Source organism: Phyllobates terribilis, unplaced genomic scaffold, assembly GCF_046119375.1.
Source record: "Phyllobates terribilis strain yellow unplaced genomic scaffold, ASM4611937v1 Scaffold_4__5_contigs__length_816908805, whole genome shotgun sequence".
In the NCBI taxonomy this organism is placed as follows: domain Eukaryota; kingdom Metazoa; phylum Chordata; class Amphibia; order Anura; family Dendrobatidae; genus Phyllobates; species Phyllobates terribilis.
In genome coordinates this window covers 153,607,240-153,679,328 of record NW_027362764.1, presented here as the reverse complement: position 1 = coordinate 153,679,328, position 72,089 = coordinate 153,607,240, and the positions used below count along the sequence as shown (strand labels likewise).

General features: G+C 42.4%; 1 long non-coding RNA gene across 1 annotated transcript; it reads left to right on the top strand.

Annotated features, from left to right (window-relative positions):
* Positions 1-25,400: 25,400 nt before the first annotated feature.
* LOC141265136 (uncharacterized) lies at positions 25,401-66,098 on the top strand. The gene is made up of 3 exons (XR_012320055.1): positions 25,401-25,519; positions 61,252-61,396; positions 65,981-66,098. It is a non-coding gene; the product is annotated as an uncharacterized lncRNA (long non-coding RNA).
* Positions 66,099-72,089: the final 5,991 nt, after the last annotated feature.

Genomic DNA, 72,089 nt, shown 5'->3' with positions numbered 1-72,089 from the left:
CTGAAAAAATATTTCGGCTTGTAGCAGTGTGTATGACTTGTTCTATTATTCCATCTATACTAACCTCCACCAGGTTGCAAATTCAATATCATTTTTATCTGCATCTAACTCTGAAAAAATATTTCGGCTTCGGCTTGTAGCAGTGTGTGGGACTTGTTCTATTAGTCCATCTATACTAACCTCCATCTGGTTGCAAATTCAATATAATTTTTATTTGCATCTAGCTCTGAAAAAATATTTCGGCTTGTAGCAGTGTGTGGGACTTGTTCTATTAGTCCATCTATACTAACCTCCACCAGGTTGCAAATTCAATATAATTTTTATCTGCTTCTAGCTCTGAAAAAATATTTCGGCTTATAGCAGTGTGTGGGACTTGTTCTATTAGTCCGTCTATACTAACCCCCACCAGGTTGCAAATTCAATATAATTTTTATCTGCATCTAGCTCTGAAAAAATATTTCGGCTTGTAGCAGTGTGTGGGACTTGTTCTATTAGTCCGTCTATACTAACCCCCACCAGGTTGCAAAGTCAATATAATTTTTATCTGCATCTAGCTCTGAAAAAATATTTCGGCTTGTAGCAGTGTGTGGGACTTGTTCTATTAGTCCATCTATACTAACCTCCACCAGGTTGCAAATTAAATATAATTTTTATCTGCATCTAGCTCTGAAAAAATATTTCGGCTTCGGCTTGTAGCAGTGTGTGGGACTTGTTCTATGAGTCCATCTATACTAACCTCCACCAGGTTGCAAATTCAATATAATTTTTATCTGCATCTAGCTCTGAAAAAATATTTTGGCTTGTAGCAGTGTGTGGGACTTGTTCTATTAGTCCATCTATACTAACCTCCACCAGGTTGCAAATTCAATATAATTTTTATCTGCATCTAGCTCTGAAACAATATTTGGGCTTCGGCTTGTAGCAGTGTGTGGGACTTGTTCTATTAGTCCATCTATACTAACCTCCACCTGGTTGCAAATTCAATATAATTTTTATTTGCATCTAGCTCTGAAAAAATATTTTGGCTTGTAGCAGTGTGTGGGACTTGTTCTGTTAGTCCATCTACACTAACCTCCACCAGGTTGCAAATTCAATATAATTTTTATGTGCATCTAGCTCTGAAAAAATATTTTGGCTTGTAGCAGTGTGTGGGACTTCTTCTATTAGTCCATCTATACTAACCTCCACCAGGTTGCAAATTCAATATAATTTTTATCTGCTTCTAGCTCTGAAAAAATATTTCGGCTTGTAGCAGTGTGTGGGACTTGTTCTATTAGTCCGTCTATACTAACCCCCACCAGGTTGCAAATTCATTATAATTTTTATCTGCATCTAGCTCTGAAAAAATATTTCGGCTTGTAGCAGTGTGTGGGACTTGTTCTATTTGTCCATCTATACTAACCTCCACCAGGTTGCAAATTCAATATAATTTTTATCTGCATCTAGCTCTGAAAAAATATTTGGGTTTCGGCTTGTTGCAGTGTGTGGGACTTGTTCTATTAGTCCATCTATACTAACCTCCACCAGGTTGCAAATTCAATATAATTTTTATCTGCATCTAGCTCTGAAAAAATATTTTGGCTTTTAGCAGTGTGTGGGACTTGTTCTATTAGTCCATCTATACTAACCTCCACCAGGTTGCAAATTCAATATAATTTTTATCTGCATCTAGCTCTGAAAAAATATTTCGGCTTCGGCTTGTAGCAGTGTGTGGGACTTGTTCTATTAGTCCATCTATACTAACCTCCACCAGGTTGCACATTCAGTATAATTTTTATCTGCATCTAGCTCTGAAAAAATATTTTGGCTTGTAGCAGTGTGTGGGACTTGTTCTATTAGTCCATCTATACTAACCTCCACCAGGTTGCAAATTCAATATAATTTTTATCTGCATCTAGCTCTGAAACAATATTTGGGCTTCGGCTTGTAGCAGTGTGTGGGACTTGTTCTATTAGTCCATCTATACTAACCTCCACCTGGTTGCAAATTCAATATAATTTTTATTTGCATCTAGCTCTGAAAAAATATTTCGGCTTGTAGCAGTGTGTGGGACTTGTTCTGTTAGTCCATCTACACTAACCTCCACCAGGTTGCAAATTCAATATAATTTTTATGTGCATCTAGCTCTGAAAAAATATTTCGGCTTGTAGCAGTGTGTGGGACTTGTTCTATTAGTCCATCTATACTAACCTCCACCAGGTTGCAAATTCAATATAATTTTTATCTGCTTCTAGCTCTGAAAAAATATTTCGGCTTTCAGCAGTGTGTGGGACTTGTTCTATTAGTCCGTCTATACTAACCCCCACCAGGTTGCAAATTCAATATAATTTTTATCTGCATCTAGCTCTGAAAAAATATTTCGGCTTGTAGCAGTGTGTGGGACTTGTTCTATTCGTCCATCTATACTAACCTCCACCAGGTTGCAAATTCAATATAATTTTTATCTGCATCTAGCTCTGAAAAAATATTTGGATTTCGGCTTGTAGCAGTGTGTGGGACTTGTTCTATTAGTCCATCTATACTAACCTCCACCAGGTTGCAAATGCAATATCATTTTTATCTGTATCTAGCTCTGAAAAAATATTTGGTTTTCGGCTTGTAGCAGTGTGTGGGACTTGTTCTATTAGTTCATCTATACTAACCTCCACCAGGTTGCAAATTCAATATAATTTTATCTGCATCTAGCCCGGAAAATTATTTTGGGCTTAGTAGCAGTGTGTGGTACTCATTGTATTAGGCCTTCTATACCAAGCTCCACCAGCTTTGAAATTAATAATAATTTTTAGCTGCATCTTGCCTGTAAACTAATTTTTGGCATATTAGCAGTGTGTGGTACTCATTGTATTAGGCCATCTATACCAAACTCCACCAGCTTTGAAATTAATAATAATTTTTAGCTGCATCTAGCCCGGAAAATTTTTTTTCTTCCCAATAGTGGTAGCAATAGAAATATGGGGCGCCCTCCTGGCTAACAAAAATATACGCTTCATAACAAAAAACACCAGCCTAGCGCACTGCATTAATAAGATGGCATTATCGTCTCTCCCATCTACGCCGGCTAGCATTCCTGTGCCTAAAACACAATGCATGGGTCCACGCTAGGCACGATGCTGAGGGGTCTAAAGCTGCTGCTAATGCTTTATCACAATTAAATTGGCAGATTTTCACAGAGCTCCTCCCCAACGCCCACTCATCGGGCAACAGTTGTCCACCCTCCTTATGGGATCTAGTGGCGAATAGTTGATGCTATTAATCAGAGCGTCAGTTGCCCCGTCGACGTGGCAAGCATACGGTAAGGCATGGTAAGAGTGGACACGACTAGTAGCAGGCAGATGGGTTGACCAATGTGAACAAGCCAGATTACAAGTCAACATAGAATTTCTCCACAAGCTAATGATGAGGGGCATATCAGGGGCGTCAGCGCAGCGGTGTCTGACCGGAGTAGCATTTCACTTCCAACTACTGAATTGGGGAGATGTGACAAAGAGATTCATCATCAGACAATCCATAAAAGGGTGGAAACGGGGTCAGCCATGTCAGGAGTGTAGACGTCCTGTCCCGTGTCACTAAAACTGATTTCTCACATCATATCCCTAACACCATTAACATGACACTCACAATTTGAAGCAACACTACTGTCTACTGCATTTGCGATCGCCTTCTTCGGGGCGCTATGCATAAGCGAATTAGTCTCTCAATCCAAAATTACCACCAGTGGAGGCTTATTACACCAGGACATAGTCATAGCCAATAATGCAATAAATCTACGCATACGCCAATTGAAAACGGTTCCAGCGGGCAGGGGCACTTGGATACTTCTACAACCCACAAACGGTACACTGAGTCGGGTAACAATAGTAAAAACATATATAACCATCAGATCACAAAGTAATTTCTTCCTATCACACATTGATGGAATGCCATTATCAAGATACCAGTTCCAAGCTATATTTAATAAATGCATAACATCGGCAGGCAACCACAAAGATTACCGGACACATTCATTCCGCATAGGCACAGCCACGGAAGCAGCAAGAGCAGGACTGTCAGAAACGTGTTTGGCGAGATACATAAGATCGGACTTGTTATCCTAACGTGGTTTGTTTCTTTTACAGGAGACGCTAAGCCAACAGTGTGGGTGATAGGCCACTCGTATATATATTGGGCAGAAAAAAGGGCGAAAGTACGCCCAGGCGGGAGGAAATTAGAGTTTCATAACACATATTTCAACTGGAGAGGTATTAGAGGCCTGCTATGGCCACAGGTACTAATGGAGGTAATCAAGGTAGGGAGATAGGCAAGAGGTCCGGTCATCTTAGTTATACAGGCCGGGGGAAACGACCTAGGTCATCACAAGAGCGAATAACTAATGGCAATAATGAAACTAGACACTGAGCGCTTCAGAGAATTTTTCACAAAACTCACTATAGTATGGTCAGAGATTGTGCCGATAGCGGTATGGCAAGGTGCGCGAGACATCACGGCCATCGAACGGACAAGGCGGGTAATGAATATTCGGATGGCAAAATTTAGAAGAGACAGAGGTGATGTAGTGATACAACACCGACAATTGGAAGGAGATGAAGCAGGCCAAAAACGGCCTGACGGTGTTCACTTAATGGATATTGGACTGGACATATTCCTGTCAGGACTCCAGGACGGAGTGGAACAAGCGTTAAGAGTGATGGATGGGGGTCAGAGTCCTGCATACGAGTACGCAGGATCCTCCGTGGCCTGGAAATAGAAAGGACATGTTGGAGAGTTACACTTGTTGGCCAACTTGCCGGTGTGGAGACCCAGGGCATGCTGCAACAAGCTGAATTATTTTAGAAATAAAATGCCTTTCTAATGGAATGAGTATAAAGAGTTAATAAAGCTGTGACTGATCCTCACCCATCCAGTTGTAAGTGTTACATTATTGTATTGTCAAGGAAAAGGGGGCGATAGGGGGGCTGGGCGTCTGGGTTTGGTTGGGGGTCCCCACAGTCTGCCTAGGCTAGATGCATTTAAAAATTCTTATTAGATACACAGGCGGTGCAGCTTGCTTCGCAGCTGGGCTACTACGCCCAAAGTATTACCTAGGCTAGATGCAGTTAAAAATTCTACGCTGACTAGCAGACACTGAAGCTTTGGAGCAGACTTCTGAGTAAACAGCTCTTCAGACTCAACCATCTGTGTTACCCCAAGCCATAGTGTATGTAGTTTCTTACAGTTAAAAGGGGGGGGGGAGCGACCCAACCTACCTGGAATTGACGATGCCAACGTCACGTAAAACACAGCAAGGGGACTCCAAAAAGAGTCTCCATTTTTTCAAAAAATTGTGGCACAGACACCACTTAAGTGGCATCAATTGCCCCAGAGTTGCTTAAAACGGTTGGTGAGGTGATTTTACCAAATCCTCAAGCTTTTAGTCTTCCCAGGATGACACAGGGGTAGAAAAGTCCTTGCGGATCCATGATTTGTTCATCTTTATGAACGTGAGTCTGTCTACATTCTCACTGGACAGCCGCGTGCGCTTATCTGTCAGCACACCACCAGCAGCGCTGAACACACGTTCAGAGAGAACGCTGGCTACAGGGCATGACAAGATCTCCAAGGCGTGAGTGGCGAGCTCCGGCCATTTTTCCAGATTGGAAGCCCAAAATGAGCAAGGGTCCAGTGACACAGGCATAGCTTCGATGTTCACTTGGAGATACTCCTGTACCATCCTCTCTAGGCGTTGACTATGTGTCAGACTTCTTGTCATCTGTGGCCTTGCAAAGAAAGGATGGTCTAAAAGAGGGGTGAAACAATTCCACAAAATTGCTGTTACCAGCAGATACTATGTTACTGTTACGGTTTGAGTGATGAAGACTCGACAGTCCCACGGTTGGCAAGTTAGAACTGAGAGATTCACTACGTGCACCACTGGTGTTTTGTGGAAAAGCACATGTAAGATTCTGCAACAGCCTCTGCTGATACTCCTGCATGCGTGAATCCCTTTCTATGGCAGGAATTATTTCGGCAAATTTATTTTTGTACCGAGGATCTAAGAGTGTGGCAACCCAGTAGTCGGGATTACTTCGAATTCTGACAATCCGAGGGTCATGTTGCAGGTAGTGCAGCAAGAAGGCACTCATGTGTCTTGCGCATCCAGGAGGACCAAGTCCTTATCGTGTTGGTAGCGAGGTAAGAATCATGCTTCCTTCCTCTGCCCTCTCCCCCCAACCTCGCACAACAGAAATGTGATCAAGGTCTTCCTCATCTGATGAGTATTACATGCCCATCGCCAGTTCGTCCTCCACTTCTTCCTCCTGCACCTTCCTCAACAGTTTGGCTGCTACCATGTGCCCTGGTTAATCCCTCTCCCCCACCCTCCCATGCCTGGCGTCTTGGTGCTGCCGACCGTCTGGACCTTGGAGATGTTATCCCTTCCGCATACGACTTCTCCTCTACTTCCTCCATCTCCTCTTGTCCCACCACCTGACTCTGAATTCTGTTTAACGTGTGCTCCAGCATGTAAATCACCAGAATAGTCATGCTGATAATGGCATCGTCGTCAGCGCTAAACATCTTCGTCGCCATTTCAAAACTGTGCAGAAGGGTGTGTGGTGCCCCTGAGGGTTCATTCGCCACAGAGGTACTGCATCTCACCCAGAGGTGTGGTATCTCACCCTCAGGTAAGGAAGGAGTATGGCTCGAGACCCTAACACCTGCATCCAACACATACCCGCAGTGGGGGCAGGGCGAGATTGCTCCTAAGGGAGAGCACAGTCCCAGGTCCTTTGCTGGTGGGAGGGTCCTATGTAGTGGGTGTGGGTGGAGAAAGCAGCTTAGGGGAGCACATGACAGGGAGAGTATAAATAGGAAGCCATCTTAGAAAGAGCAAGCCAGTCAGAGGAGGAGAAGTGACAGGAGCAGAGGCTCTGCATGAGCTCTGCTCTGGAGGTGGGCCTAGCCTGGGAGGTCCAGGACTGAAGGAGAGAAGAGAGGAGTGGGAGCAGGAAGGCTCCAGGAACCGAAGGGACCCTAGGGGTACGGGCCGTGCAGAAGGCCACCCGTATGCCCGCTGCTACCAGGAGGTAGAGTGGTCAGGCCAGATAAGGGGAACCGGTCCCTCATCTAGAGGAGAAACAGCAAGGCTCAACTAGAAACCGGAGGCTGCAGCATTTCATGTACTGCAGGCCAAAGTCCACACCAGTCTCACTAAGAAGGTAGCCACATAGGACCCAGGGGACGGAACACACGTTGCCCGCCAAGGCCCGAGGATACCGGATAGAAGTGTCACTGGGTGTGAGGGGCAGGGAGAAGGCCAGAGAAAGGACACACAGAAGGGGGTCCTGCTAAGTACTCCGGAGCTATCTGGGGGTGGACTGAGCCCCTCACTGAGTACGCACAGCACGACGGGGGAGATTGCTCTGGTACCTGCAATCTGGACTGCAACAACTGTGAGTAAAGATCTTGGGACTGCATCACACGGACTCTGTGTTCATTACTGACTCCCTGCACTACAACCACCATCATCCACCCACACTGCCCTGAAGCAACACTCTTCCTGAGCGGAGTAATAATACCATTGCTGCAAAACAACCAGCTTCAGAGGACTGTTCCGCAGCGGCGGCCCCTTTGGCTGCACTCCACAGGTGGCGTAGTCGGACATTATAAAACCCATATATACAATTTACCCTTGGATTGACCGCCCTGGGTCACGGACAGGGTCACCGCCACAGTGACTACAACCCCCAGTGTCTACCGGCCCGGCTCCGGGTACCCAACGGCCCAGGGGGCGCGTCAACTTCTTAGGTCCCTGATCTGAGACCACTCCTGTAGCATTATTTGCCCCACCTCGGGATCTCGTTGGCCCAGGCTATACATCAGAACGTATTGCACCAGGGCTTGTCGGTGCTGCCACAGTCGCTGCAACATGTGCAGAGTTGAATTCCACCGTGTCGGCACATCGCATTTCAGCCGGTGAAGTGGCAGGCCCAGCGACTTCTGTAGGGATGTAAGTCGTTGAGTTGTGGGATGCGAACGGCGGAAGTGAGCACACAGCGACCGTGCCCTCTGCAGAAGGCCATCTAGTCTGGGATAGTGGGCTAAAAATTGCTGGACAACCAGGTTCAACACGTGAGCCATACAAGGCACGTGTGTGACATTGCCCAGCTAAGGGCTGCACCCAGATTTCAGCATTGTCGCACACGGCCTTTCCTGGTTTCAGGTCCAGTGGAGAGAACCATTCATGAAACTGGGTCTCCAGAGCAGACCACAACTTCTCAGCTGTGTGACTCACATTTCCCAGACATTTCAAAGTAAAAACCGCCTAATGCCGTTGAGCCCTGCTGCCAGCATAGTAAGGAGTTGTGCAGGATTCCTTCTGAGCAGTTAGAAAGCGGGTGGCATTACCAGACAGGCTTTGGGTGCAGGTAGAGGACCGAGAGGAGGTTGAGGAGGCAGAAGCAGTGGAGGAACTTCTAGATAAAGAGGATTGATGTACTACTCGTGGGGACGGCAAGACTTGGACAGCAGCCCCTTGTCCTGCTGTCACCATAGTTAGCCAGTGCCTAGTCAGCGACATGTAACGCCTCTGTCCATGCCTACTCACCAAAGTGTCTGTGGTGAAATGCACCCTGTCACACACAGAGTTTCTCAAAGAAGCGGTGATGTTGTGTGCGACATGCTGGTGTAGCGCAGGCACACCTTTCTTTGAGAAGTAGTGCCGCCTTAGCATCTGGTACTGGGGCAGTGTGACGGACATAAGGTCTCGAAAATTCTCTGTGTCCACCAGGCGGAAAGGCAGCATTTCTGTAGCCAAGAGCTTGCAGATGGTGAAATTCAACCTCTTAGCTTTCTCATGGCTAGGAGGAAATGGTCGTTTACTTGTCCACATCTGAGGGACCGAGGGCTGGCTGTTGTGCTTAGACGGGGTTGAGTAGGGTGTCCTCGGCAAACTTGCCGGTCTGTGAGGAAGATGCAGGCGGAAAAGTTAGGTTGCCTTGATCCAAAGATGGTGCTCACGATGTCGGAGAGCGCTCATCACCAGCTGGTGTTTCCACTTCCAAATGAAATCATGACCTGCCAATCACACTGGCTGTTGCGGGTAAAGAGGTGGCAGGTCTGCGTCCAAAAACATGTGTGACTGCTGTCCCCCCAGTCACAGAGGATGAAGAGACCGCGGATGCACAAGATGGGGCAGACGGTGGTTGGCCCGGCCCGCTAGGCCGCATTGTAGCACAGTGAGCTTCCCACTGCGACTTATGCTTCATATCCATGTGACGGTTCATGCATGAAGTACTCAAACTATGGATTTTTTGCCCCCTACTTAGCTTTTGGTGACAAATATTGCAGACAACACGAGTTGGGTCATCCTTATCGATCTGAAAAAATGCCCAGGCTATGCAAGGCTTAGAGCCCATGCGACCTGAAGAGCCACTACGACTTGTGGTCAGAGGAAGAGTTGTGGTTGAGGATGCAGTTGTTGACGTGCTTCCAGTACTCCGTCTCTGTCCAGGAAGGCGCAACCTAACCTCGTCATCAATAGCATCTGTGACGCCCAGCTGCGCTTGGTATCACAGATCCTAGAAGAGTGCATTGATGGAATCCTCCACAAGAGGCCCCCATAAACATTCACACATCTTCACCTTCCACCTCAGACCAGCAGAGGGAGCCCGTTAGGGATATAAATAGGGAAGGTGGAGCTAGGCAGTTCAGTTCCTCTGAAGAGTTCCTGCAGTAGAGAAGCCTAAGAGAGGTCAGTCTGCAGAGGAGCTCAGTCTAGTCTAGAGAACTCAGTTAATAGCTCAGCAGTGAAGCACGAGGCTCCTGTTAGCTAGATTCAGGGAGCCCAGTTAGAGCTTAAGGTGTTCCGGCGCTATAAGATTGGTGAAGCGCGGCAAGTTGCCCTTAGTGTGTATAGCCTAGTGAGGGCCCGAGTAGGCCGAAGGCAAGTGGAGAGTTAGTACATAGGGGGCAGAGGAGCTTAACCAGCTGACCCCGAAGCATTTACCGGACACCGGATCCGAGCTTACCGGGATCTCTATGACCAAGCAAGGCATAGCCGGAATCCCTGGAGAATTACAAGTCCCAGGATCGCTAAGGTGCTGATACGTAACAGAGCCAGGAGACGCTTAGGCCCTGCATACTGGGAGCGTGAACTCCAAGACAAGGCCCTACCAGAAGGTCAGCCAGCGCAGGTCAGAGACAAAGTTAGGCCTTGCTCCAGGCAGGTCAGAAACTTACTACGCAGAGGCAAGAAACAGGAGGCCCTGCACCCGCTCATTGGGGAGGATCCTGATATGCACCCTTCACCCTACAGTGCTCCGGGATGTGCCTGAATTTCCACCAGTAAAAGGTACTGAAGTGACTACCGTGTCCATTCCCATTCTTGCTCTGACCCAGCTGGGTCTCGCCTGTCCTGCATTCCCCCTGCATATTTTTTTCTGAGGCCTAGCTCCACCTGTGGGGAGCTATACCATCGAGCTGCCTTATCACTGGCCTCAGTGGACTAGTGCAGCGCTGGTGCTTCTCACCAGATACCACAGGTGGCGTCACGAACTCTTATAAAATCAACAATTATCCACCCTTTTAAAGACTGACCCCAGGGTACGGGCCCGGGAGCCGACCACCGCGACATGCCGAAGGCCAGGCAAAGGCCCGGGTACCGAGTCATCCCCATCCCCTGGGCTAGTCACATCCTCCTCCACCTCCTCTGCTGACCTCATCAACTGGCTGACTGTGGGTTGACAGTAAGTGGGATCTCCAACCTCGTCATCATCACCCTGTGTGTTCTCACACTCGTCGTCCTCAGAGCCAACCTCTTCCTGCCCTGACCGAAAAGTCAAGTTGTCGCTCCAATCAGGTATTTGAGTCTCATCATCGTCTTCATCATTGTCTCCACCAACAGGTGTTACAGTTTGGGAACGAGGGTCTACATTATGCTCAGAACCTTCTTCATCTGGTCCTGGATCCGACTCATAAAGATTCTGGGTATCAGTGCAGATCATTTCCTTGTCTGGATTAACAGAAGCTCTGGAGCAGACCTCCGTTTCCCAGGCTATAGTATGAGTAAACAGCTGTGCAGACTCAACCATCTGTGTTACCCCATACTCAGACGGGCAGCTGGAGACTTGGGAGCTGTGAGGAAGCAAGTGCGATTGGGGTGACACCTCTGAGGACTGGAGCATTTGTGATGTTGAAGTTGAGGTGGAGGAGAGCCCACTTGAAGGAGCACTTGATATCCGCTGAAGCACCTGTTGTTTTTGTGCCTCATCTGGAATTTGTAGCGATGGGCGTGTCCGTAAGAAAGGGATCGTATCACATTGTTCACGAAAAGAAGTAGACATCTTAGTTTGGCTGGAAGATGGTCTTTCTTCTGCAGATGTTACCCCCCCCACCGCGGGGGGGCTCGACCCACCAGCGGACAGGCACCAGTATTGAGAGAGGGGGGCTGGCCGTCAGGGTCCACCGCTGCTCTGGCACAAACCCGGCGACACGGAGGTCGCACGGGCAGGAACAGACTGGCCGTGTCGGCTTCGCACTTTTTTGGTTTTAGAAGGGCATGACATGCCTATATCTGTGTCTCCCCCTCCTTTTACTCCTCCACTTCTTTTCTTTTCGCATGACTATATGTACTTGTCACTTTTCCATGTGTTAATTGTGTCTTCTGAGCAGTTTGTCAGGTTTTGGACACCTTTGAAGGTGTTTTCTATGTGTTTCTATGTGTTTTTGTTTGCCTGCCTTTGGTTTTAATGGTGTTTGAAGGTGTTCGACGAACAGTTCGACGAACAGTTCAGCGAACATACGGGTGTTCAATGAACCGAACCGAATTCGAACACTACGGGGGTGGCTCAACACTATTTATATGTGATTTGTGTGACGTACAAACCACAGTTTTAAATAGCTGTATTTTTAGCTCTGTAATATGGAAAGGACCTGGCTGTATTCTGCAGTGCCAACAAGCAAATGGCGCAGGAAAATGGTGTTCTCTGGATTGCTTTTTAAACAAATAATCAGGATTAAGATAAAAAAAAATATTTCTGGCCCCTGATAAATGGGACTATTTTTACAAAACTGGAATGGACCCTCTTGCTATGTGCACTGCAGTCTGCTATATACCCTGCCTGCCTGCCAAGCACTGATATCTCTGCAGCTGGATTAGTCCTCAGAAGGATAGTTGAGATGGATATGTAGAGAATCTTGTGGAATACCTACACTAACTAATAAACAACCAAATCTCTCCCTAGCTCATCTGCACCTTTCCCTACACTGCCTGATTGCGGAGTAGACTGTGATGAGCACGGCGCCGCCTGGTCTGATATAGACCTGATGACTCTGTGCGGCCAGACAATCACTATAATGCCACAACCAACATGGCTGTGGCATTACAGTGTGTGGCAGACAATCCCTGCATGTTGATTGGCGCTCTAAAGAGCGTCAAACATGCAGGGAGGGGACCCGAGCATCCGCCCTAGCATCTCGGAAGTATTCCGCGAGTTCCGAGCATCTCGAGTACAGAGATGCTCGGGCGAGTGCCGAGTACTTTCGAGAATGCTCGCTCATTGCTAATAAGAAGTAATATTACTTAATATGTCCCCATTTTTGATGTAGGCTCAGAAGCTGTGACTACATTTTTCCTGCAAATTGATACCTGTTTTACACAGCTATCATCTGCCTCTAACAGCAGTTAGCAGAGCCGAGTTCCGCCCACAGCTGTTAACCACTTAAATGTTGCTTTCAGTCTTTGACAGTGACATTTTACAGCATTTGGTCTTGGGGTGTGTGCTGTTTCTCATTGTCGTCAGCCTCCCTGTGACTCGATAGCAAGTTGCTGATAGATTGCCATGGCAGCCTGCGCCTGTTAAAGATACATGTGCCTTCCATATTTGTGCTCCTGTGAAAACCAGCTGTAATTTTTACTATATATTATGACACTGTAGTATTGCAATATATAGGAAAAAGTGATCAGATGAAAACAGGTTCACAAATAAAAAAAAATGCTTTTAAAAATATGAAAAAAATAGTACTGGTCAAAAATTTTAGGGACGCGTGGAAAAAATGCTGGAAATAAGAAAGCTTACAAAAATAGAGGAGTTAATAGTTTATTTTTTACAACTGAAAAAATGCAAAGTGAATGAACAAAAGAGAAACCTAAATCAAATCAATTTGTACATAGTGTTTGAAGGAGCTCAGAAAGGACATTCTTGCAATCATCTTGGAGAACTAACCACAGATCTGTGGATGTAGGCTTACGCAAATCCTTCTGTCTCTTCATGTAATCTCACACAGATGGGGGCCATTTTATATCACTTCCAGGACTTTGTGTTCTTCTTTATGCTGAAGATAATTCTTATTGACACTGGCCTGTATGTTTTGGGCGATTTTCCTGATAAATATTTAATTTCAAGTCAATAAGATGCTTCCATGATGGAAAAATATCGGCCTGGTACCACATGAAGACAAAGACATATTTGTGCAAGTCTACATCCACAGAAGATCTCTGATTAGTTCTCTGAAATGTTTTGGAACAACCTCCCTGCCGAGAACCTTCAAAGACTGCATGAAAATGTATGTGGAAAAATTGATATTCTGATGCTGTCAAAAATTGATATGGTTTAGATTACTCTTTTGTTTTTTTTGCATTTTGTTCACTGATAAAAATAAACTATTAACACTTCTATTTTTTTGAGCATTTTTACTTTTCATCATTTTTTCCACACCTTCCTAACACTTTTGCACAGTACTTTATATAAAAATTTAAATCACACCATTTGCCCCCATTAAAAACAAAAAAAAACAAAAGAAATAGAAACAATATTTGGTATCACCACATTTTCAAAAGTCCAATTTATCAAAATATGAAATTAAACGGTCCAATTGGTAGATGCCCAAAAAAAAAGTTGAATTGCCAAAATTGTGGTTTTTCGGTTGCCACTGCTCTGCAAATTACTGCAATACAAGTGATCAAAATGTCATATCTACTACTATCTTCTACTAAAGGTATCAAAAAAATTGCATATTACACAAAAAAAAACATCACACAGCTCCGTCATCTGAAAAATGAAGACTTTACAAGATTTTGAAAATGGCGATAGAAGCAAAAGCATTTTTTTAAACCACTTAAATAAAAAAAAAATAAATAAAAATTTGGTATTGCTGTAATCATCCTGACCTGGAGAAGCCATAATGTGCAGAGTATTAAATGCTGGCTGAGGAAGGTTTTCCTAGTTCGGCTTCATGAAGAAATATACAAGCAAAAAATAGATCTTACTTGGTGGAAAATACCAACATGTTAGGAAAAAAAACCTCTTATATTCTAGATACCACTAAACTGTTAATGGAACTTTTCTGACCACCATATTCAATACGCAGCACCAATTTTCTCCACACTCGTGGCCAAACATTTTGTTGAAAATACTTGAAACAGTTTTGTGGAATTGATAGCACAATATCCAGAGTACTTCATGTACATATAATATGACAACATGAAATATGTTGGAGTCACTCATAATTATTATAAGAATGGTCAATTGAAAAATGGTTTTGTTCAGCTTTGGTAGCTAAAAAGTAAAAATTATATAGATTAAAAAGTAAGAATCACATGCAATATGCCAAGTGATTCGTCACATTGATTTTTCTCAATGCGGTCGAATTCTGATGTCTTTTGCACCAAAATTGTTGCTCAAAGTAGTTATCGTATAATCAGAGGAAATCACTTTTTAAAGGCTTATTAAGATTATACAATTATACATATGCGTGCAGCACATGTGATTCACAGACCAGAAACGACAAGGACCCATTATAGCCAGTGTGCCACTGCACATCGACAATATTCCACATGGACCAATGGTCTTTGTAGAAAAAGATCACAGTATGTTTAGTTCTGGTCCAATTTACAGACCAGGCTAGTGCTGTGCCTGCACTCATTTCCTATGCTGATGAGCTCAGGGAGTTGCATATGGAGCCAGTTACTTGACCTACCCAAGTTTTAGTATGACTGTTTACTAGAGATGATTGTATAGATCCCTGGTGAAATTAATTCAAGTCGAATTTCCTAAAATTCATAGGGCCCTTCAAATTTGAACAGTTTGGGATTGAATTAGCATGCATCAGCCAAAAGAAATACCATGCGCCATTTCCCACATTGATAAAGTTTCACAGAGATGGCTAATGATTAGGGATGAGCGGACCCGTGGAGATTCGGGTACCAGAACTGTATCCGAACTTGAGCCATAACCCGAACCCCATTGATAACAATCGGGACCCAAACTTTTCAGCTGCAAAATTATCTCTTTCTCACTCTCTCTCTCTTTCCCACTGGAACTCCAAACATTGCAACGGACTTCCGGGAGAAGTTGATGTTCGGCGCTTAGTACCGGACACTAACATTTAAGTTCGGGTTCATCTCTACTAATGATGACAGTCTTGGACATGCGGGCTTCCCCATGATGCCCTGCAACTATGACAATATGGGCTGGCACTGTCAAATGTGAGGGTCTTTCTCTTCTATTCTCTCCGCCTCTGTCCTTAAGGCTATATTGACAATAGAACTGATTGGATAGTGTATTGGCGGTTGGCAAAATGTTCTACATACCAATCAAAGGCAATTGGACTACTTATATGTCAAAGCAAAAAAATTAGCTGCAAATTAAAAATTAAAAAAAAATTGTTTAAAAAGGTTCAATTCTTCTCTGCTATCTGAATCTGGCATCAGGCCAGGTTCAGATGACCATATGAAAAATTGGTCATTTTTTATCAAGAAAAAAACAGTCAATTTTCATCCTTATTGTAATATATATTCCATCCATGTGCCATCTAATTTGCTTATCATCGATACGTCCATTATTTATATCAATATGACATCCCTGTGGTGTCCGTATTTATATATCAACAGTTTGAAATGTACAAGATCAAATACAATTTCCTATGTTAAAAACTGAAAGGTATCCTTAAAAATCAGCTGCAATTCTAATGTTCTGTATGGGATGATTATTTGGGCGCACCCATAGACTTGTCCAGGATACTCTCTTTCATAATACAGTAGAGAATAGTGCATGTTGTGATTTTTTCACATGGACACTTGACATCTAAACAGCCCTTTTGCATAGCATTGGTCAGTGTGCGGTTTATGTGCTACCTGGTTTAACACAGGCAGCACACAAACGTATAATAAGCTTATCTGAACAAGCCCTTAAGCGTGCTTTTTTCATATGCCAACAAACTGTACAAAATTTGCCAAAATGTTGCACAAAGTATAGTGAATTAACTGCAAGTTAAAAACGGCATGAGAACTTGCAAGTGGAGAGATAGAAGCAGCTGCTTATCGGGAGCAGACCTTCTGAGAAGAGAAGACGGATTTATTAAGGCTAGAGAGAAAGATATCCAATATCAATGAATATAACATAATGTTATCACATGATATCAAAAAGCACATTATTTTGCACAAAAAGTGAATGGCATAAAGTAAAAAAGAATAAAAAATAGAATTGCTGTTTGGAGATTTTATGACTTTATGTCAGAAGTCGAACATGATTAAAAAATATCTGTTCCTTGAAAGGTTTTGAAAAAAAAAACCCTCAGATGGACAACAACGCATAACAAGTTAGACCTTATCATTATTTATTTAACAAAAAGGAAGCAGTGTGTGTGAAAAGTATACCCTTACTGCTTCCATGGGAATTAAGAGGAAATTTGCATTTGGGTAGTGGTAATTGAATGCCCTTGATTGCTTATTAGCAAGTGTGAACACCTCTATAAAAGCAGAAGTTTGGGCAGTTTGCTGGTCTGGACCACTCAGGCTTGTGTTATCCAATGCCAAGGAGGAAAGACATCAGCAATTCTCATAGAGAATCAATTGTATTGCTGCTGCCCATCAATCTAGGAAGAGTTATATGTATTTTTAGTCAGAGTGCTGTCTATGTCAGTAGCGGATGGTTATCCAATAATATTTTATGGGCCAGTAAATGCAGTAACTTTTAACACAAACTGATGGTCAATATGAAATTGCAGTATGCACTAGACAAATGTATGTAAATAGCAGGCATACAGTGTCCATTTTAGGACATGATCAGATATCAAAATCAAACATCAGAATGATGTCAGTTTGAGGCTAAATACCCGGTCTGAGAACTGATTCTGACACGTGACCCTGACACGTGACCCTGACACGTGACCCTGACACGTGACCCTGACACGTGACCCTGACACGTGACCCTGACACGTGACCCTGACACGCGACCCTGACAAGCGATCCTGACACGTGACCCTGACACGCGACCCTGACAAGTGTAGTAATAAAAAAATATTCACCAGAGCACATATTCGCCAGAGCACTAACCACTGAGCTATGAACTCAGTTGAGGAAAGCTGAGCATTGTATTTGGTTATATGATTTTCAGTGTAAACCTTGTCTGAAACTGATTGGGACTTTCAGAAATGACTCCCCCAAGCCAAATTCAAATGATGTTTGATTTTGATGTGTGAGTCTGATGTGTGACTTTCTTCAAACATCAGAATCACAATGACTTTTAGTCACCCTGAGTATTTTCATGGTTGATCTCATAAGACAAGAAAAGCTACAAAGTCAGTATCACTTGGCTGGATAGCTCAATGGTAAGGTACCACAGTGTCAGGGTTCAAATCTGATTTGGAATGAATTTTTTTTTTTTTAATTATGCCTATTTAGCACACAAACTACAGGGGTGTTTTACTTTTAATATCTATATCTAAGTTTCTGATTGTCATCCTGAAGTGTTAAGAGTTTCAGACATGCTGTCTATTTGCATGGTAAATTACATAGCCAAAGTAAATTGGGAGTTTGAAGCTAGTTCTTGGGTGGATGGAAAGAAAAATTTACAGTAAAGAAATTTTACCATTAGACCCCTTTAAGAAATAATGCAAATGTGCAGTCACTTGGAAATAGATATGGAGTAAATTAGTGCCCCCCAATTTACTTTGGCTATGTAATTTACCATGCAAATAGACAGCGTGTCTGAAACTCTTAACACATCAGAATGTCAGATATTAAAAGTAAAACACCCCTGTAGTTTGTGTGCTAAATAGGCATAATTACAAAAAAAAAAAAATAATGTTCCTATGGGGATATGAACCCAGACATTGTAGTTTCAGAGGCTGATGCCTTACCATTGCTTTTCTTGTCTTATGAGATCAGCCATGAAAATACTCAGGGTGACTAAAAGTCATTGTGATTCTGATTCTGATGTTTGAAGAAAGTCACACATCAGACTCACACATCAAAATCAAACATCATTTGAATTTGGCTTGGGGGAGGTATTTCTGAAAGTCCCAATCAGTTTCAGACAGGTTTGCACTGAAAATCATATAACCAAATAGAACTCATAGGTTTCATTAACTAAAAGCTCAGCGGTTAGTGCACTGGCTTTTGGACTCAGAATTTTGGGTTCAAGTCCCATCAGCAAACAGTGAATATGTTTTTATTATTATTACAGTTGTAAAAGTCACTTGTCACAGCCACTTGTCAGGATCACTTGTCAGGATCACTTGTCAGAATCACTTGTTGGGATCACTTGTCGGAATCACTTGTCGGAATCACTTGTCGGAATCACTTGTCAGGATCACTTGACAGAATCACTTGTTAGGATCACTTGACAGAATCACTTTTCAGAATCACTTGTCTGACAGGGTATTTAGCCTCAAACTGACATCATTCTGATGTTTGATTTTGATATCTGATCATGTCCTAAAATGGACACTGTACAGGCAGCTTTTGCACCAGTCTGCTTTGTGGAAAGCACACGAAGTTGCACACAGCACCTGTTGTGGATGTGACTGAACTCAGCCTAAAATTGAAATTTGGATCATATTCCAATAGATAACTCACTTTCAGAATCACTTTCTCTAAGGCCTCATTCAGGTGTCTGTGAATTTCGTATATGCTCTAGCCGTGATTTTCACAGATGACAGAAAGAACACGTACCCATTATAATCTCTGAAGCTGTTTTCATGTCTGTGTCTCTTTGTAAATCTTGTGTCCACAAAAATATATGGAACATATGTTTTTGACCCAAGTCATGGATCAAAATTACTCATTCAAGTCTGAGTCTGTAAAAATCATGGACAACACACGGATGTGCAATGCATGTACTCTCCGCGATTAACATTGTAGTGAATAGAAAAATCTTTTATTCGTTTATTCATTTTTAATAATGAAATAATAATGGTAAAATCTGAAACACTGACAAAATACTGATGAAATTTGGATCTAAAACTCTGACAAGAATGGCCCATTCTACGTACGATAAAAATCTGTAACTGGCCTAAATCATGTTTTTATATAGATTTTTTTATTAAGAAATACACATGCAAAAGAAAAATGGAAATATTAATACAATTCTGCCTCATAAACTAAACCAATGAGAACCTAGACACAAATTCATTTTTTGGGGAAAAAAATTAATTCTTTAAACACACAAAACAGAAACTGATGTATTTGAAATTTTAAAAGGTTTGGTCGTCTTTTCTGTTTACAATTAGGACATGACGGTCTACAATGTGAAAGACCAAAGTAGACAGCATTAGAAAACCAATATCATAATAATATAACCAACTGCAATGTGCAGGCTATAGCCTTTTTATCATTGGCCTTAATTAATACGGAGAAGATACTCTCAGCTGGCAGCTGACTTTGGTGAGGCTTTTTAGGACAAAAAAAATAGAGATAAAGGGATCAATCTGCAGAGGATTGAGTTCAAGGTGAATTTTCTGAAATTTGCAGTTTTACACGAATTCAAGTATCATGGCTCAGTTTGGGGATTTGATCCGGTGAACTGTTTCTTTATGGTTGGTTCTTCTGTCTGTTGAGCTATTGTTCTTTTCCTTCTCTGTCCAACTGCTGATTGTGCCTATTGTCTTTATTTTCCCTTCTTGGTTTGCTCTTCTCCAGATTTTTTCCATTTTCCCATTTTGTTTTGCCCTATCACATTCTCAGTGAGGCTTTATATATTATCTTTTCACTGCACTTCCTTGCTGGCCCTAACTTCAGGGTGGATATGAGCTATACCCTTTTATACTTACATTGTTTATATTATTGCTGTTTGTCTACTTTCTCAGCACCTTTTCCTTTTACCACTGTTAGATTTCTGGGAGTTTATTCTAGTTTAATTTGTTGTTTGGTTCTCCTTACAATTTCTTCTAAGTTTCCGACCCTGGATCTATTTCATAATTAGACTCAACTTGACAGAACTTTGGGGAAAAAAAGCACAAGGATGACGATACCCACTTTTTTCTGTGAAAGAACAGCTCCCATTCCAATAGAAAGGCAATTCAACCTCAGGTTGGCTGAGAACAGGAGCCTTAGAGAAAGCTGCCTTGAGAGCAGAAAAAGCATTTACCACCTTAGCGGCTGACCAAGAAGAAAAATCTGTTCCCTTCTTGGTCATGTCAGTTAAAAACTTGACTAACTGAAAAATTTCTTAATGAACTTCCAATAGAAATTTGCTAAGCCAAGAAATCTCTGCAACACTTTCAAGTTACTTGGCTGAACCCAATAAAGGACCGCTTGCACCTTAACAGGGTCCACCCAAAACGCTGATGCAGAAACCATGTGTCCAAAGAACTGGACCTGCTGTAATAAAAATTTACATTTCTACAGTTTAGCAAATAAATGATTTTCACGTAGAATCTGGAAACCGTGTCTGACATGTTCACGATGCTCTTCCTGAGTACACGAATAAGTCAATATGTTATCCAGATAAATTACCACAAATCTACCCACCAGAGGGCAAAAAAATGTAATTTATAAAATTTTGAAAGACTGCTGGAGCATTGGTTTATCCGAACGACATCACCAAATTTCAAAATGACCTTGAATATGGTCCTCCTTTCGTCACCCTGACATACACATATAAGTTTAAATGCCGCTCTTAAGTCAAGTTTGGAAAACCATTTAGCTCCAGAAAATTGGTTTGAAAGGTCAGGTATAAGGGGCAAAGGGTAAGGATTGCAAACCGTAATGTTGTTAATCTCTCTAAAATCCAAGCTTGAACCCAACCCTCCATCTTTTTTCTTTAACAAAAAAGAACCCCACAGCGACTGAAGATGTGGATGGGCGTATATGACCCTTAGCAAGACTATTTTGAATATATTCTTTCAAAGCCTCCCTCTCTGAAAGAGAAAGGTTAAACAAATTAGTTTTAGGCATTTTTGCTCCTGGTATGAAGTCAATAGCACAATCAAATGACCTATTAGGGAGAGGAACATCACACTCAATTTCAGAAAAAACATCACTGAAGACCTGAATGAATTCTGGAAGGTGAGTCTTCATAGAAACCAAAGACCTTGACAGACATCCAGAAAAGCTAGAGTCACCCCATGACCTGATCTCTTGAGTCTCCCAGTTGATTACAGGATTGTGCTTAATCAACAGGCCTAACACTAACTTTGCAGGTAGAAAAGGAAAAACCATGAATGTAATGGATTCAATATGTAACACTCCAACTTTCATACAAACATTCTTGGCTTTCATACTGTAGTAGCTTGACTTTGTGAAAGAAGAGAGTTATCAATTGATGAAACTTGAATGGTAAGCCTGTGAGTAGAGACATCATAATCACAATTTTCAGTAAAATCATGATCAATTATATTCAAGGCAGAACCTGAATTCACAAATGCAGAAGTAAATATAAAACCAGACTTAGTCTCCAGGGACACCTGAAAGAAAAACCTGGATGTCTGAACAAGAGACAATCTCAGACTCTTGGAACCTGCATCTTAACATTTTAAAGTATTTTTTTCTTTCTTTTAAAAATTAATTTTTATATTTGAAACATTGAATCATGATGTGACCTGAACAACTTTAGGATAAGCAAAAATGAACTGATGCTTTGAGTCCTGTACCCCCTATGGGATCTCTGCATGCACCAATTTGTATAGGTTCACAACTTTCAACTGACAGTGAGGAAGATGCCACTGAAACACCTTTAAATGTGTCTCTATCTCTCAGGCATCTATCTAAACAAACAGTAATTGGCACAGCCTCCTCCAGAGACTGGGGCCAGGAACTCCTCCTGGTAGAATTGACCCCAGAGAGATAGGTCATTCCAGGAGGTCTCTACTGTCAGCGTCTAAACTCTGAGCAATAGTCCTGAGCTCCACAGCTTCCCTGAACCAACTTACAGATCTTGGATTCAGCCACAGCGTCTTTGTTTTGGTCGTCATAACTGAGGCCTAGGTTGTCTCCCTAGATAAAGCCCCACCCAGGACGTGATAGGGCAAACCAAAATGAGAAAATGGAAAATACCTGAAGAGGAGCAAACCAAGAAGGGAGAATAAAGACAATACGAACACCGTGAACCAACTTATGGATCTTGGATTCAGCCACAGTGCCTTTGTCAGGGGCATCATAAATGAGGCCAAGAGCTGAGAAAAATGCCTCAACAGAAGACTGTCAAGGATGAGACTGGGGGTGTCACACAGATCCCACCACTGTCACCAGTTTGTCAGGGGAATGCAAATCCGCTACCTGTAATCATCAGGACAATTACACAATTGACTGATGAATGACGGACAGAAAAATGTCTCTGCAGAGGAAAACATCAGGGAATCATGAGGCAAAGAGAATGTCCAGGCCTGTGGATCTCCACAGAGTAAAGACAAAACAATGCCTCCTTGTGACTCTTGGACCCAGCGGATGCAGGATGTAGGGGAAAGTTTTATTTACAAGAGGCAGAAAACCAGAAAACTCACTTCTGTCCTCATGGGGCTCAGCCGTGATGCTTTGTAGGCCTGAGTCCTTCATAACAGCAGAACCTGCAAACCTTTAGTGTCACTTGATATCCACATCCTCCAGGGATAAAAACTGCAGTTGTGTGGCCAAGGTGTTTACTAGATACATGTTGACTCCTCAGAATGCACTAAGCCCGGCTATAATGTAATAAATGTGTTTACACCCATATCAGAGAAATGCCTCACCTACACCCAAATGGTCCCTGTACAGACTAGAAAGACCCTAGGCTGCACACCTTAAAAACACCACCATGGACCTGGCTCCCTAAAAGACCATCAAGGGGTTTTCATATCCCCTGAGGAACCAGAGGGGTGGCTGCAACACACTACCAAAAAAGGAAAGGAAAGTGTGAGGAGAGATACGAGAACCCAAGGTGAGAAACTACCACACATTTAAATAAAGTTGAGGGGTGAAGGCTAAGAGGTATCAAAAATAAATCAACCAGTAATACCACCCAAGAACCTAACAGTTGTAAAAGGAAAAGGTTCTGGGAGGGAAAGCAAACTAACTTTCAGCATGAATACAATTCGAGATTTCCCAGCAAGGTAAACCCCTAAGATAAAGAGCTGAAACTCTAGTAGCCATCCATCAGGAACTATAGACAGCAAGGAAGTACAGAGAAGGGATTCTATATAAAGCCCCACCCAGAATGTGATAGGGCAAACCAAAATGGGAAAATGGAAAACACCTGGAAAGGAGCAAATCAAGAAGGAAGGAAAAGGAAGATTCAGCATTTAGACAGGAAAGGAAAAGAGCCATAGCTCTACAGGAAGAAGAACCAATCATGAAGCAATAGATCACTGGATCGAATTCCCAAATTAAGCCATGACAGCTGTTACTTTTGTTTCCATTAATTAGTTGTGGTATACCTGTCATAGAGGACCATCACACATATTGAAGTCCATCCAATTTCAAAAGGTGCAAGGTCAAACAGGTCTTCCACATTTCTTATTGCAGACAATTCTTTGCTGGGGTGTCTGTCAAGAGATTCATCAGGCCAATAAATGCTTCTAACCGAGATTCCTGGCTTTTATCACTTATTCAATGTTCTAGAGCACTTCAAAACTGGCTATAACCACCCAACTTAGGCTTCCTTGATTTGATATTGGTCACTGTGATGACATGAAAATAGGAAATATTTCACTATTGTTGTCTCTAAATATATTATCTTAATGAATAAAAAGCCATTATAAAGAATAAAAAATATTTAAAACTTAGCTTTAAAAGGGTATTCCCATCTCCTAGATCCTATCCTAATATGTAGTAGGTGTAATAATAATAATAGCAGCAAATACCTCCAATTAGAAATGTAGTATAGTTCATCTGATTCTCTATGTCACTTACCCCATGTACAGGGCATTGCAGTAGCTGAGATATCCATGGTTAAGAACACTCACATACTGACAGTTAGTTGCTATTGGTCATAACCATGGGTACCTAAGCTACTGCAATGCACTTGGGGTAACTGACATAGCTTATCAGAAGAACTAGACTACATTTCTAATTGGAGGTATATGCAAATATTATTATTATTACTACACAACCTACTACATATTGGGATGGGATCTTGAGATGGGAGTGCCCCTTTAAATCTTAAATTGCATGTCCCATCTATATTCTTCAGGAGACCACTGCTTCCCAGCCTATGGGCTTCCTGCTTAGAAAAAAATATACTACTAGAGCAATCCCTTCTTGATATAAATGCTTGGCCCCGATAAAATAAAAAAGCTTATACACTCCAGCGGTGTCAGCACTCGTGGTCCTAGGGCTCTAGTATAGTTGTTGTGACAAGTGAGCCTGGCGCACAATCAGCACCGGAGTCACTGTCGCTGCCTTCGTACGAATTGAACATGAAGAGGAAGTCAGGGCTGCAGCTGATGTCTCACTTCCTCTTCATGTTCAATTTGTCCGAAGGCGAAGACAGTGACGCCATAGCTGATTGGGCGCCAAGCTCACATGTCACAATAACCGCATGAGAGCCCCGGGACCATGAGTGCCGACACCGCTGGAACGGCGCCAGCATGGGAGGTGAGTATAGGCCTTTTTATTTTATCGGGGCCAAATATTTAGATCAAGAAGGGGTTGCCCTAGTAGTGGACAACCCCTTTAAAAAAGGAAGACTTGGGATAAACTTGTCTTTTTTACTCTTACGTTTTTATTATATTGTACTAAGAAGATTATTTTAATTTTATTTTTTACTTTGCCAAGGAATTAATGAAAACAAATGACAATTAGCATTGATTCACTTTTGTAACATTATACAGATTTATTTTTATTTGCTATGTTCCTTTCTGTATTCTGTTTGGGGCGTTCTAAAGTTCACATTTCAGTTGCTAGTCATGCTGAACATTACCTCTACTACTGTGGGTTTACATCTGATGGGCCTGTAAAGTATGCCAGTTCTGGCCTATGTAATGCTGTTTGTAATGTGAAATCTAAACAGGCAATAGCATTGAGGCATGACAGGAATGTGTTTCCATTGGAGAAGTCTGTCAGAAAAAAAAGTTTAAGCATAGACATGTCCAGAAGGGTCTTTCAGCTGGCCAAGACGGAAGACTAATGTTATTGTACATAAGCTGTCACCCTGCCAGCCCTCCCTCACAGACTTGTTTTCTCTAATATGTTCTTTTTTCTTTGCTTTTTTTTTTTTCCCCCTCTTTCTTTCTTTACTGACTGTTTGCTCAGGTGGACAGTGACACCATTTGGAAGAGGCTGCTTTCGTCCAGCATGGCCGTTGGATGTGTCATCGAATTGGTTTCCAAAGTGGTCTCAGGAGACCTGAAGGTGAGGTCGGGGTTGCATTGTGTGTGGGAAAATGTGGAAAGAAGCAAAAAGTGAGATACTGTTATTCTTGGGCTTGAAGGTCTACTAGGGGTCATGGTGTGGGAAGATGGACTTTAAGGTGTGGCAATCAAGAGAACAAAAGTTTAGTTTGTAAGTAAGTACAGTAATAAAAGAGAAAAATGAAGACTGGGAACTCTGCTTTATTTTAAGAAGAGTCCACAGAATGTAAAGATCATGTGGTATTATGTTTAGTTGTGATCAGCTATGCAAATAATTCCTGAATGCCACCCAAGCATTCCAAGCGTAATTGCAACATGTGTAAGGGTTGAGAAAGCAGATATTGTTGACTACAAGAGTAATGACCCAAAGTGTAATTTTCCTAAAGAGCTCACTATGGACTAATGTTCTTCTGTCCTCCTGTTTTTATCTTCCCCACATGATCTGTGAAGGTTAATGTATATGACCAGAGTACATCCAGTCTAAACAGTTTATAGAAGCTTTAAACTTGACAGAAATTTGACATTTTATTTGGTATGTTAACAAGACCTCGATATACCATTCAGACAGATCATCTAATGAAACAAGCTTTAATATTTGAAGGTATATTCCAACAAAAAATAATCATAGATGATTCCAGTGTATGGACAGCTTTACAACCTGCTGCGAGGTTTACAATTTACAGATTATCTTAGAGAATATTCTGTCCAAAAATATTATTGTATATATCACTGGACACTATTTTACTTTCCAGTCATTGCTGAGACTTAGAAATTTGCGTTATTTTGTTACACTTGAATGCTGTAGCTATATATAAAGACTAATCATTGAGAGACTGTACCTGGACCAAGACCATACTGTAGACCCAAGTACAAACAGTGTAATTTTTTAGGATACCGCACAATACAAGGCCACAGCTGGATCAATGAATGAGATCATTCTTTCCTATGACACACACCTGTACAAATCTGACATAACCCTGAAATGTTAGACTTGAAGGTATGAAGGATAAATTCATGTAAAACCACCATGACTGTACTAATAAATGGAGATAAATGCTCTGCAAGGAATCAGGACTACGGAAAGCTGTCCAACAGCTAGAATGGGTTTTAGGCCGCAGTTGGATCCAAGGCGCTACATTATGTAGAACATTGTCATCACATTATGAAGCAGGGGATACATAGAGCCACAGGAGCAATTAAAATCCTTGATTAGTTTAGGTTTACTCACAGATCTCAACTACTGTTTAGGTCCACCCTATGGACTTTTAATAATAATAATCTTTATATAGTGCTAACATATTCTGCAGCGCTTTACATACATTATTGTCACTGTCTCCATTAGGGATCACAATCTAGATTCCCTAACAGTATGTCTTTAGAGTGTGGGAGGAAACCAGAGAACCAGGAGAAAACCCACACAAGCACAGGGAGAACATACAAACTCCTTGCAGATGTTGTCCTTGGTGGGATTTGAACCCAGGACCCCAGTGCTGCAAGGCTGCAGTGCTAACCACTGCGCCACCATGCCACCCAAAAATAAACAAAAATATAAAATATACTATAGTGACATAGTTAATACAGTTAATATTTGTCCATCCAGTTCAAGAGAGCCAGGATATAAAAAGACAAATGGAAGAGGCACATGCACAACCACAATATATGATCCAGTCTGCCCCAAAAGAGCTAATCTTTCCCTCCTAATCCCATTTGCCAATCTACTGTACCAAACAATCAGAAAAGAACTTACATAATTACTAGTCATGAGCGAGCACTAAAATGCTCGGGTGCTCGAAGCTCGGGCCGAGCACATCGTGATACTCGTGTGCTCGACCTGAGCAACGAGCCCATTGTAAGTCTATGGGAAACTTGAGCATTTTTCTGGCGGTCCTCCCCGGTAGTCTGCAGAAGGTCAAAAATTGCCCAAATCGATGGGAACAGTGCTCAATGAAACATGTCAGGCAGGCAGGCAGAATATATAGGCAGACAGGCAGGCAGGGTATATAGGAGGGTGCATGAAAAACATAGCAGGGCACTCAGATTTTCATGCACCCGTCTCTTTAAAAAAGCCAGCAAGTCATCAGTGGCATACATCGGTACCCGACAATTTAGAACAGAAAGAATAGAGCATCACACATAGATTAGATAGATAGAAACATGTCAGTCACATATATAATAAGTACAGTGACAGTGTTGGTTACTGTACTTGTCATTTAGCGTTAAAATCAAGGATTTATTAAAAAAAAATTGGCGTGGGGTTCCCCGAAATTTTAGTCTCTAGCGGAGGTTAAGCAGATGGCTGGGACAGACGTTTGAAGCCTGGGAAGGGGGTAATACCCACGGAGCTTCCCAGGCTACTAATATCAGCCCCCAGCTGAAGACCTAGCTAGTAAAGGCTATTAAAATGGGAGACCCCCAAAAAAATGATGTGGGGTCCCCCTATTTTAATAGCTGACAAAGGCTAGGCAGACAGCTGGGGGCTGATATTAAAAGCCAGGAAGGGTGCCATGAATATTGGCCCCCTCCCAGGCTAGAAACACCAGCCCTCAGCCGCCCCAGAAATGGCGCATCCATAGGATGTGCCAATTCTGGCACTTAGCCTCGCTCTTCTCACTGCCCTGTAGCGGTGGCAGTAGGGTAATAGGGCTGGGGTTGATGTCAGGTTATAATGCCAGCTGACATCAAGCCCTGGTTAGTAATAGTGAAAGTGAAAAAAAACACCAACACCCAGAATAAAATCTTTTATTTGAAATAAACATACAATACTTTAATATTCTAAATTAAACTTTACTTACCATTAGTGTTGAGCCACCCCCGTAGTGTTCGGGTTCGGTTCGGTTCGTCGAACACCGGGATGTTCGAGGAACTGTTCGTCGAACTGTTCGTCGAACACCTTAGAACACCATCGAACACCGTTAAAACCAATGGCAGGCAAACAAAAACACATAGAAACACATAGAAAACACCTGCAAAGGTGTCCAAAAGCTGACAAACTGCTCAGAAGACACTCTCTTTAAAAAAGCCGGCCGGCAAATTCAGCAGCGGCATACACCGGTACCCGACAATTTAGACAAGAAGGAATAGAGCATCACACATAGATTAGATAGATAGAAACATGTCAGTCACACATATAAGAAGCACAGTGACAGTGTTGGTTACTGCACTTGTCATTTAGTGTAAAGGATTTATTAAAAAAAATATTAGTGTTTTCATGCACCGTCTCTTTAAAAAAGCCGGCCGGCAATTCAGCATCTGTACCCGACAATTTAGAACAGAAAGAATAGAGCTTCACACATAGATTAGATAGATAGAAACATGTCAGTCACATATATAATAAGTACAATCATAGTGTTGCTTACTGTACTTGTCATTTAGTGTAAAGGATTTATTTAAAAAAATAATAGTGTTTTCATGCACTGTCTCTTTAAAAAAGCCGGCCGGCAATTCAGCATCTGTACCCGACAATTTATAACAGACAGAATAGAACATCACACATAGATTAGATAGATAGAAACATGTCAGTCACATATATATGAAGTACAGTGATAGTGTTGGTTACTGTACTTGTCATTTAGTATTAAAATAAAGGATTTATTATTAAAAAAATTGGCGTGGGGTTCCCCTTAATTTTAGGCTCTAGCGGAGGTTAAGCAGACAGCTGGGGCAGATGTTTGAAGCCTGGGAAGGGGGTAATACCCATGGAGCTTCCCAGGCTACTAATATCAGCCCCCAGCTGAATACATAGCCTTTACTAGCTATTAAAATGGGGGACCCCCCAAAAAAAATGACGTGGGGTCCCCCCTAATTTAATAGCTAGCAAAGGCTAGGCAGACAGCTGGGGGCTGATATTAATAGCCCAGGAAGGGAGCCATGAATATTGGCCCCCTCCCAGGCTAGAAACACCAGCCGTCAGCCGCCCCAGAAATGGCGCATTCATAGGATGCGCCAATTCTGGCACTTAGCCTCGCTCTTCCACGCTGCCCTGGTGCGGTGGCAGGGGGTAATAGGGTTGGGGTTGATGTCAGCTTATAATGCCAGCTGACATCAAGCCCAGGTTAGTAATGGAGAGGCGTCTATAAGACACCCCCATTACTAACCCCATAGTCAAAGTTAAAAAAAACACAAACACCCAGAATAAAGTCCTTTAATTGAAATAAAGACACAATCCTTTATTGTTCTAAATTAAACCATACTTACCATCACGCCCATTCCAGCTGAAGCCAACGATCTCCTGCAATAAAAGAAAAATAATAAAGCAACCTCATCCTTACCTTTCCATGGTTCCCACGACAGCTTCAGCTCTGCTACATCGAGATGACAGGCTGGACCGCAGCAGAACGCTGCCATCCAGCCTGTCATCCCGCAGACACTGAGAAGCGCAGGCTTGCTTGCGCTGCTCAGCGTCTCTCTGTGACGACATCCAGATGAGCCGAGTTCATGTCCAATGAACTCGGCTCACCTCATGCACGTCACTGACAGCGTGGGAAAATTCTCACGCTGAAGCGCTGATTGCAGGAGAATTTTCCCACGCTGTCAGTGGCGTGCAGGAGGTGAGCTGAGTTCATTGGACATGAGCTCACCTCATGCACATCACTGACAGCGTGGGAGAATTCTCCTGCACTCAGCACTTCAGCGTGAGAATTTTCCCACGCTGTCAGTGACGTGCATGAGGTGAGCCGAGTTCATTGGACATGACCTCGGCTCATCTGGATGCCGTCACAGCGAGACAGTGAGGAGCGCAAGCATGCCTGCGCTTCTCAGTGTCTGCGGGATGACAGACTGGATGGCAGCGTTCTGCTGCGGTCCAACCAGTCATCTCGATGTAGCAGAGCTGAAGCTGTCGTGGGAACCATGGAAAGGTAAGGATGAGGTTGGTTTATTATTTTTCTTTTATTGCAGGAGATCGTTGGCTTCAGCTGGAATGGGTGTGATGGTAAGTATGGTTTAATTTAGAACAATAAAGAATTGTGTCTTTATTTCAATTAAAGGACTTTATTCTGGGTGTTGTGTTTTTTTTAAATACTTTACTAGAAATTCATGGTGGTCATGTCTAATACTGGCGTGACCCCATGAATTTTGGGCTTGGGGCCAGCTGATAATACCAAGCTGGCCCTAACCCCTTTATTACCCAGTGAGCCACCGCACCAGGGCCCTGGATGAGTTGGGTACAGCGCCAGAAGATGGCGCTTCTATGAACGCGCCATTTTCCGGGGTGGCTGCGGACTGCAATTTGTAGCGGGGGGGGGCCCAGAAAGCTTGGGCCTCCCTGCGCTGCGGATTCCAGCCCCCAGCTGCCTAGTTGTACCTGGCTGGACACAAATATAGTGCGAAGCCCCACTTCAATTTTTTTTAATTATTTCATGAAATTCATGAAATAATTAAGAAAAAAAGGGCTTCCCTATATTGTTGTGTCCGGCCAGGTACAAATAGGCAGCTGGTGGATGGGGGCAGCCCGTTCCTGCCTGCTGTACCTGGCTGGACACAAATATAGTGCGAAGCCCCACTTCAATTTTTTTTAATTATTTCATGAAATTCATGAAATAATTAAGAAAAAAAGGGCTTCCCTATATTGTTGTGTCCGGCCAGGTACAAATAGGCAGCTGGTGGATGGGGGCAGCCCGTTCCTGCCTGCTGTACCTGGCTGGACACAAATATAGTGCGAAGCCCCACTTCAATTTTTTTTAATTATTTCAGGAAATTCATGAAATAATTTAAAAAAAATTGACGTGGGGCTTCGCACTATATTTGTGTCCAGCCAGGTACAGCATCCAGGAACGGGCTGCCCCCAACTCCCAGCTGCCTATTTGTACCTGGCCGGACACAACAATATAGGGAAGCCCTTTTTTTCTTAATTATTTCATGAAATAATTTAAAGAAAATTGATGTGGGGCTTCGCCCTGTTTTTGTGTCCAGCCAGGTACAACTAGGCAGCTGGGGGCTGGAATCCGCAGCGCAGGGAGGCCCAAGCTTTCTGGGCCACCCCCGCTGCAAATTGCAGTCCGCAGCCACCCCGGAAAATGGCGCGTTCATAGAAGCGCCATCTTCTGGCGCTGTACCCAACTCATCCAGGGCCCTGATGCGGTGGCTCACTGGGTAATAAAGGGGTTAGGGCCAGCTTGGCATTATCAGCTTGCCCTAAGCCCGAAATTCATGGGGTCACGCCAATATTAGACATGACCACCATGAATTTCTAGTAAAGTATTTAAAAAAAACACAACACCCAGAAAAAAGTCCTTTAATTGAAATAAACACACAATTCTTTATTGTTCTAAATTAAACCATACTTACCATCACGCCCATTCCAGCTGAAGCCAACGATCTCCTGAAATAAAAGAAAAATAATAAAGCAACATCATCCTTACCTTTCCATGGTTCCCATGACAGCTTCAGCTCTGCTACATCGAGATGACAGGCTGGACCTGCAGAACGCTGCCATCCAGCCTGTCATCCCGCAGACACTGAGAAGCGCAGGCTTGCTTGCGCTCCACAGTGTCTCTCTGTGAGGGCATCCAGATGAGCCGAGTTAATGTCCAATGAACTCGGCTCACCTCATGCACGTCACTGACAGCGTGGGAAAATTCTCCTGCACTCAGCGCTTCAGCGTGGGAGAATTCTCACACTGAAGCGCTGAGTGCAGGAGAATTCTCCCACGCTGTCAGTGACGTGCAGGAGGTGAGCTGAGTTCATTGGACATGAGCTCACCTTATGCATGTCACTGACAGCGTGGGAAAATTCTCCTGCACTCAGCGCTTCAGCGTGGGAGAATTCTCACGCTGAAGCGCTGAGTGCAGGAGAATTCTCCCACGCTGTCAGTGACGTGCAGGAGGTGAGCTGAGTTCATTGGACATGAGCTCACCTTATGCACGTCACTGACAGCGTGGGAGAATTCTCCTGCACTCACCGCTTCAGCGTGAGAATTTTCCCACGCTGTCAGTGACGTGCATGAGGTGAGCCGAGTTCATTGGACATGAACTCGGCTCATCTGGATGTCGTCACAGAGAGACGCTGAGCAGCGCAAGCAAGCCTGCGCTTCTCAGTGTCTGCGGGATGAGAGGCTGGATGGCAGCGTTCTGCTGCGGTCCAGCCTGTCATCTCGATGTAGCAGAGCTGAAGCTGTCGTGGGAACCATGGAAAGGTAAGGATGAGGTTGCTTTATTATTTTTCTTTTATTGCAGGAGATCGTTGGCTTCAGCTGGAATGGGCGTGACGGTAAGTATGGTTTAATTTAGAACAATAAAGGATTTTGTCTTTATTTCAATTAAAGGACTTTATTCTGGGTGTTTGTGTTTTTCTTAACTTTGACTATGGGGTTAGTAATGGGGGTGTCTTATAGACGCCTCTCCATTACTAACCTGGGCTTGATGTTAGCTGGCATTATAAGCTGACATCAACCCCAACCCTATTACCCCCTGCCACCGCACCAGGGCAGCGTGGAAGAGCGAGGCTAAGTGCCAGAATTGGCGCATCCTATGAATGCGCCATTTCTGGGGCGGCTGACGGCTGGTGTTTCTAGCCTGGGAGGGGGCCAATATTCATGGCTCCCTTCTTGGGCTATTAATATCAGCCCCCAGCTGTCTGCCTAGCCTTTGCTAGCTATTAAATTAGGGGGGACCCCACGTCATTTTTTTGGGGGGGTCCCCCATTTTAATAGCTAGTAAAGGCTATGTATTCAGCTGGGGGCTGATATTAGTAGCCTGGGAAGCTCCGTGGGTATTACCCCCTTCCCAGGCTTCAAACATCTGCCCCAGCCGTCTGCTTAACCTCCGCTAGAGCCTAAAATTAAGGGGAACCCCACGCCAATTTTTTTAATAATAAATCCTTTATTTTAATACTAAATGACAAGTACAGTAACCAACACTATCACTGTACTTCATATATATGTGACTGACATGTTTCTATCTATCTAATCTATGTGTGAAGCTCTATTCTGTCTGTTATAAATTGTCGGGTACAGATGCTGAATTGCCGGCCGGCTTTCTTAAAGAGACGGTGCATGAAAACACTATTATTTTTTTTGATAAATCCTTTACGCTAAATGACAAGTACAGTAAGCAGCACTGTCACTGTACTTCGTATATATGTGGCTGACATGTTTCTATCTATCTAATCTATGTGTGAAGCTCTATTCTGTCTGTTATAAATTGTCGGGTACAGATGCTGAATTGCCGGCCGGCTTTTTTAAAGAGACGGTGCATGAAAACACTATTATTTTTTTTGATAAATCCTTTACGCTAAATGACAAGTACAGTAATCAACATTGTCACTGTACTTCGTATATATGTGACTGACATGTTTATATCTATCTAATCTATGTGTGATTCTCTATTCTTTCGGTTCTAAATTGTCGGGTACAGGTGTATGCCGCTGCTGAATTGCCGGCTTTTCATGTTTCACTGTTGGCACTGTTCCCATCGATTTGGGCAATCACTGTAATGCCACAACCACCATGGCTGTGGCATTACAGTGAGTGGCAGACAATCCCTGCATGATTGGTGCTCTAAATAGCGCCAGACATGCAGGACACGCTTTTGGTGCACGAACAGTTATCGAACATAACCTCGAACAGCCGAATTTTTTGCAAATCGTTCGGGTTCGTCGAACAACTCGAACACCGCCCAAAACAGCTCGAATTTGAGATTGGCGAACAGTTCTAGTCGAACACCGCTCATCTCTACTTACCATATCGCCCATTCCAGCTGAATCCCATGTCTCCTACATTGAGATGGCAGCCTGGATGTAGCAGAACGCTGACATCCAGCTTGCCATGCCACAGAGACTCTGAGAAGCCTTGCGCTCCTAAGTGTCTGGCTGTGACCGGTATCCAGATGAACTCGGCTCACCTCATGCTTGTCACTGACAGCGTGGGAGATTTTCTCCTGTGCATGCGGTGCCGGCAAATTACATCACCGCGTTAGCAGGAGAATTTTCCCACGCTGTCAGTGACGTGAATGAGGTGAGCCGAGTTCATCTGGATGCCGGTCACAGCCAGACACTGAGGAGCGCAAGGCTACAGAACGCTGACATCCAGTCTGTCATCCTTCAGAGACACTGCGGAGCGCAGGCATGCTTGCACTCCTCAGTGTCTTGCTGCGACGGCATCCAGATGAGCCGAGATCATGTCAAATGAACTTGGCTCACCTCATGCACATTACTAACAGCGTGGGAGAATTCTCCTGCTCCTGCGGTAATATCATTTGCCGCCACCGCATGCGCAGGAGAATTCTCTCACTCTGTCAGTGATGTGCATGAGGTGAGCTGAGTTCATTGGACATCTTCTCAGTGTCTCTGCGGCATGGCAAGCAGGATGCAACGATCCAGCCTGCCATCTCAATGTAGCAGAGCTGGAGCCATTGTGGGAACCATGGAAAGGTAAGGATGAGGTTGGTTAATTATTTATTATTAATATCAGCCCCCTGCTGTCGGCCTAGCCGTTGCTAGCTATTAAAATAGAGGGACCCCACGTCACTTTTTTTGGGGTCTCCCATTTTAATAGCTAATAAAGGCTAGGTATTCAGCTGGGGGCTGATATTTGTAGCCTGGGAAGCTCCGTGGGTATTACCCCCTTCCCAGGCTTCAAACATCTGCCCCAGCCATCTGCTTAACCTCCTCTAGAGACTAAAATTACAGGGAACCCCACGCCAATTTTTTTAAAATAAATTCTTTATTTTAACACTAAATGACAAGAACAGTAACCAACACTGTCACTGTACTCATTATATATGTGACTGGCATGTTTCTATCTATCTAATCTGTGTATGATGCTCTATTCTTTCTGTTCTAAATTGTCGGGTACCGATGTTATAACTGTCTGCAGCTGCTGAATTGCCGGCTTTTCACGTTTCACTGAGCACTGTTCCCATCAATTTGGGCAATTGCTGTAATTCCACAACCACCATGGCTGCGGCATTACAGTGAGTGGCAGACAATCCCTGCATGTTGATTGGCACTCTAAATAGCGCCAAACATGCAGGGAGGGGACCCGAGCTCCCGCTCGAGCATCACACAAGTACTCGGCAAGCTCCGAGCATCTCGAGTACTGAGATGCTCGGGCGAGTACCGAGCAGTGGTGAGCATGCTCACTCATCACTAATATTTACATAAGCATTTATTTTATTTTCTTCTAAGAAGCATTTAATCTGTGACCAGCTCTTGAGGTAGACTATTCTACAGATTAATAGTTCACCTGCTAAAGAAGGTTTGTTTCCTCTGGAGATTGAACCTTTTTTCAAGGGTGTGCCCCCTTGTCTGTTGAGTAGGTTTTACATTAAAAATCTTTTGACTATACTTTTTGTATTGGCCATTTATGTATTTGAACATGTTAATCATATCTCCACTTAAACGTCTCTTCTCAATACTAAATAAATTTAATTCTTCAGATCTTTCCTCATAACCAAGATCTGTCATACCCCTCATCAGTTTTGTGGCTTTTCTTTGTGCCTTTTCTAACTCCAGGGCATCATTTCTATGAACTGGTGACCAGAACTGAATATTTTAGATGAGATTGTACTAATGTTTTGCAAAGTCGTAGTATTATGTCACTGTCACACGAGCTCATAATTTTATTTAGTCTGTGATCTACAAGTACACTTACTATAGATGCTTCTCTACGAGTGACTCTCCTTGCTCTATTCCCCTAAAACATATGATGCCTGCATATTATTAGAGCAAAACTTTACATTTCTTCACATTAAACCTCATCTACCAAGTGGATGCTCAAATACTCAGTTTGTCCAAGTCAGTTTGTAATTTGTGAACATCTTCTATAGACTGCACAATACTATATAGCGGATGAAACCAAACTATGTAGCAGTGTTCCCCAACTCCTGTCTTGAAGAGCCACCAACCGATCATGTTTTCAGGATTTCCTTAGTATTGCCCAAGTGATAATTGCATCACCATGACAGGCATGAATTCCATAACCAGTGCAATACTAAGGAAATACTGAAAACATGACCTGTTGGTGGCTCTTGAGGACTGAAGTTGGGGAACACTGCTATATTGTTTGATGTGATCGTCAGAAAAATAGAAACACTACTATTAACCCACTCATATATATATTTAATAAATAAGTTAAATATTTGAGGACTCATCATTGAACCTTGAGTTACACCACTTATAAATGGATAACATTTAGAGTAGCAGTCATGGACCACAACTCTCTGGATGAGGTCTTTGAGACAGTTTTTGATCCAATTACAAACATAATAATAATATAATAATAATTTTTATTGCTATAGCGCCAACTTATTCCGCAGCACTTTATAATTTTAGAGGGGACTTGTACAGACAAAAAAGGCATTACAGAATTAATATAACTGAGATACCAAAAGGAGTGAGGACCCTGCTCGCAAGCTTACAATCTATGAGGAAATAGGGGAGACACGAAAGGTAAATGATAAGATGTGTTTATACTATATGATACAGCCATAATATACTATATAGGGTATGGACATAACGCTGCATTAACTGGTCACCAGACAGTATGTGAACAGCACAGACACAGAGGGCTATTAAGTGCATGGAGGGTGTGTGAACAGATGCTACGGGGATCATGATTTTGAGGAAAATTTTTGTATAGGTCAAACGGGGAAAGTTAAAAAAGTGAGGTGGAGTGATAGGCCAGTCTAAATAAAATCAATTTTAAGACCACGCTTAAAACTATGGGTATGGGAATGAATAGAATTGTCCTTGGTAGTGCATTCCAAAGAATTGGTGCAGCACATGAGAAATCTTGGAGACGGGAACGGGAGGTTTGGATTATTGAGCATTTTAGCTTTAAGTCATTAGCAGAAAGGAGTGCACAGGTAGGGTGGTAGACTGAGACAAGGAAGGAGATGTAGGGTGGTGCTGAACCATGGAGGGCTTTGTGGGTGAGAGTGATACGTTTATATTGAACTCTGTATTGGATGGGCAACCAATGCAACAACTGGCACAGGGTAGAGACATTGGTGAAGTGGCTGGAAAGGAATATGATCCTGGCTGCTGCATTCAGGATGGATTGGAGAGAGTAGGGTTTGGTAGGAGGGAGACCAATTAGTAGAGAGTTGCAATAGTCCAGACGAGAATGAGTAAGAGCTACAGTAAGAGTTTTTACAGAGTCAAAGGTAAGAAAACGTGTAATGGCACATATATTTCTATATATCTGGAAAGTGGGTGTGTCCTGAGTGGGGTGACAATTCTTGACAGAGAATGAAAGAAGTTTGTGGTCAGAGAGCGGAAGAGGGGAGTTAGTAAAGTCATACACTGAGGAGAGCCAGGAGAAGACCAGGTCCAGTGTATTTCCATCATCATGCGTAGGAGAGTTAGTAAGCTGTAAAAGGTTGAAAGAGGAAGTTAGCGATAAAAGGTGGGAGGAAGATGGGGTGAGGGGATCACCAATGGGGATGTTAAAGTCCTCCATGATGAGAGTGGGGAAATCACAGGATACATAGTTTGGAAGCCAGGTAGCAAAGTGATCCAATGAACTGATGGGAGGGGCCCAGAGGGCGATACACAACCACCACTTGCTTGGAGAAGGGCAGGTAGAGTTTGACAGTGCGGACCTCAAAAGAAGGAAAGATAAGGGAGAGTACTGGGGGATGACCTGAAAAGTGCATTTTGTTGAAAGGAGCAGACCAACACCTCCACCTGATCTGTTGTCAGGTCTTGGGGTATGAAAAAAGTGTAGGCCACCATATGAGAGAGCAGCAGTGGCAGTGGTGTCCAACTGCTGGATCCAGGTTTCAGTAAGAGCCAGAAGGTTAACGGAATTTGAAAGCAAAAGGTTATGGATGTAGCAGAATTTGTTACATGCTGGCAAACCTTACTTTCTAAGCCTATAGACCTTAATTTACCCTAGATATCATTCTTTCCAGCTTGATAACATGATGCTGGTAAATCATTCAGCATATTTAACTTGATAGGATGCCTTCAAATAAAAAACGTTATTCTCTTTGAAATGTAATCAATTATATTTGACTTTTTCTAGTGATGGTTGAATCTGCCAAAATTGTAATTCGACAGTTTGCTCAAATTTGGACAACAAATTCAATTTAATCACATCAAATTGATGTACATTATAATGCTATGGGGTCTTTCTAGAACATACAGAATCATAAAAATATTTAAAAAACAAAATTATACTCACACACCATAACCTGTATTGCAGCATCAAGTCTAGTCATTTTCTTCTATATATCCATCAATTTAGTCTTAACTGGGCCATCTTCAGCATCTTCTGACACCCATGACACCCAGCATTTTTGGTGCCTTCTGACAAAGCCATGACATTATAATGTCATGTGATGCACATCATGTTGTTGTGGCCTTCTCAGCACATGACAAGTCAAAGATTTCAAGCCTTTAAGACACTGAAGATGGCCCAGTAAAGACTAAACTGGTGACTGGGCCCTTTCTGGCCCTTCTAAAGGCAGCAAAGAGACATCTGTTAATTCTTCATTTTCCTAAATTTAGACAAACCAAATTGGCAAAAATGTAGAATTTGGCAAATCACAAAAAAACCTGATTCAGCTAAAATGCTGTGGTCAAACGTTAGATAACTGGTGTAGGGATTCACTCACTTTTAGGCAGCTTGGTAGAGTTCACACAGGCACTACACTCCTTTGTGCAAGCAGGAAAGTTTGTACAATATTAATAAACTTCCAGCATGAAGTGAGCAAAACAAACAATAAACAATAAATGCCCTGGGTTCACCCATTTAGAAAACAGTCCTTCAGTGGCAGCCTCCAGCAGAGACTGTGCAACCTAATCAAGTTCCTTTGTCCTCCACACACAGATCTAAGTTCAAGAGGTGACCCCACCTCCACATCCAGGCACTTTCAAGCAGGTCAGCTGCCCCTTTAACCCAGCTGCACCTGATGGATTGGAGGATGGGAATGTCCAGTCCCGCCCTTTTCTACCAGTCTTTCCTGAAACCTGGCCCATTGCTGCTCCATTAAATAAAATTCTATCAGTGCTGGAGCCTTTTCTGCAGGTTTTATATCTCTGAGGCCAGGCACCTCAGTGACACATACACTCTGTTGTGGACTTGTCGTTCGCAGTCACAGAAGACACAATTTTTCTGCCAGTCTACCTTGGGTTTAATTAAATATGAAAACGCCTACTCACAGCTATTTTGTTTGTAACACGTTGGGGCCAATGATATTTAATCAAAAGCAGAATGCTCTAGGAGTAGCAATATTGTCTTTCACCATACAACATGTTTTTTTTTATAAAACTTCCAAATCATGTAAATGAATCTGTACAAAATTTAGAATCCCACTAAAAAAATATTCATACAGCAAATCGACCCGTTTATGCAGCAGGTGCAAGGATTTTTGCACACTTGATTGATATATAGTGAATTATTTCTGCAAAAAAATCTGTAAAGTGTGAATTTTCTCCAATTGATTACTTCAAGAGGAATAAAATCTGTCCAAATTTAATGTCTGGATATATTGAATGAATTGCCTCATTTAATTGCAGCAAGCAGAGATGTCCAAAACCATTAAACTTAATATATAGTGTATATTACAGCATGTACAAATTTTTATAAAAAACTCTTTTAACCCCTTCCCGACATGTGACATATATATTTCTCAGATGTGGATGTATGGAGAGAGCTGACTAGCTGAGCAGATTTAGGGTGCGTTCCACCTCGAACAGTAGCAAAACCTGCTGTTTTACCATTAAAATGTTTCTCTAAATTTCTGACAGTGGCATTTAAGGCATGAAAACCATGTGACGCACCATTTTGTCTACTGAAGTCCCCCATGGCAGCCATCTTGGCACTCCTGTGAAGACCAGACCATCATTTATTATTATTTATTATTATAGCGAAGAGATAGGTCTTCAGGTTCCTTTTGAGGGTTTCCACGGTAGGCGTGTGATATGTTGGGGTAGAGAGTTCCAAAGTAGGGGAGATGCATAGGAAAAATCTTATATGCGATTGTGGGAAGAGGAAATAAGAGGGGAGTAGAGATAGAGATCTTGTGAGGATCGGAGGTTGCGTGCAGGTAAGTACCAGGAGACTAGGTCACAGATGTATGGAGGAGACAAGTTGTGGATGGATTGTATGCCAAGGCTAGGGTTTTGAACTTGAATCTCTGGGCAATGGGGAGCCAGTGCAATGATTAACAGAGAGGAGAGACCGGGGAATAGCGGAGTAACAGGTGGATTAGTCGGGAAGCAGAGTTTAGGATAGATTGGAGGGGTTCGAAAGTGTTAGAAGGGAGGCCACAGAACAGGAGGTTGCAGTAGTCGAGGCGGGAGATGATCTGTGTGTCATCAGCATAGAGGTGATACTGAAAGCCGTGAGACTCTATGAGCTGTCCAATGCCGAAGGTGTGGATGGAGAAGCACAGGCGTCCTAGAACTGAGCCTTGGGGGACACCGACTTGTAGGAGGCGAGACGAGGAGGTTGTGTGTGACACTGAATGTCCTGTCTGTTAGGTATGAGGAGATCCAAGATAGGGCCAAGTCTGTGATGCCAAGAGATGAGAGAGCCTATAGTAAGAGGGAATGGTCCACTGTGTTGAAGGCAGGTCCAGGAGGAGAAGGACAGAGTAGTGTCACTTGGATTTGGAAGTTAGTAGGTTATTGGTAACTTTAGTCAGGGCAGTTTCAGTGGAATGGTGGGGTCGGAAGCCAGATTGTCAGCAGTCAAAGAGGGAGCAGTAGGAGAGGTGGGAGGACAGTTCAAGATGGATGTGTTGTTCCAGTAGTTTTGAGGCATAGGGGAGAAGTGATATAGGGCGATAGCTAGACAGAGAGGATGGGTCAAGGGATGGCTTTTTTGAGGATGGGTGTGATCGAGGCAAGTTTGAAGCATGAGGGGTAGACACCAGTTGTTAGTGACAAGTTGAAGAGGTGGGTTAGGCTTGGGATGAAGACTGTGGTACAGTTTGGAATGAGGTGGGACGGGATTGGGTCAAGTTCACAGGTGGTGATATGTGATTTGGAGAGTAAAGAGGAAAGTTGATCCACCGTGATGGCGGAGAAGCTGCTTTTGGAGGAGGAGAGTTGAGTAGTTATGAGGAGGGACTGTGGGGACTTTAGGCAAAAGCTTTGCCTTATGTTGTCAATATTCTGCTTGAAGAATGAGGCAAAGTCTTCAGCTGAGATGAAAGGAGAGGGGGGAGCTGGGGGACAGAGGAAAGAATTGAAAGTACTGAATAGCTGTGTAGGGTTGTGAGACAGGGATGTAATGAGAGATGAGAAGTACAGTATTTTTCGGACTATAAGACGCACCTAGGTTTTAGAAGAGGAAAATGGAAAAAAATTTAAGCAAAAAATGTGGTCATGATGCCCTGTTAAGGGGGAGGGGGTCTGCTGCTGACACTGTTATAGGGGTAATGTCCCCTAATTCTGTTAATATCCCCCATCCTAGTATATATGGCCCCCTCGTTCCTGTTATACATGGCCCTCATCCCCATCCTGATATTCATGCGCCCAAGTCCCCCATCCTGGTATACATGGCCCCCTCATCCCCCTTACTGGTATGTATGGCATCCTTCATCCTGTTATGTATGTCTCCCCTCACACCCATCCTGGTATGTATGGGACTTTCATCCCTCCTCCTGGTATGTATGGCACTCTTCATCCTGTATGTATGGCCCCCTCATTCTGGTATGTATGGCCCCCTTCATCCCTGTATGTATAGCCCCCCTCATCCTTGTATGCATGACCCCCTCATCCTGATATGCATGGCCCCCTTCATCCCTGTATGTATGGCCCCCTCATCCTGGTATGCTTGGCACCCCCTGATCCCCGTCACGCTGCACAGAAAAAAAATAAACAGTCATACTCACCTCTTATTAAAGGGCATGAATATTCACCACACCCATGGGAGTGGTGAATATTCATGGAATTTAATAGCGGGCACGCTGACAGCCGAACGCAGCAGGAGTCACGCTGTGGCTACAGTGTGCATGCTATTGGGGAGAATGAATGGTCACTGCTCCCCACGCACACAATTCCGGCGTGGGGAGCAGTGACTATTCCGGCACAGAGCGTGACACAGTGCTGGAGGATAGAGGAGGTGAGTATGAAAGTTTATTTTTTTTCTGTGCAGCATGAGGGGAATCAGGGGGTTCCATGCATACCTGGATGAGGGGGCCATACATACAGGGATGAAGGGGGCCATACATACCGGGATGAGGGATGATGGGGGCCATACATACATGGTGCCATACTTACCAGGAGCTGCGCTGCAGGCACAGTGTGCCGGTTATTAAGGAAAACTAATATTCACTGCTCCCCACGCCTATGGGCTTGGGGAGCAGTGACTATTCATTTTCTTTAGTAGCAGGTACAGTGTAGGCAGTAGCGGGCACAGTGTAGACTACAGCAGGCGGCTGCTGCCTCCTGTGCACCGCTACTCTGCCACTGTCACTTCCCCCACATCCCCCCACCACCCACAGCCACAGTATTTTATGCATATCAGACTATAAGACGCACCCCCCACTTTCCTCCAAAATTTTGGAGGAAAAAAGTGCGTCTTAAAGTCCGAAAAATACGGTAAGTTTGTTTTGCTGCAGTGAGTGTGGACTTGAAAACTTTGAGAGACTGTTTGAGGTGCTTATTGGAGTGGGGCCTTTTCCATCTCCGTTCTGCAGCCCTGGAAGGCTATCTCAGTTCTTTAGTCAGGCTGGTGTGCCAGGGTTGCCTGTTGATTGTGCAAGTTTTGGTATGTGCGAGGGGGGGGCGACCGATTCAAGAGATGCAGCTTTTGTGGTGTTATATAAAGTGGCAGCAGCGTCTGCATCGTCTAAGGAATTTATGTCTGTAAGAGGGAGAAGGGATTCAGAGATTGAGTGTAGGTCGAGGTGTTTGAAGTTTCTGTGAGGGTGTGCAATTTGTGGACTGGGGATTGTGGACCTGGAGAGGAGAGGGAAGAGAATGTGAGTAAGTTGTGGTTAGAAAGAGGTATAGGTGAGTTAGAAAGGTTAGATAGGGTAGAGAGGCGGGTGAAGATGAGGTCCAGTGTGTGGTTATCTTTGTGAGTGGCTGTGGAAAACCATTGAGCAAGGCCAAAGGAAGAAGTGAGGTATAGAAGCTTAGAGACAGCTGAGTGGGAAGTGTTAATAGGGATCTTTAAGTCACCCATGAAGAAAGTGGGTATGTCAGCGGAAAGGAAATGAATGCAGTATACAGCATACATACAGTATACATACAGTATAAAACAAGCAATAAAACAATCACGGATTCAAGTCCCCTAAAAATAAAGTAAAAAAATATATAATTAAATGTATTTAAACCTATAAAATGTAAAAAAATATGCATTTGAATCAAATCCCATTCCCCCATTTGAAAAAATAATAATAATTTAAAAAAAATTGGTATCGCTCTATTAGTTAAAGTATGATCTATCAAAATTTCTGAAGAGAAAGACCAGAATTGCCATTTTCCAATTGCTAACTATCTTTAACCCCTTCGCAACCCTGTGATTTTCCGTTTTTGCATTTTATTTTTTGCTCCCCTTGTTCCCAGAGCCATAGCGTTTTTATTTTTTGGTCAATATGGCTGTGTGAGGGCTTATTTTTTGTGGGATGAGTTGTACTTTTGAACGACATTACTGGTTTTACCATATCGTGTTACGGGAAAGCAGGAAAAAAATTCCAAGTGCGGTGAAATTGCAAAAAAAGTGCAATACCACAGATGTTTTTTTTTTTACCACGTTCACTGAATGTTAAAACTGACCTGCCATTCTTATTCTCCAGGTCATTACAAGTTCGCGGACACCAAACATGTATAGGTTCTTTTTATTTAAGTGGTGAAAAAAATCCAAAATTTGCTAAAAAAAGGCGCCATTTTCCAAGACCCGTAGCGTCTCCATTTTTTGGGATCTGGGGCCGGGTGAGGGCTTATTTTTTGCGCGCCGAGCTGAAGTTTTTATTGATATCATATTGGGGTAGATCTGATGTTTTGATCGCACGTTATTGCATTTTATTATTGCAATATTGCCGAGACCAAAAAATGTTTCTCAGGCATTTAGAATTTTTTTCTCGTTAAGCCAATTACCGATCGGATTAATTTTTTTTTATATTGATATATCGTGCGATTCTGAACATGATGATACCAAATATGTGCATGTGTTTTTTTTTTATTATATTATTTTGAATGGGGCGAAAGGGGGGTGATTTAAACTCATATTTTTTTAATTTTTTTAATATTTTTAAAAACATTTTTTTTCACTTTTTGCTTGCTTCTATAGTCTCCATATCAGACTAGAAGCAGCAACTGTCTGATCGCCTCTGCTACATAGAGGTGATGAGCAGATCACTTCTATGTAGCAGAAATGCTCCTGTGCTATGAGCGCCGACCACTAGGTGGCGCTCATAGCGATCAGCTTATGACAACCACTGGAGTCTGCTGCAGACCCAGAGTTGTCATGCCCATGCATCGGTGACCTGCAATCACGTGATGGGGTCACCGATGGGCGGGGTAAGTGACGCGCTTCCGGTTCAGTGTGGGCTCAGCGCCGCAGCCTGCGCTGAACAGGGGGTGACAGCCTGGTGCGTACTATTACGTACCAGGCTATAAAGGGGTTAAAAATGCAATATAAAGCAATGAAAATATTATATGTACCCCAAAAAGTTGTCATTAGAAATGTCAATTTCTACACATAAAACAAGCACTCTAGACAGCTCCATTGAAGGAAAAATATAAAAGTTAAGGATCTCAGTAAATGGCGCAAACCAAATCTTTTTCTTATGAAGTTCTAATTTTTTTAGCGATTAAAATATGAAAACACAAACTATACAAGTTTGGCATTGCAGCAAGAATACTGACCTTTAGGATCATGTTGATACATACAATTTTCCATTACCATTACCAAAACTATAAAAAAAGCAAAGCAAAAAAAATACAGAATTGCACCTTTTCACTATTTTACCCCATTTGAAATTTTGTTTTGTCATTTTTCAGTACACATTTTGTAATATGAATATCATTTAAAACTAAAACTTGTCCCATAAAAACCCTCATATGGCCATGTAGATGGAAAAATAAAAAAGGAGAGGAAAAAGCAAAAACACAAAACCATAAAATTGCCTGGTCAGGAAGGTGTTAAACCATGTTACAGATGTAGCAGCCCTCAGTCCATCAATGCATCAGAACTTGTCAATCAAGGCAACTGTGAAATGACATGTCATTAATTTTCTAAGTCACCTCAATTGAACGAGTTATCATAAGAGTCAAAAGAAACAGACAATGACAGGCTTAAATTTACCATATTTTTAGATTTAAAATTGTCAGCAATTCATATATTATTATTTTTTCAAGTGTAACCAGCTAAAATTATGATAAATGTATGTTCTATCTAGATATGAGGTCAAGTAGGAAAAAAAAATTACTAAAAAATTAGGGAAGTTCATAATTAGTTGAAGTTGGTCCAAACATTAAACATATGCCAAGTTTCTTCAGAAGTATGTTACCCCGCACAAGGCACAAATGCTGAGCGCTAATATATAGTTAATGAGGCATAAGATGACAGAAAGAACCAGAAGGAACATGGTACTTTGCATCTGAAGAATGGCCAATGTAAACGTGGATGGCTATTACTATAATAACCAACTATCACACTTAAGATAATATTTGTTAATTTTCTTCGGTAATTTCTAACGGGACGTTGTTGTGTTCTCACGATCACAGAACTCGCTTGTGTAAAACATGAAAAGGATGTTTCCTGTAATCTTCTAATCATTTACAATTGTTTTCCTTTAATGTGTCTGCTGTTGCTTAAACTCTACAGACATCCTCGCAAATTTGAAACATTTGGCGGATGCTTGCATGAGGCGGCGGCTGAAATGTACAAATGGCATTAAACCTTCTTATGGTACTTATCTGATACCCAGAAGTGGTAGATTGGCTTAATATCTGTGGGAGGGGTACTGGGGGTCCTTTCCTGTTAATTTTATACAGTATAAAAAAAAATGACTTTTCTCTTAGCAAGTGAAGAATTGGTTGCCAAATAGGGAATGTGGTGCATGTAGGTAAGGGATGACTGCCCTGTAGAGTTGAGGTGCACATTTTTTTTTAGTCTGAGGACCACATTGTCATGTTAAGTCATTTCCAGGGCTACTATAAATATAGGGATATTACCTGTTGAGACATTAGAAAGTGAGCAGTTTATGAGCGGCAGCCATCTGAAAAATGAGCATGTCTCTTCTTTTAAATGCATCAGGGTGTACGAACCCTGAAGCGGTTGAAAGAAGTGGTGTAAGACGGATGTCATTTTGTCATTCAGGTGAACTATGTTAATTTTATGGGGTACTTTTGGGGCACTTTTTCAGGTGGATTCTGGGCGGAAACCATCTGAAAAGATTCCGTGTGGAAATAACCTTTGGGGACGTTCATAAAAAGAAAGAGTTCTGCTCTCAAATAGAATACTTTTTTTTTAATTTTGTTTTCAAGTACTTTTTGAATAAGTTTCCTTTCATATACTGTAAATTGTAATGGGAATGGCGTTTTCCATTAAAATCAATAGGAAGTCTATTCAAAAAGTATTGGAAGCATTTTTTTTGTGGACTTTGAAGCAAAAAAGAGTTCCAAATTCTAGTAAAAAAATTCTGTGTGAATGTTCCTTAATCCCTTAAGGACCGAGCCACTTTGTAGGTTAATGACCGGGCCAATTTTTTCAATTCTCACTTTATGAGGTAATAACTCTGGAACACTTCAACGGATCCCCCTGATTATGAGAGTATTTTTTCATGATATATTGTACTTTATGATACTGCTAAAATTTCTTCGATATCACTTGCGTTTATTTGTGAAAAAAAAATATGGAAATTTGGCGAAAATTTTGAAAATTTAGCAATTTTCAAACTTTTAATTGTTATGCCCTGAAATCAGAGAGATATGTCACACAATAGTTAATAAATAACATTTTTCCCATGTCTACTTTATATCAGCGCAATTTTGGAAAAAAAAAATTGTTAGGAAGTAATAAGGGTTAAAAGTTGACCAGCGATTTCTGATTTTTCCAACAAAATTTACAAAACCATTTTTTTAGGGACCACAACATATTTGAAGTGACTTTGAGGTGTCTATATGACAGAAAATACCCAAACGTGACACGATTCCAAAAACTGCACCCCTCAAGGTGCTCAAAACCACATTTAAGAAGTTTATTAACCTTTCAGGTGCTTCACGGGAACTGACTCAATGAGGAAGAAAAAAATTAACATTTAACTTTTTTTCACAAAAAATTAAATTTAGACCCTATTTTTTTCATTTTCACAAGGGTAACAGATAAAAATGGACCCCAAAATGTATTGTGTAATTTTTCCTGAGCATTCTGATACCCAATATGTGGCGGAAAACCACTGTTTGGGCACACGGCAGGGCTCGGAAGGGACAGAGCGCCATTTGACTTTTTGTATTCAAAATTTGCTGGAATAATTAGCAGACCCCATGTCGAATTTGGAGAGCCCCTAATGTGCATAAACAGTGGAAACCCCCCCACAAGTGACCCCATTTTGGAAACTAGATCCCTCAATGAACTTATCTAGATGTGTGTGGAGCACTTTGAACCCCAAAGTGCTTCACAGAAGTTTATAACATAGAGCCGTGAAAATAAAAAAATCACAAAAATTTTCTTTTAGCCCTAATTTTTTTATTTTCACAAGGGTAACAGGAGAAAATGGACCCCAAAAGTTGTTGAGCAATTTATCCTGAGCACGCCAATACCCTACATGTAATTGGGAACTACTTTTGAGGCACAGTGGTAAGGTCAGAAAGGAAGCAGCACCATATTATAGTGCAGATTTTACTGTTGTGACTTGCAGGTGACATGACCCACTGGGAGATCCCCTGAGGTGCCATAACAGCAGATTTCCCCATAAATGACCCTATTTTACAAACTACACCTCTCAACGAATTCATCTAGGGGTGCAGTGATCATATTGACACCACAGGTGTGTCACAGAATTTTATACCATTGGGAATGGATAAAAATGGCACCAAAATTTCTGATGAATGTGGCAATAACTCATATGTGGCTATACAGTACTGCTTGGCCATACGGCGACAGGAGGGACGGAGCGCTATTTGCCTCCTGGAGCGCAGATTTTCCTAGAATAGTTTGCGGACTCAACATACAGAGCCCCTAAGTGCTAGAAGAGCAGAATCCCTCCTCAAGTGACATCATTTTGGAAACTATACCCCTGCCAAACATGTTTTCACTAAATGTGGTCTAGACACACTGCGGTGCTTAGTAGGGAGTAGGGATTTGGATTTGCTGAATTTCTTTTGAGGGGCGAGGAGCCATTTTGCTTTTCCAGAGTCTTTGTACTACCAGTAACCACACAACAGACCCGAGTAGGGGCTTTTATGTGAAGCTTTTATTGGGAACATTTTAGATCACATTTATCCGGCGCTCTACACTGAGCACTTACTTTGGGGTTTCCATCTAAATCTCCGAATGACGTGATTCAGATGAAACCCCTAAGGGATCCATTCACTATAATGAGATGAGGCACCAGAGTTACTCTGGACTCCGTATGGCCTCTGTTCAGCGTTGTCCTTCTTTTCAGAGGTGCACAAAACTGTGGCAGACCGTGCTTTTATCTATGCCTAAAAAGATGGACACCGCCGGATCATAGGTCAGACGGCGTCCACAGTACCACCATCTGCCTCATTACATGGAATCATCCACCGTGGGTTCCGTCTGAATCACATATTTCAGAGATTTACATGGTAAACCACGGTGTAAGCGCTCGGCGCAGAGCGCAGGATAAATATGAGCCGAGCCTTACTGCGATCTTTGGGAGACAGAATAAACAAATTAGCAGCAGGTGAAGAATTGGTTTTATTTATTTTTTACGCGGTTCTTCGTGCAGTATAAAAGTGATTAGGTGACTTTATTCTTCGGGTTGGTGCGATTACAACGATGCCAGATTTCTTTCGGGTTTTTATGATTTTATGAATTTCCTGAAATAATTTAAAAAAAATTGACGTGGGGCTTCGCACTATATTTGGGTCCAGCCAGGTACAGCAGGCAGGAACGGGCTGCCCCCAACCACCAGCTGCCTATTTGTACCTGGCCGGACACAACAATATAGGGAAGCCCTTTTTTTCTTTATTATTTCATGAATTTCATGAAATAATTAAAAAAAAAATACGTGGGGCTTCTCCCTATTTTTGTGTCCAGCCAGGTACAACTAGGCAGCTGGGGGATGGAATCTGCAGCGCAGGGAAGCCCAAGCTTTCTGGGCCCCCCCCGCTGCAAATTGCAGTCCGCAGCCACCCCGGAAAATGGCGCGTTCATAGAAGCTGGATGCTGTACCTGGCTGGCATACAAAAATATAGCAAAGCCCACGTCAAAATTTTTGGGAAAAATTAATTCAAAAATAAATAATAATTTAGGGACTGCATCTTTATTAACTCCTCAAATGTCATTTAGTGTTAAAATAAAGGATTTATTTTAAAAAAAAATTGGCGTGGGATCCCCCATAATTTTAGTCTCTAGCGGAGGTTAAGCAGACAGCTGGGGCAGATGTTTGAAGCCTGGGAAAGGGGTAATACCCACGGAGCTTCCCAGACTACTAATATCAGCCCCCAGCTGAATACCTAGCCTTTACTAGCTATTAAAATGGGGGACCCCCCCAAAAAAATGACGTGGGGTCCCCCCTAATTTAATAGCTAGCAAAGGCTAGGCAGACAGCTGGGGGCTGATATTAATAGCCCAGGAAGGGTGCCATGAATATTGGCCCCCTCCCAGGCTAGAAACACCAGCCGTCAGCCGCCCCAGAAATGGCGCATCCATAGGATGCGCCAACTCTGGCACTTAGCCTCGCTCTTCCACGCTGCCCTGGTGCGGTGGCAGGGGGTAATAGGGCTGGGGTTCATGTCAGCGCCAGCTGCCATGAAGCCCAGGTTAGTAATGATGGGCGTCTATAAGACATCCCCATTACTAACCTACAAAGTGTTAAAAAGAAAAAACACACTACACCCAGAAAAAAATAATTTATTTGAAATAAAACACACCATTTTATTTAATTCTTAGTTTACTAAAAAAAAATAGTTACCTGTCCACGTTCCTGCGCTGATCTCCCATGCACAGCTGTCACATCTGGAGATGGTGACAGCTGTGCATGGCTGCTGTAAGCTCACGCTGCCGGGAACACGTCCGCTCCCGGCAGCGGGAGCCACTGACTGAGGTCACTGGAGTGCATTCAGGCAGCGCAGCTCCGGAGACCTCCTTTACGGCACTGCTGTACCGTGGGAATTTCTCACGATACAGCAGGGCCGTAAAGGAGCTGACCGGAGCAGCGCTGCCTGAACTCCGGTGAACCCGCTTATGCAATGACGGGGCTGCTTTACGGAGGGGTAAGTGGCTGCTCTGAACTGGAGATGTTCGTGGGACACTCGTGGACTGCTACGGAGGGGTAAGGATAAGGTTGTGGTTTATTATTTTATATTTTATTACAGGAGATCGATGGCTTCGGGGAATTAGGTGTCTAGGTGAGTATAGGTGTAGTTTTTTATTTTTTACTTTATTTTCGGTGGCGATCGGCGGGGACAGGTAATGTATAAACTAATTTATTGTAGGCAACCACTGGCCATCAATGACATGTATTTAAAATTTATTGGGGACACAGTAGGGCAATTTAAATAGCAGGATCAGGCTGATGGGAACTACTGCTCCCATCGAGCTGATCCTGCTGGCACGAGTGGACCGGGGACAGACATAGGCCGATGGGAGTAGTAGTGTCACATCGGCCTATGTCTGCCTGCACGCACACACCCGCACACATCGCACAGACACAGCGCACACCCGCACACACTCGCAGACATCGCACAGACACCGCGCACACCCGCACACACCAATCATGACGGGCTGATGGTCTGGGAGGTGAGGCTGACCTGTGTGGCCGTGGGAAAGTTCATGTGAGTTCATGCAATGCAGTCAAGCATGAACTCACATGAACCCTCTGAGGGCACCGCGGCTACTTCAAATGAACAGCTGATCGGCATCACCTGATACCTCAGCTGTTCATTTGAAATAACCGGCGGGAAAGCGCAGCACAGAACGGGAAAGCCGGCGGTGAAGTCTTTTCACTGCCGGCTTCCCCGCCCGGGTCCTTCACTCCCCGCTCCTTGGTGCTGTGCTCCCCGCCCGGTCCTAACTTACAATCGGGATGGGAGGTGGCGAGGGGAGCGGAGGATCGGGGTGGGAGGCTGCGGGGAAGCAGTATGGGGCCGTGTGATTGTTTAAAAGCCGGCGGCTTTTTACCGCCCGCCGGCTTTTAAACAATCAGGAGAATTCTCCCACGCTGGGATGGCAAACTGATGACAGGCTGGATCTCAGCTGAGCGCTGCCACCCAGCTTGTCATCCTTCAGAGACACTGCAGAGCGCAGGCATTATGGGAACTTCCGATTCCGGTATTCGATATTGTAAAAGTATCGGAATTAAGTATCGGAATTCCGATACCGCGAATATCGGCCGATACCCGATATTTCAGTATCGGAATGCTCAACACTATTCGTGACACATTATTCTTTACAATAGTGGTAAATTTAGATCAATATGTTTTCGAACCAGTCACGGAAGATGAAGTGATCAGGCTCCTTGCATCTTCTCGCCCTACTACCTGCACCAGTGACCCTATTCCCTCACATCGCCTTCAGTCCCTTTCTTCAGCTGTCACCACTCACCTAACTAAAATTTTCAACCTCTCCCTCTCATCTGGTATCTTTCCCTCTTCTTTTAAACACGCCAGCATACATCCATTACTTAAAAAACCATCCCTTGAACAGAACTGCACGGCCAACTACAGACCTGTTTCCAATCTTCCATTTATCTCTAAACTCCAGGAACGCTTGGTCCATTCCCGTCTAATCCGCTATCTCTCAGACAACTCTCTTCTTGACCCTCTACAACCTGGTTTCCGCTCTTTACATTCTACTGAAACTGCCCTCACTAAAGTCTCTAATGATCTTCTAACAGCTAAATCTAATGGTCACTACTCCCTGTTGATTCTCCTGGATCTCTTTGCAGCATTCGACACTGTGGATCACCAGCTCCTCCTCACTATGCTCTGCACTATTGGCCTCAAGGACACTGTTCTCTCCTGGTTCTCCTCCTATCTCTCTGACCGCGCCTCTGTGTCTTTCGCTGGCACCTTCTCCTCTCTCCTTCCCCTTTCTGTTGGAGTTCCTCAAGGATCAGTTCTAGGCCCCCTTCTTTTCTCCTTATACACCGCTTTTATTGGACAAACAATCAGCAGATTCGGTTTTCAGTACCATCTCTATGCTGATGACACCCAATTATACACATATGCTCCGGACATCACCCCTGCATTACTACAAAAGACTAGTGATTGTCTTTCTGCTGTGTCTTATATTATGTCCTCCGTCTGCCTAAAACTGAATCTGTCAAAAACTGAACTACTCATATTTCCTCCCTCCACTAACCTACCTGTGCCCGATATTGCCATTTCCGTTTGTGGCTCAACCATTACTCCCCAGCAACAAGCTCGCTGTCTTGGGGTAATTTTTGATTCAGATCTTTCCTTCACTCCTCACATCAAATCACTCGCTCTTTCATGTCATCTACACCTCAAAAACATCTCAAGAATCAGGACATTTCTCACATTTGACTCGGCAAAAACTCTTACTGTAGCTCTTATTCATTCTCGTCTCGACTATTGCAACTCTCTACTAATCGGTCTCCCTCTTACTAAACTCTTCCCTCTCCAATCCGCCCTTAACGCAGCAGCAAGCATCACATTCCTCGCCAACCGATACACCGATGCCTCTTTCCTGTGCCAGTCATTGCATTGGTTACCCATCCAATATAGAGTCCAATTTAAACTTATCACGCTTACCCACAAAGCGCTCCATGCTTCAGTACCCCCCTACATCTCCTCCCTTGTCTCAGTCCACCACCCTACACGTGCCCTCCGTTCTGCCAATGACTTAAAACTAAAATCCTCCATAATCCGAACTTCCCACTCCCTTCTCCAAGATTTCTCGCATGCTGCGCCAATTCTTTGGAATGCACTACCCAGGACAGTTCGATTAATTCCCAATACCCACAGTTTCAAGCGGACCCTAAAAACCCATTTCTTTAGGCTGGCATATCGCCTAAACACACTATCTGTCCGTCCCAGTTTTCCCCCATATTAAAATCTTCTTCAATTTCAGGTTCATACCATCCATGTACTTAATAGCCTCGGTCAGGACTGTACACATACTGGCTGGCGACCAGTCCATGTATTATTATTTATCCTATTTAGTATATCAAGGCTGCATTATACAATATATGTACACTTTACCTTTTGTGTCTCCCCCATTTCCTCATAGACTGTAAGCTTGCGAGCAGGGCCCTCACTCCTTTTGATTTGAGATATGCTTATTCTGTATTGTCTGTATAAGTCCCCCCTAAAATTGTAAAGTGCTGCGGAATATGTTGGTGCTATAAAAATAAAAAATTATTATCATTAAAAAAATTATTATTATTTTGTGTTTATTTATAAAGGTATCAGACATTTGAAAAAAAATATTAAAAAATGTGCAATTTTCAAACTTTGAATGTTGATACTTTTAATCCAGATATTTGTAAAATCTCCTTTTTTTTAGAATATTAGAAGGTTCAAAATGTAGCAGTAATTTTTTCTTTTTTTCAAGGAAATTTACAGGGACGTATTCAGTTTTAAAGTGACTTTGGGGGACCTATATATTAGAAAAACAGAAAAAGTGATACCATTTTAAAACAGTACTCCTCAAATATACAAACCTGCTGTCAGGTAGCTTATTAACCCTCAGGTTCTTTTCAGGAATTAACACAAAAGGGAATTACAAGAATGACATTTTTTATTTTCCTATTAAAATGTTGCTAATATCTGAACAGGCCGCTATAGCTGAGAGACTCTATGGCCATTACTTGGCCTTGGATTGCCATGGCAAACATCAGGGCCACACGATCATGATCTCAGGGTGCTAATGGAGTTAAAAAGTGAGCCTTGATGCACTGTTAACCCCTTTTACCCCCCAAGGTGGTTTGCACGTTAATGACCGGGCCAATTTTTACAATTCTGACCACTGTCAATTTATGAGGTAATTACTCTGGAACGCTTCAACGGATCCCCCTGATTCTAAGAATGTTTTTTCATGACATATTGTACTTCATGATTGTGGTAAAATTTCTTTGATATCACTTGCGTTTACTCGTGAAAAAAATGGAAATTTTGCGAAAATCTTGAAAATTTAGCAATTTTCAAAATTTGGATTTTTATGCCCTTAAATCGGAGAGATATGTCACACAAAATAGTTAATAAATGACATTTTCCACATGTCTACTTTGCATCAGCACAATTTTGGAACCAATATTTTTTTTTATTAGGGAGCTATAAGGGTTAAAATTTGACCAGCGATTTTTCATTTTTCCAACAAAATTTACAAAACCATTTTTTTAGGGACTACACCACATTTGAAGTGACTTTGAGGGGTCTTTATGACATGACAGAAAATACCCAAAAAGTGACATTATTCTAAAAACTGCACCCCTCAAGGTGCTCAAAACCACATTCAAGAACTTCATTAACCCTTCAGGTGCTTCATAGGAATTTTTGGAAAGTGGAAGAAAAAAATTAGCCTTTAACTTTTTTCACAAAAATGTTATTTAGACCCAATTTTTTTTATTTTTGCAGGAGTAACAGGAAAAAATGGACCCTAAAATTTGTTGTGCAATTTCCCCTGAGAACACAGATACCCTATATATGGGGAAAAAACACTGTTTGGGCGCACGGCAGGGTTCGGAAGGGACAGAGCGCCATTTGACTTTTTGAATGTAAATTTGCTTGAATAATTAGCGGACGCCATGTTGCGTTTGGAGAGCCCTTGATGTGCCTAAACAGTGGAAACCCCCCACAAGTGACACCATTTTAGGAACTAGACTCCTTAGGGAACTTATCTAGATGTGTAGTGAGCACATTGAACCCGCAGGTGCTTCACAGAAGTTTAGAACATTGAGCCATAAAAATAACATTTTCATATTTTCTCAACAAAAATGTTTTTCAGCCTTTAATTTGGCATTTTCATGAGAGTAACAGGAGAAATTGCACCAGCCAATTTGTTGTGCAATTTTTCCTGAGCACGCCGATACCCCATATGTGGGGGAAAACCACTACCTGGGCATATGGCAGGGTTCGGAAGGGAAGGAGCACCATTTGACTTTTTGAATGTAAAATTTGCTTTAATAATTAGCGGATATGCCCCTGATGTGCCTAAACAGTGGAAACCCCCCACAAGAAACTAGACCCCTCAGGGAACTTATCTAGATGTGTGGTGAGCAGCTTGAACCCCCAAGTGCTTTACAGAAGTTTATAACATGGAGCCGTGAAAATAAAAAAATCAAACTTTTTCCACAAAAATGATGTTTTAGCCCCAATTTTTTTATTTTCACAAGGGTAAGAGGAGAAAATGGACCCTAAAAACTTTTTTGCAATTTCTCCTTAGTACGCTAATACCCCATATGTAGGGAAAATACAGTGTTTGGGCGCACGGCAGAGTTCAGAAGGGAAGGAGCACTGTGTGACATTTTGAACACAAAATTGGCAGGAATCGAGAGTGGACGCCATGTCGTGTTTGGAGATCCCCTGATGTGCCTAATAGTGAAAACCCCCAACAAGTGATCCAATTTTGGAAACTACACCCCTCAAGGATTTTATGAAGGGGCATAGTGAACATTTTGAACCCAGAGGTATGACAAAATTTTATAACATTAGGTCATCATATTGAATAAGTTGTCATTAGTCTTGAGCACAAGTGCTCGCTACTTGAGTTTGCATCGGGTACTCAGGTATGCACCATGTATCACGCGTGCTCGAGTGACATGCTCGAGTCCCCGCCCTGCATGTTTCACGGTTATTAGACACCCCAAAAAAAAACATGCGGGGATCGCTCATGCATGGCAGGCAATCCCCGCAAGGTTTTTTTTGCCACGAAGCATATGGGGCGGAGACTCGAGCATGTCACTCGAGCACCCGCGATACTCAGTGCATACCCGATCACCCGATGAAAACTCAAGTAGCAAGCACTTGTGCTCAACACTAGTCGCCATATCATCATCTTTTTTGTTTTTACTTTTGAAAAAATCCCAACCCTAACCCCAACCCTAACCCAACACCAACCCTAGCCCAACCCTAACCCTAGCCCATCCCTAACCCCAAGCCCAACCCTAGCCCAACCCTTACCCTAGCCCAACCCTAGCCCAACCCTAACCCTTGCCCAACCCTAACCCTAACCCTAGCACAACCCTAACCCTAGCACAACCCTAACCATTGCCCAACCCTAACCCTAGCACAAACCCTAACCCTAGCACAACCCTAACCCTAGCACAACCCTAACCCTAACCTGAGAGTTTATTTTTTACGCTGTTCCTCGTGCGGTATAAGTGATTAGACAACTTTATTCTTCGGGTCGGTGCGATTACAGCGATACCAGAATCATATCGTGTTTTTATGATTGACAGCTGTCACACATTAAAAGACGCATTTTTTTGCAAAATCTAGTTTTTGCATCGCCATATTTTGAGAGCTATAATTTTTCTATATTTTGGCCAAAAGAGTCATGTGATGGCTTGTTTTTTGCAGGATGAGTTGACGTTTTTATTGGTACCATTTTCAGGCACGTGACATTTTTTGATCGCTTTCTATTCCGATTTTTGAGAGGCAGAATACACAAAAACCAACAATTCAGGAATTGTTTTTCTTTTAATTTTTGTATGCTGTTCCGTGTGTGGTAAAATTGATAAGGTAGCTTTATTCTTCGGGTCAGTACGTTTATACATTTATATAGATTTTCTATATCTTGGCGTTTTCACACAATAAAAGCTATTTTATAGAAAAAAATATTTTTTTGCATCGCTTTATTCTGAGAGCTATAACTTTTTTATTTTTCGGCTGATTGAGCTGGATTGCAGCTTGTTTTTTGCAGGACAAGATGATATTTTCAGCAGTACCATTTTTATTTATAGTCGTCTTTTTGATCGCGTGTTATTACATTTTTTGTTTGGCAGTATGATGATAAAGCACTGTTTTTTGCTTAGTTTTTTATTTATTTTCTTTGCCGTGTTCACTAAAGGGGTTAACTAGTGGGACAGTTTTATAGGTCAGGACGCTCCGGACGTGGCGATACCAAATATGTTTACTTTTATTCTTTTGTTTTTTTTTCATAATAATATTTATTGATGGGTACATTATATTTTTATTTTTGGTGGATTATTTTTTTGATTTTTTTTTTTATATTTTTAAATTTATTTATTTATTTATTTTCATTTTTTAACACTTTTTTTACTTTTATACTTTGTCCCACTATGGGACTTTCACTTTTTTTTACTCTGATCGCCTGTATAGCAAAGGGATGGAGCACCATCCCTGAGCTATACAGGCTGTCAGCGCTGCAGATGCAGAAGATACTTTGGTCATGCACTGCGCATGACGAAAAGTATCTTCCTGCTGTCTGATGACCCGGATGTTATCATGACGACATCAGGTCATCATGGCAACATCCGGGAAGCTGCGGCAGACAGCGTTGGACGCCGGCAGGAGAGGTGAATATAGCGATCACCTCCCCTTTCCCCCGCAATGCTGCGATCGACTTCGATCGCAGCATTGCATGGTTTAATGTGCCAGGAATGATGCGGGACCGCTCCCTGCACATAGCACCGGGTGTCAGCTGTGACAATCAGCTGACACCTGGCGGCGATCGCGCCCGCACATCCTGTGTGCGGGCGAAATCAACAGAACGTACTAATACGTACCTGGCTCTTAAGTCCCAGGGCGCAGATACGTATTAGTACGTCCTGGGCTTTAAAGGGGTTAATGATCTAGATGTCGATGTCACTGTTGACAACAGTGTCTAAAGGGTTAAACGGCCATGGTTGGTGCAAACACCAAACATCACTGATACAGCAGAGGGTCAGCTATATTGTACAACTGACAGCCACTGCATTTTCAACCATCGGGGGATGCTATTCTCTTACATCTCAGGTTAGTAAAAATATGTAATGGTTGTCACAAAGGGGTTAAGATGCTCCAGATTAGTTGTTTCATTTTCTCAACGCACACATGCCTTTGAAATTAAGAAAGAAATCCTTCAGAGACATTGCCTGCGCTCCGCAGTGTCTCTGAAAGATGGCATGCTGGATGGCAGCGTTCTGCTACCATCCAGCCTGCCATCTCAATGCCGTCCCAGCGTGAGAGAATTCTCCTGCTCAAGTGGTGACGTCATTTGCTGGCACCGCATGCGCAGGAGAATTCTCCCACGCTGTCAGTGACGTGCATGAGGTGAGCTGAGTTCATTGGACATGAACTCGGCTCATCTGGATGCCGTCACAGCCAGACACTGAGGAGCTTCACTGAGGAGCTTCTCAGTGTCTGCGGCATGGCAAGCTGGATGGCAGCATTCTGCTACGATCCAGCCTGTCATGTGAATGTAGCAGAGCTGAAGCCGTCCTGGGAACCATGGAAAGGTAAGGATGAGGTTGGTTTATTTTTTTACTCATATTGCAGGAGATCGTTGGCTTCAGCTGGAATGGGCGATACGGTAAGTAGAGTTTAATTTAGAACATTAAAGAATTGTGTCTTTATTTCATCTCGAGTACTGAGATGCTCGGGCGAGTACCAAGCAGTGGCGAGCATGCTCGCTCATCACTAATTACAGATAGTGTGTGTGACAGGACAGCAGTGAAAAATATTCATCAAAGCTGTCGAATTTTAAAAAATTTGCTCATCTCTATTCAATAACCTTTTTCTATGTCCTAAACCAGAGTTAACCATGTGTTCAGAAGAGATTAATCAGTTTAAAGGATACTTGCCATTTCCCCTTCCTCCTAAGTAACATAAACAATATGTGTAATGGTTCCCTATACGAGGGAATAAAGCAAACTTTCCAGCTATTACCTTTTAACAACTGTATGATGATAATAGACTTTACAATCTGTATCTCCACTTCTTGATGATTTTTTATTTGCCTTCTAGAGATCATGTTCCCCCATTTTCCTACTCTAAATGTGCTTTCTATTGCTCTGTTTGGTTACAAAGCCACATGTTTGCTCATCAAAGCCCCTAAAAAATGCAAAGATATCAAAGATCTCTCTGCACTGCTGTCATCAACCTACATCCTGGAATGGTCCCTCTGTGAGTAACATGTGCAGCTGTGGAGCGGCTTCTGTGACCATCCAGCAGTCAGAATCCTATCTTCACACTTTTGCTTTCATAACCCCTAATTAAAATCATATGGGCTAGAATGGTATCCCTTTCCCTGCTCGCTGCAGATTAAAGATACAAATGTCTTTGAGTTTTAAGAGAAATATATAAAATATTTTTTTGTCCTTCGCAATGCTGACATCTTTGCAAAAGTGTGAGCAATATATGGCAGCAGCAACTGACATTTAGCTGCATGCCACTAAGAAATATGTCATACCGACTTATTCTCTAATGGCAACCACTTGGTGCAGGAGCTCTGCTTGCTTACACTGTAATTGCCATCTGCTTAAATATAGGAACACAGATCTTGGAATCCCTGTTCCAGCACATTTGTAGCTTGCAACAGCTGAGTAAAAAAAAAAAAAGTAGTGTTTTGCCAATAGTCCTTACATTTTTCTTCTTGGCTGATTATCTGCTGCGGTTATTATATAAATAGTCTCACAAATTACACCCTAACCACAATACAGGATCTCTCATGACAATTTGCAATCTTCTTTTTTTTGAGCTGTAAATATGAAATAAATGAATAACAAAAATATTTGCTCCCTTTAATTCACTTGTGTCAAAATTGGTGGAATAAAAATGCTAGGGTTGCATGGCAATTATAGCAAATATATAAATAAAGAATGCTTTATTGCAGAAATGAAATATAAGGCGATAAGCATGCGGTCCGTTTTATTCATTTATCAGTATAAAGTGAATGTGGTGATGGAAGACTGCTTCTAAACTGTTATAAGTTGTTTATATGAAGTTCTAGTTTTATGTCTGTCAGCTCTTCTGATGTTTCTGTTTTAGTAAATACTTCTATACTCCATGAAATAATAACTCTGCATCATTAACCTTATAACTCTGTGTTGTACAAATCCGCTGTTATCCCTCCCAGAAATAGATAAAGAAATTGATAATTGAACGACACTAATCTTCTTCACTAACCTTCTCGACCTGGCTATTTTCCACTTTTGCGTTTTCACTTATTCCATAACTTTTTTTTTTACTTTTCCATTGATATAGCCATATGAGTGCTTGTTTTTTTTTGACAGAAGAGTTGTACTTTTAAATGGCACTATTCAATTCATCATGTGATGTTACAGGAAAGTGGGAAAAAAATTCCAAGTGTGGCAAAATTGCAAAAAAGCACAATTTCACAATTATTTTTGTTTTTTATTTACCATGTTTACTATATTTTAAAAATTAGCTGGCAAGATGATTCTCCAGATCAGTACAATTACAGAGATACCAAAAATGCATAGTTTTTTTGTAAGTAGTCAAAAAAATTTTGGACATTTGTAAAATAATTTTGCTTGGGCCGCAATTTTCCGAAATCCAATCTTTAGTTAATGGCGCTCTTTGAGGGATTGCTATTTTGTACCCTGAGCTAATGGTTTTGTTGATACCATTTTGAGGCAGACACAATGTTTTGATTGCTTGTTATTGCATTTTTTGTAGTGTTGTGGAAAAACCATAATCTTAGCATTTGGATTTTTTTTCTCAAAACGCCATGATGTCACCATGTGTGCTGTTATCTTGCTTGTGCATTTGCAGAACCGTATCTCATCAGAGCTGAAAGTCCTTACTCAGTTTGAGAGGCTTGGGGATTTAAAGTGTCAGTGGTGGGGATCAGAAGATGCAACGAGGGCTGGAGTAGTGATGGTGAGGAGCTGAGGGGCCCAAGGGCGTGTGCTGAGAGGTGAGTTTAAGTATTTTTTTTTATCTTTTAACCTTTTGATGGTCCTTTATGGTTCAGAAAAATGGCGGCCAGCAGTCATCATTTTGCTGATTCTGCGTGTAAGCAAATTATAAGAAAACCGCATTTTGACGAATGCAGATTTTTGTAGAAGTCGAGTAGAGTTCAATTCTACTGGAATTGATTTGCTTATTTCCAATAAATAAATATGTACATGTATAAAATTCTTATTCTGAATGTTGATCCAACTGATCAACACTTGAGATTATGAAGGAAACACGTGCTCTTTATGACCTACTGGGGCATGCATTATGGGTGTACTTACAATCCTTCTCACTATTCTTTCCCATCCCTTGGTTTAACTTGATGGACATGTGTCTTTTTATAATTGTGTAACTATGTAACTATTAAGCACGGTCTGTCTGTCTAAATAGGCTATTTGTGACTACCAACCAGCAAACATGTTATTGATTAGCGGACATGTAATGCAGAACATCGTCCTGTGTAAAACTAATTCTAGCTTTTTGCTTTTGCCTCCAGTTGAAACTTAAAGGGGTGTTCCCATGTCCAAGATCCTATTCCAATATGTAGTAGGTGTAATAATAATAATATTAGCAAATACCTACAATTATAAATGTAGTATAGTATTTTTGATTCGCCATGTCACTTCCCTCATGTGCAGGCATTGCAGGACCTTAGGTATCCATGGTTACGTCCACTGATAAAGTGACAGTTAGTTAGCTAGCTGCTAGTGGTCATAACCGTGGATACCTAAGGTCGTGTATTCCCTGCACATGAGGTAATTGACATAGCGAATCAAAAATACTATACCGCATTTCTAATTGGAGGTATTTGCTAATATTATTATTATTACACCTACTACATATTGGGATAGGATCTAGGAGATGGGAATGCCCCTTTAAGTGTTTGTCAAAGTTTGAGTAAAAAGAAGGCAACACCAATATATGCACTGGACCATAAGACACACCACAATTTTTGGGGGTAGAAAATAGGAAAAAATGTTTTTAATAAAATGGTGGTGCATCTTATAGTCAGATTTTTATAGTCAGCTTTTTCTGTAGCTTACCAGGGGTAGCGGTTGCGGTGGAGCAGGGTCCCAGGAGGTCATTTTCCTGAAAACAATAGGAAGTGGACTGCCAACATTTTCTTAAAGCCCAGGGTCCGCCTCAGCCTTCCACCACCAAATACCCCCTTTTCCCAGCTTGGAGTCCGAAGCATCGCCCCACTCCTGCCACCGCCATCAGCTTCCGGCAGCAGCGACTTGGTCTCCTGGGACCCCACTACACCACAGCTGCCACCTCTGGTAAGCTACATCTGGATTATAAGATGTACCACCATTTTCCCCCAAAATTTTGGAGGCAAAAAGTGCGTCTTAAAATCCGAAAAATACGGTACTATGGTATATAAATAATGTGCATGGTTATATCATGCCTTGAAAAACAGCAGAGACATGATTACAAACTACACAGTTTGTGCATTTCCTGTGTGTTTGATTTCAGATTGAATATTTTTTTAATACATTAAAGTTTCCAATTCAGCTAACTCTGGGGATTGTGAAATATGTTTTCTGTGTGTAAATAAATAAATAAATGGACCATTGTGTAAATTTTGGCATTTCTCCACAGTAAAGGTTGTGTGATACATCATTTTATGAGACGATGACTTCTGAACAAAATAGCATACTGAGCATGACTCAGACATAGAAGGCAGTGAGTTTCCTATCTACACGACCATGGGAAAGTTCTACTATAGAAAACCTTTGCCAAAGACTGATCATAGATTTTGGATTTGATGATGAGAATTGTCAGTGTGGGTTAATGATATGTTTGCTGTTTTCTGGTCATTAAAAAGACCATATCTGATTGGTTTTCTATATGGGTCAACTGTGAATCTACATTGGAGATACAAGTGCTTCTCACTGTTTTTTGTTAATTATTCTAATTTACTGAGATAATGACTTTTGTGTTTTCATTGGCTGTAAGCCATAATCATCAACAGAAATAAACACTTGAAATAGATCACTCTGTTTGTAATGACTCTATATAACATATGAGTTTCACTTTTTGTATTGAAGAACTGAAATAAATTAACTTTTTGATGATATTCTAATTTAGTGAGAAGCACTTGTACATATGAAATCAAAACTGATTATGAAACAGGATAAAAAATGTGTGTAGGCGCTGGTAGGTGGGCCTGGATGTTACCTGCTGCGAGGGATAGACAACCACCACAGGTTGACAGTATTGGAGAAGTCCAATGTTTAAAAGGTAGGAATAATTAAAATATCCTGCGCTGGTAAGGTTTAGGCCATGTACATGAAGGGGGAGGGTTGTTGGGGACAAAATGTGGACAATAAGAGAGGATGATAAAAAAAATTTTATTTTAAATAGTAAATCTCACATAAAAATGACGTTAAATCATAGTGAAGGTTAAAAAATGATAAAATATTAGATAGAGATAGATGGTGGGTCTTTTGGGGTAGATGCTTTCTGTAGTTCCTTGTAATTGTAGACTCGTGGGTTTCTATACCAGTTTTGGAAGGATATTAGTCTGGATGTTTCCTAGGTGTAAAAAGGAATAAGAGAAGGGGAAAGGGGGGGTTTTAGTGACCGGATTGTTCCCCGTATACTTGGAGTGGCTGCTCTCACTGGTGAAGGAAGTGATTTACCTGTTGTCGATCTGGATAGATTTCCAGGTGTTGATGGCTTGTGCTTGGGGTGATGATCGTTTGTAGATATTTAGGCAGCGGGATTAGAAGGTGCTACTAATGGAAATAGAGTAATATTAGTTAAGCCTGTAACGCTTTGCATAGGGTCTGAATGGCACATATAAAGGAATGCAGTTTTTTTACCTGTAAAAGAGGGGGGTTCTGTGTAAGTTGCAGGACTGCACTAGATGGTGTCTGCGGTCTTGATTGTTGTCCGGTTCTGGGTGATGGACAGCTATTGTGGATCGCAGTGCTTGAAGCTACTTGCTGCTGTTGGCGAATAGTAGAAGGATTTTGTTATACCTGTGGTACAGTGCACAGTGGGACACTAACTAGTCCCTGCTAGCCGAACCATCCCTGACAGACAACTAACAGTAAGTACTGAGCTCTGCTCCCACGGTGACATTCAGCATCTAAGACTGCACTACAGTGTGCACATGCTGCACACACACTAGACTGCCCATCTCCCCTGAACGCAACTACATCCACGAATAAGCTCAAGAGGATTAAGCAGATCCTCAGTACCCTAACATAGAGCACAGATACTGCTTCTCCACTGCTGCTAATACTACCAGTGAGCCCAAGGAACAAGCAGATTTTCAGTGCTCTAACCCAACAGGTAACATTTTAATCATTTTACCTGCACTATATATGTCCTCCCCCTCCCCCTACTAAATAGAATCCATAGATACACCTAAGTACACTAACATTTATCCTTCAAGCTTTTTTGGATACGCATACTGCTGTCCATCACCCAGCCTTGGACAAAAGGCTTCAAGACCGTAGTCACTAGTTCGGGCTACCTTGGAACCTACACAGAACCTCGTACAGGTAAACATATATTTTCTCACCTGTGCCACTCAGACTCGCTGCACTGTACCACAGGTATAACAAAATCCTTCTACTATTCGCCAACAGCAGCAAGTAGCACTGCGATCCACAATAGCTGTCCATCACCCAGAACCAGACAACAATCAAGACCGCAGACACCATCTAGTGCAGTCCTGCAACTTACACAGAACCCCCTCTTTTACAGGTAAAAAAACTGAATTCCTTTATATGTGCCATTCAGACCCTATGCAAAGTGTTACAGGCTTAACTAATATTACTCTATTTCCATTAGTAGCACCTTCTAATCCTGCTGCCTAAATATCTACAAACGATCATCACCCCAAGCACAAGTCATCAACACCTGGAAATCTACCCAGATCGACAACAGGTAAATCACTTCCTTCACCAGTGAGTGCAGCCACTCCAAGTATACGGGGAGCAATCAGGTCACTAAAACCCCCCCTTTCCCCTTCTCTTATTCCTTTTTACACCTAGGAAACATCCAGACTACTATCCTTCCAAAACTGGTATAGAAACCCACGAGGCTACAATTATAAGGAACCTACAGAAAGCCTCTACCCCAAAAGACCCACCATCTATCTCTATCTAATATTTTATCATTTTTTAACCTTCACTATGATTTAACGTCATTTTTATGTGAGATTTACTATTTAAAATAAAAACTTTTTTATCATCCTCTCTTATTGTCCACATTTTGTCCCCAACAACCCTCTCCCTTCATGTACACGGCCTAAACCTTACCAGCGCAGGATATTTTAATTATTCCTACCTTTTGGTTATGGAACAGATAAGTTGCATTTAAAGCTATTACTGACATAAATATAATTCTGTAACGTGGATGAAGTTGGAGACTTGCTCAAGAAGGGGGTGGGTATGATTTAGATACAGATTATATTTACATGCATGCTGCATCCCTGATACTACAACTGGTAAATTCAAGGGACTTAATGGCATACCTCCCAACTTACCAATGCATACCTATTTACCATTTCTTTCTCCCCTGGCAGAAGGAGATGTCAGAGTGGCGGTGGCAGTGAGGGAAATTTAGCAGACGCCCAAGACTGCACGGCGTAGACCCAAATCTGGGACTGTCTGCTGTATCCAGGATGGTTGGGACTAGAGATGAGTGGATCAATTCACGGGTCTCTGGTCCAGCGTGCAGGTCAGTGTCAGTGCTACCTGGCAGCTTGACTGGAGGCAGCAAATTTCTAACCTTCCGGTGTCCCCGGAGCGGCTTTTGATTACTCTGAGCAGCACGACATCATCTGTGGGTCCTGCGCTCATCTCTAGTTGGGACTAGTGATGAGCGAGCATGCTCGCCACTGCTCAGTACTCACCCGAGCATCTCAGTACTAGAGATGCTTGGAGCTCGCCGAGTACTTGCACGATGCTCGGGCGGGAGTTCGGGTCCCGTTCTGAATGTTTGGCACTATTTAGAGTGCCAATCAACATGCAGGGATTGCCTGCCACTTACTGTAATGCCGCAGCCATGTTGGTTGTGGCATTACAGTGATTGCCCAAATCGATGGGAAAAGTGCTCAATGAAACATGAAAAGCCGGCAATTCATCAGCGGCATACATCGGTACCCGACAATTTAGAACAGATAGAATAGAGCATCACACATAGATTAGATAGATAGAAACATGTCAGTCACATATATAATAAATACAGTGACAGTGTTGGTTACTGTACTTGTCATTTAGTGTTAAAATAAAGGATTTATTAAGAAAAAATTGGCGTGGGGTTCCCCGTAATTTTAGTCTCTAGCGGAGGTTAAGCAGACGGCTGGGGCAGATGTTTGAAGCCTGGGAAGGGGGTAATACCCATGGAGCTTCCCAGGCTAATAGTATCAGCCCCCAGCTGAATACCTAGCCTTTACTAGCTATTAAACTGGGGGACCCCAAAAAAAATTACGTGGGGTTCCCCTATTTTAATAGCTAGCAAAGGCTAGACAGAGAGCTGGGGGCTGATATTAATAGCCCAGGAAGGGTGCCATGAATATTGGCCCCCTCCCAGGCTGGAAACACCAGCCCTCAGCCGCCCCAGAAATGGCACATCCATATGATGTGCCAATTCTGACACTTAGCCTCGCTCTTCCCACTGCACTGTAGTGGTAGCAGTGGGGTAATAGGCCAGGTTAGTAATGGGGAGGCGTCTATAAGACGCCCCCATTACTAACCCCATAGTGTAAGGCAAATGTAAAATAAAAACACCAACACCCAGAATAAAATCTTTTAATTGAAATAAACACACAATACTTTAATATTCTAAATTAAGCTCTACTTACTATTATGCCCAATCCAGCTGAATCCCATGTCTCCTGCAACAGAAGTAAAATAATGAACCAACCTCATCCTTACCTTTCCATGGTTCCCACGACAGCTCCAGCTCTGCTACATTGAGATGGCAGGCTGTATGTAGCAGAACGTTGCCATCCAGCTTGCCATGCCGCAGAGACACTGACACTGAGCCCCCAGCTGTCTGCCTGGCCTTTGCAAGCTATTAAAATAGGGGGACCCCACATAATTTTTTTTTGGGTCCCCCATTTTAATAACCAGTAAAGGCTAGGTATTCAGATGGGGGCTGATATTAGTAGCCTGAGAAGCTCCGTGGGTATTACCCCCTTCCCAGGCTTCAAACATCTGCCCCAGCAGTCTAATTAACCTCTGCTAGAGACTAAAATTACGGGGAACCCCACGCCAATTTTTTTTTTATAAATCCTTTATTTTAAAACTAAACGACAAGTACAGTAACCAAGACTGTCACTGTACTCATTATATATATTACTGACATGCTTCTATCTATCTAATCTTCGTGTGATGCTCTATTCATTCTGTTCTAAATTGTCGGGTACCGATGTTATAACTGTATGCCGCTGATGAATTGCCGACCGGCTTTTTTAAAGAGACCGGTGCATGAAAATCGGAGGGCACTAGTGTGTTCCGAGTGCCCTGCTATGTTTTTCAAGCACCCTCCTATATACCCTGCCTGCCTGTCTGATTATATATTCTGCCTGAGTGCCTGACATGTTTCATTGAGCACTGTTCCCATCGATTTGGGCAATTTTTGACCTTCTGCAGACCGCCGGGGGGAGCCGTCTGAAAAATGCTCAAGTTTCCCATAGACTTACATTGGGCTCGTTGCCCGGGTCGAGCACCCGAGTATCATGATGTGTTCGGCCCGAGCTTCGAGCACCCGAGCATTATAGTGCTCGCTCATTACTAGTTGGGACCAGTGGATTATTTTTTGTTCCTTCATTGACAGTCGGAGCAGCCAGAACGTTCTCATCATTATGTAGCGTCACTATATGATATATGATATGACTGTAGTTTTGAAGTTTATTTTTTCTCTATAGGCTTCTTCTGAAAGAAACGCATGAAAAATAAACGCTGTTTCAGCGCAGAATCAAAGCTTTTCTGTACTATTAAAAACGCATTCAAAACTCTGCTTCATATCTGCCTCAAAATCGCTTCAAATAAGCAGGAAAACACAAAAAAGAAATGCAGCAAACACGAATAATCAGAGAAGATTGGTATTGTGTTGTGTGGTGCGGACACCTGCAGAAAGAAAGCAGCAGAAAGAACGCAGCATTTACGCTATGTGTGAACATGGCCTCAGCATTACAGTTTTATTGCATTTTTTATGGGTTTAATAGAGAAAAAAGTTTCAGCGCAGAATCAAAGCTTTTCTGTACTAATAAAAAAGCATTAAAAACTCTGCTTCATATCTGCCTCAAAATCGCATCAAATAAGCGGGAAAACACAAAAAAGAAATGCAGCAAACACGAATAATCAGAGAAGAATAGAGAAAAAATATCAATCACACCATTTTTTTACTTCATTTACCGATTCCCGTAAATAATCTGATCGCTGTGTTGTGCAGGTAGTTACGATTACAGGGACACCAAATATGTCCATGTTATTTGTTGATTTGTGATGTCTATTATTTAAAAAAAACGCATTAAACGTGATAATATTTTTTTCATTATCAAGAATTTTTCATTATTATTTTTTAGTAATTTTATAGGATGAAAACATTTCTTATTCTCCCTCTAGAATACAAATAAATACATTGTACATAGCAGTGTATTTCTATCAGTTTTATCTGCCTGTGAAGTCAGAGCCTGTAATACAGATCGAGTACACAAAATTCTCCTCATTATATCATCAGATCTTGTGGCTCAGCAGCTTAAGCTCCTGCTTGTAATGTTAAGGTTGTGCATTCAAGACCTGGGGAGACTCACAGAAAAAATTACAGTTTTGTAATTGTTTATCCTTTTTACTACTTTTATAGGAACAAAAAAAATCTTTTTCTTCACCTCTGTATACAGGGACCATAGAAATACATTTTTATATACACAATGTATGTCTATGGACATGTATAACCTGCTTCTGGGTTCATTGCCTGCAATAGAGGTCAAGGTTACCAAACTCTCCTATCTACATCATTATGGGTTGTGGCTCCTAGGTAGATCACTAGCTTACAAACATGGAGATGCTCGTTTGAATCCCAGGGAGTCCCGATCACAGGAGGGAGAAAAAATGAATAATAACATTTAATGTATGCACTGAACAGAGAGCATCCCACCCCCTGAGGAGGAGCTACAGAGCGATAAAGACGTCAGAGAGAAAATAGGTGAGTATAGAAGCCGGGACAAAACCTCTGACATGATGGGACAGTCCCACTGAATCTGGGTTGGCTGGGAGCTATGTAAAGGGAATCTGTCAGCAGGTTTTTGCTATATAATCTGAAGACAGCATCCTGTAGAGGTTAAAACACAGATTTTAATGATGCCTCTCTTTTTAAACTATGTGCTTTTGTTTACTTGTAATGATTGTTTCAGCACTAGAAGCTTATCATTGCTGGGACACAGCAGTACTTGCCATACCGTATACCTTTATTTATTTTTGTGCACCATTCTGAGCTGTTTTAATAGTCCATTTAAATGATTTTGCCGAAACACAGTAGAAAAAAACACAGCAATACAGGGCTGTTTTGCGGTTAAAAGGCACAACATAACTGCTGTGTGTGAACCAGCCAAATATTTTTTTTCTGACTATGAGATGATTACACCATTCTCAGCTATTTTACCCTTTATGCTTAGTACTTTATCTATGAATATTACCCATCTTTAAATAGGGTAACTGGTCATCATCACCTGTCGCTCACTGTAAATACTTACAGCTGACTGCAACGTTTTCTAGATATTCCCAGGAGCAGATTTATAACTCTGGAAATCACAAAACATTAAAAAGACCCTTACTGTAATTTATAACCATTATCCTGACCACTTTGCCTTTGTTGTACAACGCAATCTCCTTATAATTCTGTAGCCATTAATACCAAATACTTTAATTAGATAGTACATGTCAGAAATATATAGATTGTGGTTCTTATATATATTATTTGGCTTTGCATAATGCATATTTTTGTAATGTGCCTTTGTTTTGGATGGAATCATAAGGGACAAGAACAGGGTCACCATCAGTGATTATTAGCACAGATAGTACGGTTTTCGGGTTACTCGCTATATTGCGAGTATTTGTGTACTCGCCTCGTTATATTCGGATGTCCCACCCTGCAGTTTTGGCGCCTTCTTTGCAGCCACTAAACATGCTGGGCTTCTTAACCAATCACAGTAATACCGTAGATATCTTTGTTGTGGCATTACTGTGATTGGCTGGCCGCCCAGCGTCATAGGGTCTATTTAAGCCCTGCCGCCGCCATTTTGTGCACATTGCGTCCGAAGCCTGCTTTCTACAAGCATAGGGAGAGACCCCTGAGCTTCTAGGGAGAGTGTTTAGGCCTCCAGATAAAACAAAAGCCCTTTTAAGGGCTACCTGCAGTGTATACTAGTTCAGTGTAGAGTAGGGAGGGAGAGATACTCGAGCAGGGACAGTTTAAAGGAGCCGCTCACTAGCTCCATAATACCACCAAAAAATAGCTCTTTTCAGAGCTGAAGACACACAACAAAGTCAGAGTTCAGGGAGGGAGAGATTGTGCATTAGGTAGGGAGAGGTTAAAGTGTTCTTCCAGTGTCCATCTTAAAACAGCTCTTGTCAGAGGCAAAGCAATATTTTTCCGGCACACAGAGTAGTAGCATTTTGTGCTGCCTTTTTTTTAAAAGCACCTGTCTATTTTCCCCGCTGTTTTAGGGGTCAGAGCCTGGCTTCTGCTGTCCACATTATTCCACTTAAAAAGGCATTTAGTGCCCTACACAAAGCAGTATTCCAAACATTTCCTACTGCCTGCTGCAAAGCACGCACCAGGCCATTTTCCCCACTGTCTTTGGGGTGACAGCCTGCCTTCTGTCCACATTAGTCCACTTATAAAGGCGTTTAGTGCCCTATGCAAAGCAGTAGTCCAAACATTTCCTACTGCCTGCTACCAAGCATGCACCAGGCCATTTTACCCACTATTTTGGAAGCCACCATCCCAAGGGCCACCAATCACAAATAGTAGTTAGGCTGGAGTAGGAATACTGTCCTGGTTTGTCCACTGCACAATGTGCATAGGGCTTGTAAAAATTAGCCCTATGGGCTGAGTCATGGTTGAAGCAGGGAGCCACCATCCCAATGGCCTCCAATCACAAATAGTAGTTAGGTTGGAGTAGGAATACTGACCTGGTTTGTCCACTGCACAATGTGCATGGGGTTTGTAAAAATTAGCCCTATGGGCTGAGTCATGGTTGACGCAGGAAGGAAACACGTTTTTATGGGAAGGGGGTGACGTTAACAGCAGTAGCATGAATCTACATTTTTGGTGAATTTAGGTTGGCTTGCTGTCATCTGGAGGGATTACAAACTGTGGAGATATCCAGTCCTTGTTGAATTTAATCAGTGTAAGTCTGTCTGCATTTTACATGGAGAGGCGTGTGCGCCTATCAGTGATGATTGCCCCAGCGGAACTGAAAACACACTCTGACACCACACAAGCAGCCGGGCAGACCAGCACCTCCAAGGCATATAAGGAGAGGTCGGGCCAAGTGTTCAGCTTAGACACCCAATAATTAAAGAAAACTGAAGCATCAGATAGCAGATAGCACTTGGACCGAAAATATGGATGTGTGCACAAGACCTTAAAGGTATTTTATACCCCATTCATATGCTTCAGAT